The following is a 68,404-nucleotide window of genomic DNA, read 5'->3' as shown; positions in this document are numbered from 1 at the left end:
ACACAACAACTACACAACTACACAACAACTACACAACTACTGCACAACTACTACTCAACTACACCACAACTACACCACAACTCCACAACTACTGCACAACAACTACAAGACAACTGAACAACTACACAACTACCACACAACTACTGCACAACAACTACACAACTACAAGACAACTGAACAACTACACAACTACCACACAACTACTGCACAACAACTACACAACTACAAGACAACTGAACAACTACACAACTACCACACAACTACTGCACAACAACTACAAGACAACTGAACTACTACACAACTACCACACAACTACACAACTAGACAACTACTGCACAATTACTGCACAACTACTACTCAACTACACAACAACTACACTACTACACAACTACTACTCAACTACACAACTACACAACTACACAACAACTACACAACTACTACTCAACTACACAACAACTACACTACTACACAACTACTACTCAACTACACAACTACACAACTACACAACAACTACACAACTACTACTCAACTACACAACAACTGCACAACTACTACTCAACTACACAACAACTACACAACTACACAACTACTACTCAACTACACAACTACTGCACAACTACTACACAACAACTACACTACTACACAACTACTGCACAATAGCTACACAACTACACAACAAATACTGCATGACTTCACAACAACCACACAAGAAACAGCTACACAATTAGCACAACAAATTCAGAGGGGTAGAGCCGTTCCCGGTACTCCCCCCTGAGGACCTCCAGGGGCCCAGAACTCCCCCCTGAGGACCTCTAGGGGCCCAGAACTCCCCCCTGAGGACCTCCAGGGGCCCAGAACTCCCCCCTGAGGACCTCCAGGGGCCCAGAACTCCCCCCTGAGGACCTCTAGGGGCCCAGAACTCCCCCCTGAGGAGCTCCAGGGGCCCAGAACTCCCCCCTGAGGACCTCCAGGGGCCCAGAACTCCCCCCTGAGGACCTCCAGGGGCCCAGAACTCCCCCCTGAGCACCTCCAGGGGCCCAGTGCTCCACCCTGAGGACCTCTAGGGGCCCAGAACTCCCCCCTGAGGAGCTCCAGGGGCCCAGAACTCCCCCCTGAGCACCTCCAGGGGCCCAGTGCTCCACCCTGAGGACCTCTAGGGGCCCAGAACTCCCCCCTGAGCACCTCCAGGGGCCCAGTGCTCCACCCTGAGGACCTCTAGGGGCCCAGAACTCCCCCCTGAGCACCTCCAGGGGCCCAGAACTCCCCCCTGAGCACCTCCAGGGGCCCAGAACTCCCCCCTGAGCACCTCCAGGGGCCCAGAACTCCCCCCTGAGCACCTCCAGGGGCCCAGTGCTCCACCCTGAGCACCTCCAGGGGCCCAGAACTCCCCCCTGAGCACCTCCAGGGGCCCAGAACTCCCCCCTGAGCACCTCCAGGGGCCCAGAACTCCCCCCTGAGCACCTCCAGGGGCCCAGAATTCCCCCCTGAGCACCTCCAGGGGCCCAGAACTCCCCCCTGAGCACCTCCAGGGGCCCAGAACTCCCCCCTGAGGACCTCCAGGGGCCCAGAACTCCCCCCTGAGCACCTCCAGGGGCCCAGTGCTCCACCCTGAGGACCTCCAGGGGCCCAGTGCTCCACCCTGAGGACCTCTAGGGGCCCAGAACTCCCCCCTGAGGACCTCCAGGGGCCCAGAACTCCCCCCTGAGGAGCTCCAGGGCCCCAGAACTCCCCCCTGAGCACCTCCAGGGGCCCAGAACTCCCCCCTGAGCACCTCCAGGGGCCCAGAACTCCCCCCTGAGCACCTCCAGGGGCCCAGAATTCCCCCCTGAGCACCTCCAGGGGCCCAGAACTCCCCCCTGAGGACCTCCAGGGGCCCAGAATTCCCCCCTGAGCACCTCCAGGGGCCCAGAACTCCCCCCTGAGCACCTCCAGGGGCCCAGAATTCCCCCCTGAGCACCTCCAGGGGCCCAGTGCTCCACCCTGAGGACCTCTAGGGGCCCAGAACTCCCCCCTGAGGACCTCCAGGGGCCCAGAACTCCCCCCTGAGGAGCTCCAGGGGCCCAGAAATCCCCCCTGAGGAGCTCCAGGGGCCCAGAACTCCCCCCTGAGGACCTCCAGGGGCCCAGAACTCCCCCCTGAGGAGCTCTAGGGGCCCAGAACTCCCCCCTGAGGAGCTCTAGGGGCCCAGTGCTCCACCCTGAGGAGCTCTAGGGGCCCAGAACTCCCCCCTGAGGAGCTCCAGGGGCCCAGTGCTCCACCCTGAGGACCTCCTACTTTGGGTTCCAGTGTCCGAGGCCTTGACGCAGCTGTCCACCCTGGACAGTCTCCGCAGAACCATCGACGGTCTCAAATGTTCTCTGGAGCGCTTCATGAATAACGGTACGTCAGCAGCTCCGTAGCATGAGGACACTGCTAGCATGAGACAACTGTTAGCATGAGGACACTGCTAGCATGAGACAACTGTTAGCATGAGACGGCTGTTAGCATGAGGACACTGCTAGCATGAGACAGCTGTTAGCATGAGGACACTGTTAGCATGAGACAGCTGTTAGCATGAGGACACTGCTAGCATGAGACAACTGTTAGCATGAGGACACTGCTAGCATGAGACAACTGTTAGCATGAGACGGCTGTTAGCATGAGGACACTGCTAGCATGAGACAGCTGTTAGCATGAGACAACTGTTAGCATGAGACAGCTGTTAGCATGAGGAAACTTAGTCTCTCTGGGTGTCTGTCCCTGTCTCGGTGTGTCTGACTGTCTCTGGGTGTCTGTCCCTGTCTCGTGTCTCAGGCTCTGTGGACGTGGGCTGCTGTCCCCTGGGCTGGGACCCTTTCACGTCCAGCTGTTTCCTGTTCAGCAGACAGTCTTTGTCTTGGCACGAAGCCAGAGACTTCTGCAACGGACAGCAGGGACACCTGGCTGTCCTGCTGACGGACAAGGACTGGGTGAGACGCTGTCTCTCTCCCCCTGCTGGTCCACAGCCACTGTTCTCCACCTCTGTCCCCCACCTGTCTCTCTAACCTGTGTACCCCACCCGTCTGTCCTCCACCCGTCTGTCCTCCACCCGTCTGTCCCCCACCCGTCTGTCCTCCACCCGTCTGTCCTCCACCCGTCTGTCCTCCACCCGTCTGTCCCCCAACCGTCTGTCCTCCACCCGTCTGTCCCCCACCCGTCTGTCCTCCACCCGTCTGTCCCCAAACCGTCTGTCCTCCACCCGTCTGTTCTCCACCCGTCTGTCCTCCACCCGTCTGTCCCCCACCCGTCTGTCCTCCACCCGTCTGTCCCCCACCCGTCTGTCCCCCACCCGTCTGTCCCCCGCCCTTCTGTCCCCCACCCGTCAGGACTTTGTGACCCGCCACACCTCGGGAACCTTCTACTGGATCGGGCTGACGGACGAGCGGGGCAGCTGGGAGTGGGTCAACCAGACCCCGTATGCGATGAACCGCAGGTCAGAGGTCACCTCCAGCACACGCACACACGCACGCACGCACACACACACACACACACACACACACACACACACACACACACACACACACACACACACACACACACACACACACCTGAAATCTCTCCCATTGGAAGTCTGTCCACAGGAGCTATGGTCGTTCCCGTATGTGTGGACTTCTTGTGTGTCCCTCTACTTCCTGTCCCTCCACTTCCTGTCCCTCCCCTTCCTGTCCCTCCACTTCCTGTGTGGACCTTCCGTGTCTCTGTCCATTCCTTCAGGCAGTGGATGCCCGGACAGCCGGACGCCTGGACGCGTCATGGACTGGGACTGGGGGACGAGGACTGCGCTCACCTTCACTTTGACGGCCGTCTCAACGACCTGCACTGCTCCACCCGGCTGCGCTTCGTCTGCCAGAGACACAGCGTGCGATCCTGATGGACAGCGTCCCCCGGGGGACACGGCTGTCCCTGCAGCACAGAGTGCAACGACGAGAGACAATAAAACCCCCGAAGCTCAGTCCGTCCCTTTTTCATCACCCACATGTCCATGACACCAATGAATCCATAACACCACATGTCCATGACACCAATGAATCCATAACACTACATGTTTGTGACACCAAGAGATCCATAACACCACATGTCCATGACACCAATAGATCCATAACACCACATGTCCATGACACCAAGATCCATAACACTACATGTTTGTGACACCAATAGATCCATAACACCACATGTCCATCACACCAATAGATCCATAACACCACATGTCCATCACACCAATAGATCCATAACACTACATGTTTGTGACACCACTAGATCCATAACACCACATGTCCATGACACCAATAGATCCATAACACCACATGTCCATGACACCAATAGATCCATAACACCACATGTCCATGACACCAATAGATCCATAACACCACATGTCCATGACACCAATAGATCCATAACACCACATGTCCATGACACCAATAGATCCATAACACCACATGTCCATGACACCAATAGATCCATAACACCACATGTCCATGACACCAATGAATCCATAACACTACATGTGTGTCACACCAATAGATCCATAACACCACATGTCCATGACACCAATAGATGCATAACACCACATGTCCATGACACCAATAGATCCATAACACTACATGTGTGTCACACCAATAGATCCATAACACCACATGTCCATGACACCAATAGATCCATAACACCACATGTCCATGACACCAAACAGCAGCATCCCAGTCTCAGTCCAACGTCCGGTCAGAATCCGCCAGGTTGTTTTTTTCCTCTTGTCTTCATGTTTTCAGAGACACCTGGGGGGCTGGGGGGTTCTGCACAAAACCAGGATCAGGGATGAAGCTGGCAAACTGTGGTGATCCTGGATGAAGTTAGCCTCAAGTCGGTAGCACAAAAGCTGGCCAAGTTTATTCCGGACTAGTTACCATGGCGACTGATGCTCTGCGGCTAGCTGCTCCACACCAGGCTAGCTACCAGGACTAGTTACCATGGCGACTGATGCTCTGCAGCTAGCTGCTCCACACCAGGCTAGCTACCAGGACTAGTTACCATGGCGACTGATGCTCTGCAGCTAGCTGCTCCACACCAGGCTAGCTACCAGGACTAGTTACCATGGCTACTGATGCTCTGCAGCTAGCTGCTCCACACCAGGCTAGCTACCAGGACTAGTTACCATGGCGACTGATGCTCTGCAGCTAGCTGCTCCACACCAGGCTAGCTACCAGGACTAGTTACCATGGCGACTGATGCTCTGCAGCTAGCTGCTCCACACCAGGCTAGCTACCAGGACTAGTTACCATGGCGACTGATGCTCTGCAGCTAGCTGCTCCACACCAGGCTAGCTACCAGGACTAGTTACCATGGCGACTGATGCTCTGCGGCTAGCTGCTCCACACCAGGCTAGCTACCAGGACTAGTTACCATGGCGACTGATGCTCTGCAGCTAGCTGCTCCACACCAGGCTAGCTACCAGGACTAGTTACCATGGCGACTGATGCTCTGCAGCTAGCTGCTCCACACCAGGCTAGCTACCAGGCGCTGCTCTGCTGTCTGAGAGAAGTGGGCGTGGCTTACAGCATTTCCTGGATTTTTCTACACATTACATCATTTAATCCTCCTGCAGCCAAACCTTCCAGCTGTAGTCGCAGCATCTGCAGGGTCTGGTTGACTTTAGGATTATTTTGTTGCTCAGATTATATGAAGACCAACATAACTTTCAACACAGACGTTTCAGAATCCTTTCTTTATTAATACAAGTCCTACAATAAAAGGTTCACAATTATTGTAAAGACAATGGAAAAAAAACCTTAACGAAATTGATACTAAACCACACTGATGTAAAAAATAAAGAATGAGAAATAAAATAAAACAACCTGAAGCAGCACAATGAGTAAAGTGAGAAACAAAGGAAAGATAAAAGTCTCACACCACTGAAATGGACACAGTATAACATCATGCTGTCTGAACTGTCTCCTGAAAACAGGAAAATCCTCCTGCTTCAGGACTCCAGCTTTAGGAGAGAACGGTCCCACATCGTTCTGACTCCACTCTGTAACGGCTAAAATCAGACAGAAATTCATTCTCAGGAGAAAGAAATTCATCACTTCATGTGAAAATGGCTGTTTGGGCTTCTCTTCAGTGACTGAGCAGACCGCAGAACATTGTAATGTCTGGTTTTCACCTGCTGCAGGTTCTGTTCTGGTTTGTTCTTCATGACAGAGGAGGACGAAGCAGAACCCAGCAGAACAGCTGATTCAGTGGAGAACACGACAGAGTGGAATGTTCTGTGAGCTTCATTCTGCTTCACAGAACCCGAGTAACGTGCACGTCTCTGGGCCACGTTAAAGCCACGCCCAGGAGCTTTTCAACCTTTTGAGACGATTCGTCGACCTCCAGCAGCTGAACGAGCCTCCGTCAGCTGAGGGCGTCAGTGCTGCTCCACCTGGACGGAACAGCCGTGAGGAGGGCGGAGGAACCCTGGACGGAACAGCTGTGAGGAGGGCGGAGGAACACTGGACGGAGCAGCCGTGAGGAGGGCGGAGGAACCCTGGACGGAACAGCTGTGAGGAGGGCGGAGGAACCCTGGACGGAACAGCTGTGAGGAGGGCGGAGGAACCCTGGACGGAACAGCTGTGAGGGCGGAGGAACCCTGGACGGAACAGCTGTGAGGGCGGAGGAACCCTGGACGGAACAGCTGTGAGGGCGGAGGAACCCTGGACGGAACAGCCGTGAGGAGGGCGGAGGAACCCTGGACGGAACAGCCGTGAGGAGGGCGGAGGAACCCTGGACGGAACAGCTGTGAGGAGGGTGGAGGAACCCCGGACGGCGGAGGAGCCCTGCTCCCTGGACACTCTGCTTCACGGCGTGCTCTTCATGATGGAACATGGTTTCTCCGTTAGATTCATGACCTCTTCGCTGTCCGTCCTTCACACAGCCGCTGGAAACAAACGTCGGGAGTTCAGTCCCACAGCACGCCACCGGAGCGTTTCACCACGCCACGCGCTAGGCCTCATGGGAACTGTGGTATTCCTCCAGGCTAAACACTACGGCTTTGTCCCCTGGCACCACCAAGATCAACCAAAACTGACAGTTCCTCAGTGTCCTCACTCCGTCCTGGTCCTGTACTGAGGACAGGGTCTGTGGAGGACAGGAGGACAGGGTCTGTGGAGGACAGGGTCTGTGGAGGACAGGGTCTGTGGAGGACAGGGTCTGTGGAGGACAGGAGGACAGGGTCTGTGGAGGACAGGGTCTGTGGAGTCATGGGGGGTTCTCGGGGTATTTCCTTTACTTTATCATCATTATTTCTGCCTGACCATGATCCTGGACCTAGGGCTGCACGATTATGGCCAAAATGATAATCACGATTATTTTTGTCAATATTGTAATCACGATTATTCATCACGATTATTCATTATGTTATGTAAAACATACCTTTTTATTGCACTTTTTTTTTAAACAAACAAGTGTCAAATTGAAGATGTGCGTCTTCAGCACTTCAGTGAAGTCTGGTGTGCATGCGCACATAATTGAAGATGTTTTAATTAGAATCTAAACAACTATTTAGAACCATGTCAATGTTGTGAACGATCGCTTTCCCTTAGAAACGAACATATAGACGCGCCGACTGTGAGTTTTTACAAACGTTTGACCAGACCTCTGTTCTGAAAAGAGCCGGATTCTGACTTTGGAACCTGAACGCCTCACAGCTGAGCGACCGTCACTTGCTGCATTCTAACCCCTGAGAGCAACACGATGATCACTGAACAACAAGATGAAGATAAAACAACAAAAGAACAGTAAACAGCCACGCTAAACCCAGAAATGAAACCTACCAGAACAATGATTCCCTCGTTCTCTCCAAGCCGCCGCTACGCCGCTCACATCCTGAACTGTCCGTCAATAACAGCTTTTCCCGTTCCGTCCGAGACGCTCAGCGTTTACATCTTCTTTCCACCGGTACAGAAGTTGAGATGCGTTCCATCGACTGATGTTTGAGCATGAAGGAATCGTTCAAAGCCAGCTAGTTCGTCGGTGGCTAACAGCTAAGCTAACAGCTGACTGATGGTGCGTTCACACCGGACGCGTCGTGAGCGGCGCTTTTCTATGCAAAGTCGATGGTGGACGAGCGTCGTGGAGCGGCGGGCGGCGGGGCGGCACATCAGGAGCGTCATGAGCGTCGCTTTTCCAGCGTTTCGAGCGTCGACGCCCACGACGCTCGTCCCCGGCGTCAGGAGCGTCGTGAGCGTTGCTTTTTGAGAGTTGGGAAAACTGAACTTTCGACGCGCTGCCGCTGAGCGTCAGCCAATCAGAGACGATCCCTCCGGTGCTACGTCACTACGAGTGGTCCGAGCACCGATGCGGGCCAGCCAGTGTTGCTAACTTGACGACTTTCTCGCTAAATCTGGCGACTTTCCAAAGCCTCTTGGCAGCGTTTTTTTGTCAAAAGCAACTAGCGACAAATCTAGCAACCTTCTCTGGTGCTCTGGAGACGTGACAGGACGTCTCGCTGCTGTCGTCAATGAGCAGCGGGTGCTGCGTGAGCCCCTCCCCCGTCCCAAAGCGCTCACAAGCGGTCAGTCTCAGCAGCGCCCCCTGCTGCAGGCAGAGCAGAGAGGAGCAGACCAGCCAATAGCCACTTTTCCGACGACGACGCGGTCTAGCTTTATTTAACAAATAAAGCCGAGCCGCTCTCCTGATGCGATCCGCCAGAGCTGGAAACAGAAATCAGCCTCCAGCGCGCAAATTAACTGACGTGCATCAAGAGCGTCGCGAGCGTCGCGAGCTTTGTGACCACCCGGTGTCAAGCGTCGTGTTTAAAGCGTCACAAGCGTCAGCTTCGAGGCGTCCCGAGCGTCGACGACGCCCGGGACGCATCCGGTGTGAATGCCCCATGAGACACCGCAGTGGCGTCCATCAGCAGCTACTTTTACGGAGTGTCCCTAAAGGCAGCAGGAGCTACACGGCTCAGGTCGCCCCCTGGTGGTTGGCTGATTGTTGGATTAAAAAAGTGCTTGATTTGACACGCAACAGAGCCCGTTTTTTCAATTTAAAAATCGCGACGATCATCTAAATTTAATCGCAGCAGCCAAAATCGTGATCATGATCAAAATTCGATTAATTGTGCAGCCCTACCTGGACCACAGCAGTGAGGCCGGTCCGAGGCCTGCAGTACCGGTCCTCACCACTGAGGCGGGGGGCGCTGTGGCCCCCGGACAGCCGGGACAGGTCTCACTGCTGCTCGTCCCGGAGGACGGAGACTCGTCTTGTTCCGTGTCCAGTCTGTGGTTCTGGGGTGGATCTGGTGGTCTTCAGAAGAACGCCGTGACGCCCCCGACCCAGATCCAGATCCAGATCCAGATCCAGATCCACCCCGGGCTGGACTCACCGCGTCTTTTCTCACCAAACGTGGAACCGGTGAATCCCTGAAGCCCCGCCCCCTCAGCATCCTGGATCTATTCTTCCTGGTTTCTGCAGACCCCCAGAGGAAGGCCCTCATGTGAACAGGAACAGAACAGGAACAGGAAGTGACACCCTGGATCCACATCGAGGCCCCTGGCCAGAGGACTGGGATGGGGGTCAGCAGGACTGGGATGGGGGGCAGCAGGACTGGGATGGGGGGCAGCAGGACTGGGATGGGGGGCAGCAGGACTGGGATGGGGGGCAGAGGACTGGGATGGGGGGGCAGAGGACTGGGATGGGGTCAGAGGACTGGGGGTCAGCAGGACTGGGATGGGGGCAGCAGGACTGGGATGGGGGGCAGAGGACTGGGATGGGGGGCAGCAGGACTGGGATGGGGGCAGCAGGACTGGGATGGGGGGCAGCAGGACTGGGATGGGGTCAGAGGACTGGGATGGGGGGCAGCAGGACTGGGATGGGGGGCAGCAGGACTGGGATGGGGTCAGAGGACTGGGATGGGGGGCAGCAGGACTGGGATGGGGGCAGCAGGACTGGGATGGGGGGCAGCAGGACTGGGATGGGGGCAGCAGGACTGGGATGGGGGGCAGCAGGACTGGGATGGGGTCAGAGGACTGGGATGGGGGGCAGCAGGACTGGGATGGGGGCAGCAGGACTGGGATGGGGGGCAGCAGGACTGGGATGGGGGGCAGCAGGACTGGGATGGGGTCAGAGGACTGGGATGGGGGGCAGCAGGACTGGGGGTCAGCTGAGACGGAAGGCTCGGCTCAGGACCAGCTCCGTAGAGGCTCCGCCCAAATGACACGCCTCCAGGACACACACCAGCCTCTGATTGGCCAGCTGGGGCGCCATGGTGACCAGATCAGCTGAGGAAGACAGAGACAGAGGACCAATCAGAGGACAGACAGAGACAGAGGACCAATCAGAGGACATGCAGAGACAGAGGACCAATCAGAGGACAGACAGAGACAGAGGGCCAATCAGAGGACAGACAGAGACAGAGGGCCAATCAGAGGACAGGCAGAAGACCAATCAGCGGAGAGACAGAGAGACAGAGGACCAATCAGAGGACAGACAGAGACAGAGGGCCAATCAGAGGACAGACAGAGACAGAGGACCAATCAGAGGACAGGCAGTGGTCCTGGTCTCTGGGGTCCTGGTCTCTGGGGTCCTGGTCCCTGAGGTCCTGGTCTCTGGGCCCTGGTCTCTGGGGTCCTGGTCCCTGAGGTCCTGGTCTCTGGGGTCCTGGTCTCTCAGGTCCTGGTCTCTGGGGTCCTGGTCTCTCAGGTCCTGGTCTCTGGGCCCTGGTCTCTGGGGTCCTGGTCTCTGTCCCCTGGTCTCTGGGGTCCTGGTCTCTGGGGTCCTGGTCTCTGAGGTCCTGGTCTCTGAGGTCCTGGTCTCTGAGGTCCTGGTCTCTGGGGTCCTGGTCTCTCAGGTCCTGGTCTCTGGGCCCTGGTCTCTGCCTCCTGGTCTCTGAGGTCCTGGTCTCTGAGGTCCTGGTCTCTGGGGTCCTGGTCTCTGGGGTCCTGGTCTCTGAGGTCCTGGTCCCTGGGGTCCTGGTCTCTCAGGTCCTGGTCTCTGGGCCCTGGTCTCTGGGGTCCTGGTCTCTCAGGTCCTGGTCTCTGGGGTCCTGGTCTCTCAGGTCCTGGTCTCTGGGCCCTGGTCCCTGAGGTCCTGGTCTCTGGGGTCCTGGTCCCTGAGGTCCTGGTCTCTGGGGTCCTGGTCTCTGTCTCCTGGTCTCTGGGGTCCTGGTCTCTGAGGTCCTGGTCTCTGGGGTACTGGTCTCTGGGGTCCTGGTCTCTGAGGTCCTGGTCTCTGGGCCCTGGTCTCTGGGGTCCTGGTCTCTGAGGTCCTGGTCTCTGGGGTACTGGTCTCTGGGGTCCTGGTCTCTGAGGTCCTGGTCTCTGGGGTCCTGGTCCTGGTCCTGGTCCTGGTCCTGGTCCTGGTCCTGGACTGACCTGCGGAGGGCGGCGGTGAGTCTGAGCTGAAGGCTCCGTGGGATAGAATGGAGGTCCAGGTGTTAGAGTGACAGAAGGACGACGGCTGAGGGACGAAGACGGAGTGGACGGACACACCGTCTGAGAGAGCTACACACACACACACACACACACACACACACACACACACACACACACACACACACACACACACACACACACACACACACACACACACACACACACACACACACACACACACACACACACACGTGTCAAACCAGCTTGTGAGTTCTGTGTGTGTGTGTGTGTGTGTGTGTGTGTGTACCTCTCAGTCTCAGTGTGTAGTAGTCCTTGAGGACAGACACAAACTTCCTGTCGTCCCCCCTCCGTCCTCCCGTTGCCATGGCAGCAGCCTGCTGCTCCCTGAGGGCGTGGTCGTAACGCACTGGCAGCGTCTCCACGGCAACGGGTGGAATGACAGGCGGAAGGGGGGCGGAGACGAAGGAGGACGCGTCGTCCTCGTCCTCGTCCTCGTCCTCGTCCTCGTCCTCTCGGTGCAGGAACTCCATGGAGGCCTCAAAGAGCGCTGCAGCACAGAGAGGTGCATGATGGGAGATGAGGCCTGCAGCTCACAGCTCCAGCTCCAGCAGCTGACTCACCTGTCCTCCTGCTGTCCTGCTGCAGCGGGACCCACGGACACCTGGAGACACACACAGCTGCAGGACGGCAGACATGGAGGACATCAGGGGACGAAGGGACACTGACCTGGAAGCCTCAGCTGCCGAGAACAGCCGCTTCCTCTTCAAGACGCTTGATCTGGAAACACAAATGTTCACAGGTCAGATGTTTACAGACTGAATGTTTACAGGTCAGACGTTTACAGTTTAAATGTTTACAGACTGAATGTTTACAGGTTAATGTTTACAGACTGAATGTTTACAGGTCAGATGTTTACAGACTGAATGTTTACAGGTCAGATGTTTACAGACTGAATGTTTACAGGTCAGATGTTTACAGTTTAAATGTTTACAGACTGAATGTTTACAGGTCAGATGTTTACAGACTGACTGTTTACAGGTCAGATGTTTACAGACTGACTGTTTACAGGTCAGATGTTTACAGACTGAATGTTTACAGGTCAGATGTTTACAGTTTAAATGTTTACAGACTGAATGTTTACAGGTCAGATGTTTACAGACTGAATGTTTACAGGTAAGATGTTTACAGTTTAAATGTTCACAGGTCAGATGTTTACAGGTCAGATGTTTACAGACTGAATGTTTACAGGTCAGATGTTTACAGACTGAATGTTTACAGGTCAGATGTTTACAGTTTAAATGTTCACAGGTCAGATGTTTACAGACTGAATGTTTACAGGTCAGATGTTTACAGACTGAATGTTTACAGGTCAGATGTTTACAGTTTAAATGTTCACAGGTCAGATGTTTACAGACTGAATGTTTACAGGTCAGATGTTTACAGCTTAAATGTTTACAGGTCAGATGTTTACAGTTTAAATGTTTACAGGTTAGATGTTTACAGACTGAATGTTTACAGGTCAGATGTTTACAGTTTAAATGTTTACAGGTCAGATGTTTACAGTTTAAATGTTTACAGGTTAGATGTTTACAGACTGAATGTTTACAGGTCAGATGTTTACAGTTTAAATGTTTACAGGTCAGACGTTTACAGTTTAAATGTTTACAGACTGAATGTTTACAGGTCAGATGTTTACAGACTGAATGTTTACAGGTCAGATGTTTACAGTGTAAATGTTTACAGACTGAATGTTTACAGGTCAGACGTTTACAGTTTAAATGTTTACAGACTGAATGTTTACAGTTTAAATGTTTACAGACTGAATGTTTACAGGTCAGATGTTTACAGACTGAATGTTTACAGGTCAGACGTTTACAGACTGAATGTTTACAGGTCAGATGTTTACAGGTCAGATGTTTACAGTTTAAATGTTTACAGGTCAGATGTTTACAGACTGACTGTTTACAGGTCAGATGTTTACAGTTTAAATGTTTACAGACTGAATATTTACAGGTCAGATGTTTACAGACTGACTGTTTACAGGTCAGACGTTTACAGACTGAATGTTTACAGGTCAGATGTTTACAGTTTAAATGTTTACAGACTAAATGTTTACAGGTCAGATGTTTACAGACTGAATGTTTACAGGTCAGATGTTCACAGTTTAAATGTTTACAGACTGAATGTTTACAGGTCAGATGTTTACAGCTTAAATGTTTACAGGTCAGATGTTTACAGTTTAAATGTTTACAGGTTAGATGTTTACAGACTGAATGTTTACAGGTCAGATGTTTACAGTTTAAATGTTTACAGGTCAGATGTTTACAGTTTAAATGTTTACGGGTTAGATGTTTACAGACTGAATGTTTACAGGTCAGATGTTTACAGACTGAATGTTTACAGGTCAGATGTTTACAGTTTAAATGTTTACAGGTTAGATGTTTACAGACTGAATGTTTACAGGTCAGATGTTTACAGACTGGATGTTGACAGATTGGATGTTTACAGAGTAGATGTTTACAGTTTAAATGTTTACAGCAGTGGTTTTCAAAGTGTGAGGCGCCTCCCCTGGGGGGCGCCAGAGGGTTTCACGGGAGGCGCGACAGAGAAGAAAAAAAAAAAAACGTGTGGGCTTCCCAAGCAGCCGCAGTGTGTCCTGTGAGATTCCTCACCCCCGCCCCCCGCTAGGGATGGGAATTGAGAACCGATTCTTTTGTAGAACCGGTTCCTCATGTCTCAATTCCAAGGAATTATTTGGCTGTCTCCTTAATGGTTCCGCTTATCGGTTCCGCTGTGCGTGACGACGTACAATGGACTCCCAGCAGCTCCGGCGGCTGCGGTCCGCTCTGGCGCCGCTACAGAGCCGCGGACCGGAAACTTTCAGCGAGGATCCCATTTCCTCACTCCGGAGCCGCTTCAGTCTAAACAGAACCAAGTCGGTTGCCAGATGGAGAGTAGATACGTGTTCCTAAAACAGTGATTTCAAAATAAAATCTGTGTCGTGTTTTTTCCTTCACATTGTTTTTTTAATTCTTCTGGTAGAATATATGACAAACAACGCGATCTGATCATTATCTGCATTAGAAGAATGAACGATGTTGTTCTTACTCACTGTAGGAAAGTCAAACGACACCAAAATTGCACAAATCAAAGCTCCATGACCGGAGCGGCTGTGTTGCCAGATTGGACGGGTTTCTGCACAGTCAAGCTTCTTTAGAACCCGAGGTGGGTTGATGGACTGGCTATGTGTTTGTGACGTGTTTGTTTTAAAATGCAAATCCGGTTTTTACGGTTTTAACATGCATTTTCTACAGAGATGGAGGTTTGGACTGCTTTCTATTGTTGGATGGTTGGGGGCGACTGGCAGCTGCTAAGCTTTCATGACATGGATATTTTTTTCTTCTGTTCAGGATGAAGATATTAAACAGTAAACACCCCATTTGTATTGTTTCATTTCATGAGAATCGATAACAGAATTGTCATGGAATCGTAACAATAAGCAGAATTTGATAATGCTCAGACGATAGGAGTAAGCGGGTAAAGGGGGGGGCACCATGCTTTTGACTTCTCTTTGGGGAGGCTCACTATTCCACACTTTGAAAACCCCTGGTTTACAGGTTAGATGTTTACAGATTAAATGTTTACAAGTTAGATTTTTACAGATTACATGTTTACAGCCTAGATGTTTACAGAGTAGATGCTTACAGTTTAAATGTTTACAGGTTAGATGTTTACAGGTTAAATGTGTACAGTTTAAATGTTTATAGTTGAGATGTTTACAGATTAAATGTTTACAAGTTAGATTTTTACAGATTAGATGTTTACAGGCTAGATGTTTACAATTTTGATGTTTACAGGTTAAATGTGTACAGTTTAAATGTTTACAGTTTAGATGTTTACAGATTAAATGTTTACAAGTTAGATTTTTACAGATTAGATGTTTACAGGCTAGATGTTTACAGTTTTGATGTTTACAGGTTAAATGCTTACAGTTTAAATGTTTACAGGTTAGATGTTTCCAGAGGTTCTTCTATGAACTCTGCTTCCTGGTTCTGGTGTGGGAGGGTTGGGGTTAGGTGTGGTGTGGGACCCTAGCAGGGGACGACCTTTGACCTCCACAGAGGAAGTGTGGATGCGGTTCTGACCTGCGAGGCGTCCTTGGACTGTGCGCTGAGGACGGTGAGGATAAGGACACCCGGCAGCAGGAGGACAGAGAGGACGGGGGTCTGGACGGGGGGAGGGGGGAGCAGGAGGACACGGGGCCGATGGACGAGTTTCTGTCCGTCCAGGCCCAGGAGCGGACGTCCTGCGGGACAGACGAAGCGTCAGGACGAGCCGAGCCGAGCCGAGGTTCAACTCCACAGTAGAGACAACGGCCTCGAGTCACCTCTCCTCCGCCGCCGCAGGTAACCATGGTAACCGTGGCCTGGATGCACAGGGTCCGTCGCTCCCGGTAACAGAGCGTCTCCACGACCCTCTGAAGCTCCGCCCCTCGCAGGAAGCCCAGGTCACCTGGGCAGGGTCACAGCAGAGGGCGGAGTCCTCAGAACCAGGACCAGGACCTGGACCCCAGGACACCAGCAGATGCCACCAGCTGACCTCCACTGCTCTGCATCAGCGTTTCCAAGGAGACCGGAGGAGGCGGGAATACGAAGAATCCTCCAATCAGAGCGCGGCGCAGCACCTGCTGGTCGTCCTGAAGGCGGAGCCACCGCAGGAAGCTCCGGACGGGGCGGAGCTTCCGGTAAGGCATCTGGGAGTGGTGACCTGTCCGGAGACCGGGCGGCGTCAGGACAGACGGCCCAATCGGCTCTCAGAGACGGACGGGGGCGGAGCCTTACCTGTGCAGTACACCTGGGTGAAGGTGGTGTTGGTCAGGAAGCAGGACGGGGGACAGTGGACCACCTTCAGTCTGCAGCAGACCACCACCGACACTGGAGACACCAGAGACACACCGGGTGAGACGCAGAGGACAGAGACGCAGAGGACACAGTGAGAGGAGAGACAGTGAGAGGGGAGACGACAGACAGCCAGAGGACAGTCAGTGGACAGAGAGTTAGTGGACAGTCTGAGGACAGACAACCAGAGGACAGCCAGAGGACAGAGAGATAAAAGACAGAGTGAGAGGACATCCAGAGGACAGACAGCCAGAGGAGAGACAGCCAGAGGACAGCCAGAGGACGGATAGTCAGAGGACAGACAGCCAGAGGACAGCCAGAGGACAGTCAGAGGACAGCCAGAGGACAGACAGCCAGAGGACAGACAGCCAGAGGACAGACAGCCAGAGGACAGCCAGAGGACAGCCAGAGGACAGACAGTGGACAGCCAATCAGAGGACAGACAGTCAGAGGACGGAGAATCAGAGGACAGTCAGAGGACAGTCAGAGGACAGACAGACATAGGACAGTCAGAGGACAGTCAGAGGACAGTCAGAGGACAGTCAGAGGACGGACTGACTCGGCAGCAGCTGCTGGTGGACGTCAGGCTGAGAGGTGGAGAAGAGCTTCACCATGATTGGCTGGTCACTGGCTCCGTCCTCCAATCGTAGCCAGCGGTACTCCAGAAGCCCCGCCTCCCGGCCGTCTGAGGACACAACACATCCTGGATCAAGTTTCACTGGCCTCAGCGCTGCTGTCGCCACGGCAACACCCACCCTCGCTCCTGATTCGCTCCGATCGTCCTGAGAAGGTCAGCAGGCCGATGACATCACACACATCGCCATGACGACGGTCCAGCAGCTCCTGACTGACAGACACACAGGTGCAGCGACTGTACCTGCTGAAGGTGTAGGTGGGCGGAGCCAGCGACTGTACCTGTTATATAGGTGTAGGTGGGCGGAGCCAGGGACTGTACCTGTTATATAGGTGTAGGTGGGCGGAGCCAGCGACTGTACCTGTTATATAGGTGTAGGTGGGCGGAGCCAGCGACTGTACCTGTTATATAGGTGTAAGTGGGCGGAGCCAGCGACTGTACCTGTTGCAGAAGGTGTAGGTGGGCGGAGCCGGCAGGTGGGCGGGGGAAACAGAGGATTGTGGGAGCAGGGAGATGTGGGTGTGCGGGTTCCTGCTGTTGGCACTCAGCTCTGCACACACAACAGCAAGGCATGCTGGGAGTTAGAGTCCAGCGCCGCAGCAGAACGGAACCGGCAGCAGAACCTCACCGATGTCATCAGAACCCGCCGCGTAGCGAAGCTTCACTCGGTAGCGGCGCAGGCTGATGATGTCACCAGGCTGCAGGCGGCAGAACCAACGCACACACACACTGTTCCACAACACCACACACACACACCCTGTAGGGTCACACACCTCCAGCAAGGCCTGCGTGTGCGCACGCGCATGCATGTGCGCACACACACACGCATGTGCGCACACACACACACACACACACACACACACACACACACACACACACACACACACACACACACACACACACACACACACACACACACACACACACACAGTTCACTGCTGCTCTTGAGACATGAAGAGAACAGAGAACCCAGTAGGACATCTAACACCATAACACACACCTGCAGAACCCTGAAGAACCCTGCAGAACCCAGCAGAACTCCACAGAACCCTGCAGAAGTCCACAGAACCCTGCAGAACCCTGCAGAACCCAGCAGAACCCTGTGGAACCCTGAAGAACCCTGTGGAACCCTGCAGAACCCAGCAGAACCCTGTGGAACCCAGCAGAACCCAGCAGAACCCTGTGGAACCCAGCAGAACCCAGCAGAACCCTGCAGAACCCAGCGGAACCCTGTGGAACCCAGCAGAACCCTGACCCTCCCTCTGACCTTATAAGGACAGGCGCAGTTCCTGTCCGTCTTCCCGAAGTACAGGAGGCGGGACTTGTTGAGGATGCGGACGATCAGCTGACGGTCCACCGTCCCCCGGGTGAGGCGGCGGCGCCCGGACAGGAAGTCGTCCCTGAGCCGGGACACGCTGAGGACGGGGCGTCCTCCTGCAGACAGACAGCCGTCAGCGGGACCGGACGGACCGGGACCGCTGGGACGGATGGAGGCGGCCGGACACCTGGGCGGTCCTCCTCCGGGTCCGGGCGGTCCTCGGGGGGCGGGGCCTGTGTCCAGGCGTCCCCGCTGGGGTCCACGTTGTTCCACAGCGGCAGGAAGACGCTCCGATTGGCTCTCAGAGGAGCCAGAGGCCCTGCCAACCAATCACAGCTCGGTTTCCCGTCCAGGTGAGTGATGACATCACCGTGACATCATCACTCACCCGCAGGCGGACAGGACCCGAACCAGGGCAGCTCGTCCCAGTCCCCGTCCGTCCCGGGGCGTCCTCCGTCCTCCGCCTCGTCCCTCAGCTCCACGCTCACCAGCCTGAAGCTGCGGACGTCCACACCTGAGCCCCGCCGTCCCGCCGTCCCGCGGCCCCGCCCCCGTCCCCACTCACCTGTCCGCGTCCCCGCCCGCCCCTGGGCATGCTGGGAGCTGGGCGCTGAGGGCGGGGCTGAAGGCGGAGCTGTACAGAGCGCGTCCGGGACGCAGGACGCGTCTCTCCACCAGCCGGTTGAGTCCAGGATCCAGAGTCACCTGCAGCCTGCAGTCCCCGTCCGTCAAGGTGACGTCATACAGGTCGTCCCCTGGAGACGGGGACAGGGGGGTCAGCGGGACAGGGGGGACAGCAGGGACAGCAAGGACAGGGGGGGCGGGGGGGGCAGCAGGGACAGCAGGGACAGCAGGGACGGGTCTGTCCGGTCTCACCACAGAGGACAGCCTCGGGGAAGTAGACGCTGGACCCCTGGTCTCTGGTGTACCGCCGCAGGTCCAACACTCGCAGGACGTCTCTGCAGAGGACCGGAGACGCCTGCGAGACAAAGGACAGGGACAAACCTGTCATGATGCACCTGTGACGAAGTGGGACAGATGGACAGGAGTGAGACAGATGGACGGGAGTGAGACACATGGACAGGAGTGAGACAGATGGACAGGAGTGAGACAGATGGACGGGAGTGAGACAGATGGACGGGAGTGAGACAGATGGACAGGAGTGAGACAGATGGACGGGAGTGAGACAGATGGACAGGAGTGAGACAGATGGACGGGAGTGAGACAGATGGACGGGAGTGATGGATGGACAGGAGTGAGACATATGGACAGAGGGGATGATAGATGGACAGGAGTGGGGCAGATGGACAGGAGTGAGACAGATGGACAGGAGTGAGACAGATGGACGGGAGTGAGACAGATGGACGGGAGTGATGGATGGACAGGAGTGAGACATATGGACAGAGGGGATGATAGATGGACAGGAGTGAGACAGATGGACAGAGGGGATGATAGATGGACAGGAGTGGGGCAGATGGACAGGAGTGGGACAGATGGACAGGAGTGAGACAGATGGACAGGAGTGAGACAGATGGACAGGAGTGAGACAGATGGACAGAGGGGATGATAGATGGACAGGAGTGGGGCAGATGGACAGGAGTGGGACAGATGGACAGGAGTGAGACAGATGGACAGAGGGGATGATAGATGGACAGACACAACTAGACGTCGCTGAGACGTGGACATAACATCCAAACAAAGCGGACCTGCGAGAGACCGGGTGTGTCCCTGGGCCGGTCCGGTCTTCCACTGGGTCTGTCTCGGGTCCAGTCCGGTCCCGGACCGGGTCTGGACCGGCGCAGAGTCCTGAGCAGGACGCAGCCTGCAGCCGCCATGACGGTTTGTCCAGACAATAACAACGCGGTGCATGACGGGAGAGAGAGATGGATGATACTCAGAGGGCTGCGATCCAAACACGAGCGAGCTTCATCCTCAGTCACGGCTCAGTCCCGAGGAGCTTCCGGAGAACGTCACCGCTTTTCTCTTTGTTAGCGACGGAGAGGTGGGCGGGGCCAGGGGACGTGACGTCATGATTGACAGAGGACAGTGGGTGGGGCCAGGGAGGCGCTGTGGCGGATTGTACAAACTTCTTCTGTGGACACACAACTTTGAGAGGAAGACGATGAGACGAGACAGGACTGTCCTCCAACCCCGGTGTCTCTGTCCACAGCTGTGAACACCGCTGACCGAGGACATTCTGCAAAACAAACCTCCAGCTATCCTACACAGGACGAGGACAAGAGGACAGACTGGAGGACTCTGGGAGACAAAAGGACAGACTGGAGGACTCTGGGAGACAAGAGGACAGACTGGAGGACTCTGGGAGAAAAGAGGACAGACTGGAGACTGACAGAGGGAATGTGGGCGGAGCCAGAACTAAAAATAAAGCCGACAGCAACCTGGACTTTTATTGTTTTATTGGGAGAAAACAGGAAGAGTAGAAAGAGCAGACAAGGGTGGGCGGGGCTGCAGGCCGTGTGGGCGGGGCCAGTGAGCCGCAGGCCGTGTGGGCGGGGCCAGTGAGCTGCAGGCCGCGGTGGGCGGGGCCAGTGAGCTGCAGGCCGTGTGGGCGGGGCCAGTGAGCCGCAGGCCGCGGTGGGCGGGGTCACTGCGCCCTGTGCACGAAGTGGGCGGAGTCTCTGAACTCCAGGTACAGGCTGAAGAGCAGGTGCAGCGACTGGATGCGGGAGCCGTACACGGGGACGTCCAGCAGGGCGCAGACCAGGTCCACGTAGCGGTCCAGGCCGCAGCGCAGCCGCGCCGGCGGCAGGCGCAGCCGCCGCAGCCGCTCCTCCAGCCGCGCCGGCCACTCCTGCATCAGCGCGTCCACGTCCGGCACGCGGCGGCCGTACGCCACGCTGGCCGCCGGCTTGGACCGGTGCAGCGCGCTGATGCTGTCCACCCAGCTGTCCACCAGCCGCGGGTTGGACTGGGGACAGGGGACGCTGCTCACCTTCACCTGGACGGACACACGGGGACACATGGGACACACGGGACAGGGCAGCTGGGTGTGTGTGCCTGTGGGGGGGGTGTGTGTACCGGTGTGTGTGAGTGTACCTGAGCAGTGTGTGTGTACCGGTGTGTGTGAGTGTACCTGAGCAGTGTGTGTGTACCGGTGTGTGTGTACCTGAGCAGTGTGTGTGTGTGTGTGTGTGTGTGTTTACCTGAGCAGTGTGTGTGTGTGTGTGTGTGTGTGTGTGTTTACCTGAGCAGTGTGTGTACTTGAGTGGTGTGTGTGTGTACCAGTGTGTGTGTACCTGAGCAGTGTGTGTGTACCGGTGTGTGTGTGTGTGTGTGTGTTTTACCTGAGCAGTGTGTGTGTACATGAGCGGTGTGTGTGTACCGGTGTGTGTGTGTGTGTGTGTACCTGAGCGGTGTGTATGTGTGTGTGTGTGTGTGTACATGAGTGGTGTGTGTGTACCGGTGTGTGTGTTTACCTGAGCAGTGTGTGTGTACCTGAGTGGTGTGTGTGTGTGTGTGTGTACCAGTGTGTGTGTACCTGAGCAGTGTGTGTGTACCGGTGTGTGTGTGTGTGTGTGTTTACCTGAGCAGTGTGTGTGTACATGAGCGGTGTGTGTGTGTGTGTGTGTTTACCTGAGCAGTGTGTGTGTACATGAGCGGTGTGTGTGTGTGTGTGTGTGTGTGTGTGTGTGTGTGTGTGTGTGTGTGTGTGTGTACCTGAGCGGTGTGTGTGTACCGGTGTGTGTGTGTGTGTGTGTGTGTGTGTGTGTACCTGAGCAGTGTGTGTGTACCGGTGTGTGTGTGTTTACCTGAGCAGTGTGTGCGTGCCGGTGTGTGTGTGTGTGTACCTGAGTGGTGTGTGTGTACCTGAGCGGTGTGTGTGTACCTGAGCGGTGTGTGTACCTGTGTGTGCACCAGTGTGTGTGTACCTGAGCGGTGTGTGTGTACGTGTGTGTGTGTGTACATGAGCGGTGTGTGTGTACCGGTGTGTGTGTACCGGTGTGTGTGTGTGTGTACCTGCGCGGTGTGTGTGTACCTGAGCAGTGTGTGTGTACCGGTGTGTGTGTGTGTGTGTGTGTGTGTTAACCTGAGCAGTGTGTGTGTACATGAGTGGTGTGTGTGTACCGGTGTGTGGGTACCTGAGCAGTGTGTGTGTACCAGTGTGCGGGTACCTGAGCGGTGTGTGTGTACCTGAGCAGTGTGTGTGTACCGGTGTGTGTGTGTGTTTACCTGAGCAGTGTGTGTGTACATGAGCGGTGTGTGTGTGTGTGTGTGTGTACCTGAGCGGTGTGTGTGTGTGTGTGTGTGTACCTGAGCTGTGTGTGTGTGTGTGTGTGTGTGTGTACCTGAGTGGTGTGTGTGTACCGGTGTGTGTGTGTGTGTACATGAGTGGTGTGTGTGTACCGGTGTGTGTGTGTGTGTGTACATGAGTGGTGTGTGTGTACCGGTGTGTGTGTGTACCTGAGCAGTGTGTGTGTGTGTGTACCTGCGCGGTGTGCTGCCGGCTGTCCTCAGACAGCCACAGTGACATCACGGTGGGATCAGACTGTTTCACACTCGGTTCATCCAGAACCTCCAAACCCAGAACGTCCGCTTTCCCATCGGGCCGTGGAACCTGAACGCCACACACACCTCCCAGTCAGTGTGTGTGTGTGTGTGTGTGTGTGTGTGTGTGTGTGTGTGTGTGTGTGTGTACCTTCAGGAATGCATCAATGTCTCCAACAGCTGGAATAAAGTCTGGAATGAACGGCTTCAGAGTGTGATCCAGCTCCAGAGACTGAGGGGAGAACCTGAGAGGAGGAGGAGGAAGAGGAGGAGGAGGAAGAGGAGGAGGAGGAGGAGGAGGAAGAAGAGGAGGAGGAGGAGCAGATGAAGATAGCAGTAGCTATGTAGTTATCATAGACCCCTTTCTCACGCTGTGTCCAGAAACAACAACTAGCGCACTAACATAGCCACGCTAACATAGCCATGCTAACGCAGCCACGCTAACATAGCCACGCTAACATAGCCATGCTAACATAGCCATGCTAACGCAGCCACGCTAACGTAGCCACGCTAACGTAGCCACGCTAACGTAGCCATGCTAACATAGCCATGCTAACGCAGCCACGCTAACATAGCCACGCTAACGCAGCCACGCTAACGCAGCCACGCTAACGCAGCCACGCTGTGGCCACGTCATCATGTCAGCTCCCGGGTGTGCCCCTCCCACTAAAGCCGGTTAAAACCCGGGTTGCCTACAGGGTGGGGGGACCCGGGTCGGGCTTCCTGCAGGGTGGGGGCAATGGGAAAGGGGCTTAGTATTGTGTAGTTGTGCAGCAGTGTGTAGCAGTGTGTAGTTGTGCAGTAGTGTAGTTGTGTAGCAGTGTGTAGTTGTGTGTAGCAGTGTGTAGCGGTGTGTAGTTGTGTGTAGCAGTGTGTAGATGTGTGTAGCAGTGTGTAGTTGTGCAGCAGTGTGTAGCAGTGTGTAGTTGTACGGCAGTGTGTAGTTGTGCAGCTGTGTTTAGCAGTGTGTAGTTGTGCAGCAGTGTGTAGCAGTGTGTAGTTGTACGGCAGTGTGTAGTTGTGCAGCTGCGTTTAGCAGTGTGTAGTTGTGCAGCAGTGTGTAGCAGTGTGTAGTTGTACGGCAGTGTGTAGTTGTGCAGCTGTGTTTAGCAGTGTGTAGTTGTGCAGCAGTGTGTAGCAGTGTGTAGTTGTACGGCAGTGTGTAGTTGTGCAGCTGCGTTTAGCAGTGTGTAGTTGTGCAGCAGTGTGTAGTTGTGCGGCAGTGTGTAGTTGTGCAGCAGTGTGTAGTTGTGTAGCAGTGTGTAGCAGTGTGTTGTTGTGTAGCGGTGTGTATCAGTGTGTACTTGTGCAGCAGTGTGTAGTTGTATGTAGCAGTGTGTAGTTGTATGTAGCAGTGTGTATCAGTGTGTAGTTGTGCAGCAGTGTGTAGTCGTGTAGCAGTGTGTAGTTGTGCAGCAGTGTGTAGTTGTATGTAGCAGTGTGTAGTTGTGCAGCAGTGTGTAGCAGTGTGTAGCTGTGCAGCAGTGTGTAGTTGTGCGGTTGTGCAGCAGTGTGTAGTTGTGCAGCAGTGTGTATCAGTGTGTAGTTGTGCGGCAGTGTGTAGTTGTGTAGCAGTGTGCAGCAGTGTGTAGTAGTGTAGTTGTGCGGCAGTGTGTAGTTGTGTAGTTGTGTAGCAGTGTGCAGCAGTGTGTAGTAGTGTAGTTGTGTAGTTGTGTAGTTGTGTAGCAGTGTGCAGCAGTGTGTAGTTGTGCAGTAGTGTAGTTGTGTAGCAGTGTGTAGTTGTGTGTAGCAGTGTGTAGCGGTGTGTAGTTGTGTGTAGCAGTGTGTAGATGTGTGTAGCAGTGTGTAGTTGTGCAGCAGTGTGTAGCAGTGTGTAGTTGTACGGCAGTGTGTAGTTGTGCAGCTGTGTTTAGCAGTGTGTAGTTGTGCAGCAGTGTGTAGTTGTGCGGCAGTGTGTAGTTGTGCAGCAGTGTGTAGTTGTGTAGCAGTGTGTAGCAGTGTGTTGTTGTGTAGCGGTGTGTATCAGTGTGTACTTGTGCAGCAGTGTGTAGTTGTATGTAGCAGTGTGTATCAGTGTGTAGTTGTGCAGCAGTGTGTAGTCGTGTAGCAGTGTGTAGTTGTGCAGCAGTGTGTAGTTGTATGTAGCAGTGTGTAGTTGTGCAGCAGTGTGTAGCAGTGTGTAGCTGTGCAGCAGTGTGTAGTTGTGCGGTTGTGCAGCAGTGTGTAGTTGTGCAGCAGTGTGTATCAGTGTGTAGTTGTGCGGCAGTGTGTAGTTGTGTAGTTGTGTAGCAGTGTGCAGCAGTGTGTAGTAGTGTAGTTGTGCGGCAGTGTGTAGTTGTGTAGTTGTGTAGCAGTGTGCAGCAGTGTGTAGTAGTGTAGTTGTGCGGCAGTGTGTAGTTGTGTAGTTGTGTAGCAGTGTGCAGCAGTGTGTAGTAGTGTAGTTGTGTAGTTGTGTAGCAGTGTGCAGCAGTGTGTAGTAGTGTAGTTGTGTAGCAGTGTGCAGCAGTGTGTATCAGTGTGTAGTTGTGCGGTTGTGCGGCAGTGTGTAGTTGTGCGGCAGTGTGTATCAGTGTGTAGTTGTGCGGTTGTGCAGCAGTGTGTAGTTGTGCGGTTGTGCGGCAGTGTGTAGTTGTGCGGCAGTGTGTATCAGTGTGTAGTTGTGCAGTAGTGTAGTTGTGTAGCAGTGTGTAGTTGTGTGTAGCAGTGTGTAGCGGTGTGTAGTTGTGTGTAGCAGTGTGTAGATGTGTGTAGCAGTGTGTAGTTGTGCAGCAGTGTGTAGCAGTGTGTAGTTGTACGGCAGTGTGTAGTTGTGCAGCTGTGTTTAGCAGTGTGTAGTTGTGCAGCAGTGTGTAGCAGTGTGTAGTTGTACGGCAGTGTGTAGTTGTGCAGCTGTGTTTAGCAGTGTGTAGTTGTGCAGCAGTGTGTAGTTGTGCGGCAGTGTGTAGTTGTGCAGCAGTGTGTAGTTGTGTAGCAGTGTGTAGCAGTGTGTTGTTGTGTAGCGGTGTGTATCAGTGTGTACTTGTGCAGCAGTGTGTAGTTGTATGTAGCAGTGTGTATCAGTGTGTAGTTGTGCAGCAGTGTGTAGTCGTGTAGCAGTGTGTAGTTGTGCAGCAGTGTGTAGTTGTATGTAGCAGTGTGTAGTTGTGCAGCAGTGTGTAGCAGTGTGTAGCTGTGCAGCAGTGTGTAGTTGTGCGGTTGTGCAGCAGTGTGTAGTTGTGCAGCAGTGTGTATCAGTGTGTAGTTGTGCGGCAGTGTGTAGTTGTGTAGTTGTGTAGCAGTGTGCAGCAGTGTGTAGTAGTGTAGTTGTGCGGCAGTGTGTAGTTGTGTAGTTGTGTAGCAGTGTGCAGCAGTGTGTAGTAGTGTAGTTGTGCGGCAGTGTGTAGTTGTGTAGTTGTGTAGCAGTGTGCAGCAGTGTGTAGTTGTGTAGTTGTGTAGCAGTGTGCAGCAGTGTGTAGTAGTGTAGTTGTGTAGCAGTGTGCAGCAGTGTGTATCAGTGTGTAGTTGTGCGGTTGTGCGGCAGTGTGTAGTTGTGCGGCAGTGTGTATCAGTGTGTAGTTGTGCGGCAGTGTGTATCAGTGTGTAGTTGTGCGGTTGTGCAGCAGTGTGTAGTTGTGCGGTTGTGCGGCAGTGTGTAGTTGTGCGGCAGTGTGTATCAGTGTGCAGCAGTGTGTAGTTGTGTAGTTGTGTAGCAGTGTGCAGCAGTGTGTATCAGTGTGTAGTCGTGCGGTTGTGCAGCAGTGTGTATCAGTGTGTAGTTGTGCGGTTGTGCAGCAGTGTGTAGTAGTGTAGTTGTGCGGCAGTGTGTAGTTGTGTAGTTGTGTAGCAGTGTGCAGCAGTGTGTAGTAGTGTAGTTGTGCGGCAGTGTGTATCAGTGTGTAGTTGTGCGGTTGTGCAGCAGTGTGTAGTAGTGTAGTTGTGCGGCAGTGTGTAGTTGTGTAGTTGTGTAGCAGTGTGCAGCAGTGTGTAGTAGTGTAGTTGTGCGGTTGTGCAGCAGTGTGTATCAGTGTGTAGTTGTGCGGTTGTGCAGCAGTGTGTAGTAGTGTAGTTGTGCAGCAGTGTGTAGTTGTGCAGCAGTGTGTAGTAGTGTAGTTGTGCAGCAGTGTGTAGTTGTGTAGCAGTGTGCAGCAGTGTGTAGTAGTGTAGTTGTGCGGTTGTGCAGCAGTGTGTATCAGTGTGTAGTTGTGCGGTTGTGCAGCAGTGTGTAGTAGTGTAGTTGTGCAGCAGTGTGTAGTTGTGCGGCAGTGTGTAGTTGTGTAGCAGTGTGCAGCAGTGTGTAGTAGTGTAGTTGTGCGGTTGTGCAGCAGTGTGTAGTAGTGTAGTTGTGCAGCAGTGTGTAGTTGTGCAGCAGTGTGTAGTTGTGCGGCAGTGTGTAGTTGTGTAGCAGTGTGCAGCAGTGTGTAGTAGTGTAGTTGTGCGGTTGTGCAGCAGTGTGTAGTAGTGTAGTTGTGCAGCAGTGTGTAGTTGTGCAGCAGTGTGTAGTTGTGCGGCAGTGTGTAGTTGTGTAGCAGTGTGCAGCAGTGTGTAGTAGTGTAGTTGTGCGGTTGTGCAGCAGTGTGTATCAGTGTGTAGTCGTGCGGTTGTGCAGCAGTGTGTAGTAGTGTAGTTGTGCAGCAGTGTGTAGTAGTGTAGTAGTGTAGTTGTGCGGTTGTGCAGCAGTGTGTATCAGTGTGTAGTTGTGCGGTTGTGCGCAGACCTGCTGATGTACTTGAACAGGTCCCGGATCTCCGTGGTAACCGGCAGGTTGGCGTACTCGGCCGGGTCGTACTGTCCCTCTGGACCTGCCGCCGTGTCCTCGTCCTCAGAGTCGTCTTCGTCAGTCTCCTCCTCCTCCTCCTCCTCCTCCTCCTCCTCCTCGGGACTCGTCCCCGGCTGACCTTTGACCTCGGCCCGGCGCTCCGACTCCCCGCTGCTGCTGTTGGTGGACATCAGGCTGAAGACTCTGCGTCTCCTGGAGGACGAGCTGCTCAGAGACCCCTGCTGGGAGGACAGACAGAGAGGGGACAGAGGAGGACATGAGAGGACACAGAGAGGGGACAGAGGAGGACATGAGAGGACACAGAGAGGGGGCAGACAGGAGGACATGGAGACCAGACAGAGAGGGGACAGAGGAGGACATGAGAGGACATGAGAGGACACAGAGAGGGGACAGAGGAGGACATGAGAGGACATGAGAGGACACAGAGAGGGGACAGAGGAGGACATGAGAGGACACAGAGAGGGGGCAGACAGGAGGACATGGAGACCAGACAGAGAGGGGACAGAGGAGGACATGAGAGGACACAGAGAGGGGACAGAGGACAGACAGAGTACATGGAGACAAGACAGAGAGGGGACAGAGGACAGACAGGAGGACCCAGAGGGGGACACGGAGAGGACAGGACTCAGACCGGAGGACTCCGTCCCCCGTACCTGGCGCGGCCCGGGACTCGGGCTGTCCCGGCTGTCCCGGCTGTCCTCGTCCTCTCCGTCCAGCTCCAGGCTCTCGTCGTACGGCTGGTTGTCCAGCAGCAGCCGGTCCGCGGCGGCCCGGCCGGCCCGCCTCATGGGCCCGGGCCCGGGGCGGGGCTACCGGGAGCAGGGCCCCGGCCGAGACGCTCCTCCGCCTCCTCGGACGGTGAAGTCCTGGTGCAGTCCCGGTCCTCCCGGTCCTCCTGGTCCTCCCGGTTCTCCTGGTCCTCCCAGTGGACTCCCGGTCCTCCTGGTCCTCCCGGTGGACTCCCGGTCCTCCCGGTCCTCCCGGCTCGGTCCTCCTTCGCTCACAGCCCGCAGTCAGACGCTGCTAGCTGCTAGCTGCTAGCCGCCACGGCTAACAGTCCCGTAACCAGGCAACGCGCGCCACGGGGCATGCTGGGTAATGGAGTCCGCTATGAAGCGCCAGCCTGTAGCCTTGGAGGACACGGTGTGGACAGATGACCCGGGACCGGAGTGGTCCAGACCGACAGCGGGGAGCGGTGCGCTGCTGCGGGAACCGGCAGACCGCGATGTGGTCCGGATACCGGCTGGTTTCCCGCTCCACGGAGACCGGACCGGACCGGACCGCTGACGAGGAGTTGGAGGCTGCTGGGCAGGAATCCAGCATGAAGCAGAGTCCGGTATCTCCACTGTGAATCCGGGGAGATCAGGGATGACTTTCCGGTTCATGCAGCACGCAGGGCCTTCTGGGGGACCCGGTGCGAACGCAGGGCCTTCTGGGGGATCCGGTGCGAACGCAGGGCCTTCTGGGGGATCCAGTGCTCCAGCCGAGCTTCCCTCAGACTGCGGTCTGAATCTGAGCGGTCTGTGGTGCTGGAGCCTGGACTGACTGAGGGTTGCTCCGGGGGGGGGCGGGCTCAGGTAAATCTGCCCCAAAACAACAAATCAGCTCCCGCTGCACCACACGGCTGGTTTGGTGTTCTCAGGACAGAGTTCAGCATTTCTTAGTCTGCAAGGTTCAGAGTGATTCTGTGAGCGTGTGTGGATGTATAGAATACTACTAGGAGTGTAACGGTATTTGTATTCGTCCCGTACCGTCACGGTACGGGGGTCACGGTTCGGCACACACAATCACACGAGGAATACACCAGTGAGTAAAAAAAAAAAAAAATTCCAACCTTAGATGGCGGTAATGAGCCTAAAAGCTGCCGGCAACCACCATTATCACAGAAGAAGAAGACGTAGAACAAGCAGGTCCAAACATGAACAAACAAAGAAGAAAGTCCAAGCGGAATGAGAGCTGCAGCGTGTGGCGGAGCGGATTAAACGGGGGAGTATTTGTTCCTCGTGCGTTCCCTCATACGGAGTGACGTGTGACGTGTCAGTAAACGGGAAGCAGCACAGTCAAAAAACCAGCAGAGAACGCCACGGTGGTGGAAAAACACTTTTTAAATACAAAACCCCGACATAAAAACATTGGAGAGGCGAGATGGAACCAAATCGCGCAGCAGCGAGTTGTATAAAGAGCTCCATAGCAGAATACGAGCGATAGCCGGCTGGTGTTATGGATGAACTGGTTCCCGTGTTAACGAATGACAGCGGAGGTCTGTGTAAACACAGGCTGATTACAGCAGTTGTTAAAGTAAGACTCACAAAAGACTTTAAACGTACACACTCCCTGGAACTGTCGATAACCGACGTTCGCCAGAACGACTAGATGTTTCAGTCATTATTGGTCACAAGTTAACACGGGCACCAGTTAATTCGAAACATCGGCATGCGGCGCAGAGCTCACACCGAGACGTGCTGCTCCGCACGGCGGTGCTGCGGTCAGGGGAGCAGCCGCTCCTTCAGCAGGTATCATGGAGATTTTGGGACATTATTTGAACAGATATCAGCAGATAAAAACTCTCTGCTTGGCGCTGAGGACTGCTGCTGCTGAGAGGAAGACCTGCAAGTTCCTCGTGAGACTTTGTGGGCATTGATGCTTTGTATGCTGTGCATGAATACACTCGCGTTTAATACTATTGTTTACAATCGGATTGAAAAAACACCATGTAAACTGGGCCAATAATGTGTCGCATGGGAAAGCTTGGGAAAAATGTTCTGGTACATTTGTGAGCTTTTTTTACTTTTTCCCCACTGTACCGAAAAACGTACCGAACCGTGACCCTTACACCGAGGTACGTACCGTACCGTGGCTTTTGTGTACCGTTACACCCCTATTGTTTAGCACTTTGGAGACTTCTGTCTGTTTTAAAAATGTGCTTTATAAATAAAGTGGATTGGATAATCTGTACAGGATGGTTTAGAGCAACAGAATGTGTCTGGAAGTGATTTATTATGGGAGTTCAGAGTGGCCGTGACTGCAGGACGGGACTCCAGGGCTCCTGCTCATATCCTCTACGGTGGAGGCTTTCTGTGAACGCTGGTCCAACGAATCACCTGCTTGAGACACAGACTTGTTTTTTAAACGTCTTTTTTAATCTTTCCACTCCAGGACATCCAGCAGACCTGTTTCCTCCAGACACAGCTGACTGGTTAGTGGATTAGTGGATCTGGGCCACAACCAGGTCCCAGCCCCCCCCCTGCAGGCCCCCCCCCCCCTGGAGCCCAGGCAGTGATGAACCTGCTGCAGGTCCCAGCCCCCCCCCTGCAGGTCCCCCCCCCTGGAGCCCAGGCAGTGATGAACCTGCTGGAAGCTGCAACAGGGGGAAGAGGAGCTGCTGAGAGTCTGGTGGCTTTACAGACCGTGTCAGGAAGTGACTGTGGCGGCGGCAGTGAACCGGTGGAGCAGCAGACCGCCACGCTGCAGCCGGAGGAGGGGGGGGGGCCTGTCAGGAGTGTTGACCGAGCTCACTGGATTCCTGACCACTGGCTGCAGGAGGAGATCAACCGACTCACTGCAGAGAATTTGGAATTCAGAACAAACTGACAGCTGCTGAAACTGGAGAAGAAACATTAAAGATGACGAGAAGGTTGGTTTTATACAGGCTGCCAACAGATGCCATATTGATGATGATGATGATGAAGAAGAAGACATACTTGTGCACCTGTGCTGCACTGATGAACACCGTGACACCGTTGTGCCTTCTGACTGAACTGTCAATGTTTCTGTGCCGTATTAAAGAACAGCTGGATTCTTTTTCATGAGGACTCCAAGCTGCTGCTTTTTACGTTTTGTGTTTCACATGACTTGTATTTGAGCTGCCAGATAAATATATGACTTTACTTTTAATTAGTTACCAGCTGAATGATGAAAGCAAAGAAACAATTCCACTGGAAAAACAGCTTTCTTTGGTATCAGCGTGCCTGCAGATTCACGGACAATTAAGAGGAAAGAACCAGTTACACTGGACACACATACTGTAGGTTCCTGAATAATGAAGCCCAAGCTGGACGCTCCGATCTCCTCCTGAAATCCACACGTCAAATACAAAAACCTCCACAGAACCCCCTCCATTCACTCAAACTGTTTAGTTCAAAGTCGTGTGAGAAAAACACAACGTCCAGAGAAATAAATGAAACTAGAATGGCACTCAGAGAGCGCAGACCTCCCACAGCTCAAATCAGTGAACACCATATCTAATGATTCATGGTGTTCTATGCTTCCTCACCAGACTCCAGGACCAGGTCTGTGGCTGCTGCGCTCATCTCGGTCGGGGGCTCCAGCCCCAGAATATTTCAGAATTGCCCCTGAATTTACAATTAAGATACATGTGTGTTAAATCACACTGACATCTACGGTGGCCGACAGGTGCAAACGCGCTGCAAACAGAAAACACCTGCAAGAAAGAAACGCTGCAAGAAAGAAACACTGCAAGAAAAAAAACGCTGCAAGAAAAAAAAAACGCCGCAAACACAGAAAACACCTGCAAGAGAAAAATGCTGCAAATTCAATCCACAACGGCAGTGCTCCAGGTCGCTCCAGGAAGAAGAAGAAGAAGAAGAAGAAAGTACGGAAGCCCTACAAGGACATGGTTAAATACTTTTTTTAATTTCCTCCGCTTTGCCGTGATAACGAGTTAGTTTCAGCGGTTTATCGAGAAGTCGACTTATTTTTCCACGTTGTCTCGACAAAACGACAATCCGGTGAACCGGGAGTCCCAGTCTTTCTCCAGACAGGACGCTCCGCTCCACGGACCACAGACAGGAGAGTTCAGCCTGTTGATGAGCTTTATGTACCGTTACTCATTTCTGAATAACTGATATGATGCACGCAAATCAAACAGCTGTCTGTCTGCAACAACCTCACCAGATTCACCAGGTCAGCTTCTCCACGCTGCTTCATGCAGGCAGACATGTGACTCCAGAGAAAAGTAGTGGAGCAGTGAGGACGGCGACAAAACCAAAGACAGCAAGCAGACCGCTGGAGAAAGCTGCTGCAGGAGTTCTCATCAGTGTAAAACGTCAGTGGAGATGTGGTTGATAAGGGTCTCATTCAGTTCTGCTTTGTTTCATTTTTTCCCCAATACTTTTATTGATTTTCAAGTTTTATAGTGAAAGATAAACAAAATATAACATGAGAACAGCTGAAAACACAAACACACCCATCACACCTGGTAGACCTGCACCAGATGACTCATGTACGCACATACATGTACACACACACACACACACACACACACACACACAAAACCAAGTGGCATGCACAGAACACTGATAATGGCGAGAAAGAAAATAGTAGTAGTTTGAATGTCATGTCCAGTTCTGCTGTAACGTCTCCTTTCATTCACTCACTCACATGCTCACTAACTCACTTTCATTCACTCACTTATTCACTTTACTGACCGATGTCTTGTGTCTTTATTCCACAGAAGCAGCTGGACGTGGGGATGGATGTGGAACGCCGGGGTCCAGCCAGGCGCTGAAAGATACACTTCCTGGAAAACCTTTCCTCTGTATCATGAACCAGAACTGTACCGAGCTCAGGACTCCGTCCAGCCAGTGGACAGAGGGGACATGGTCCTAAAGAGGACACCTGTCTTTGGAAACCTGACTCTGTCTGTGCTCCAGGTCTCCAGCTCTGCCTTGTGGTCCTGAACAAAGTGAATGTTGAGGCAGGTGATGATGCTGCTGGTCACCAGGCTGTCCAGACAGCCGAGGTCCTGCTGAGAGCAGCTGTCAGTCAGACTGACCCCCACCGACCAACACTGTCACCACACAGCCAGTGTTAAAACTAGCCTCCCGCTTTGAGCACACTTCCATGTCCAGTGTTTTATACACACCTGTTTTCTGATTTTTTTTTCTTTTTTCAGTGTTAGTTTGTATGAAGCGTATCATGGATGCACTGAAACAAACTAATGTGTTCAGGTTTAATGTGGGATGTTTGCATGTCCTCTAAGTCCAACTATGCTTCACAAATATCCATTTTCTTAAAGAAAAACTCCATTGTATGTGTTTAACTTCCACTGCTGGGCTCAGTGAGGCGTTCTTTAATACTGAAGTAACACTGGAGATCCGTGTGTGCTTGTTTATTTTGAAAGGTCAAACCATCATCAGGTCATGTTAAATCATTTATTTTTATAGGACAGTCTCAAAAAATGCCTGAATGTTTATCATGTTTGTAGATATTTTGATTTTCACATCACAGCAGCCAAGATGTGGACATGTAGCCTGATAAAGCTTGATGTCAGCTGGTTGGTCTGAATCTTACACCTGTGTGACGAACAAATGGTTGACTTCAAACCTAAAACCAGACATTTCAGTTTATGGTACAGCCAGATCTGCACCTCGGCCACGTTTCAGTTAAGATCTATAAATCTGTGTGAAGTGAATCTCTTGTTTTGACTGATTTGTTGAGTCAGTCAGTTTTTATGAAGAGTATCTCTTTATAAAGATGAAACTGTCCAGAAAAGACTGTTTAATTGTTCTGATATGTATTTATACCCTCAAATGGAGGCTGATGGACTCAAACATTTGTGACAGTGTCCTCATGCATGACTCCCATGTGGGCTCCGGAGCAGCTGTGATTCATAAAATCATAGATAGGAACCAAAATAATTAGACTGGAAGACAAAAAACTGGCTTGAATTTGAAACAGTTTAATACAAAAATAGAATCTTTGTTGACAATGATATTCTGCAATAAAATGATTCAGGATCTGACAAGATTTTGTCTTGAAAATAAAACTTCATGAAACTGAGCAAGAGCAGAAAGTGAAGCCGGCCTCCACAGGGCTCCAGATGAGGAAGAGACTTTGACAGGTCTTCCTCATCCTTCATCCTCCAGCAGCTCGGTCCACCTGCCAGAAAAAACAAAAACTGAAGTTACTAAAGAAAAAAACATATAATCAGGAAGCCTTCTGGGCTGCATTACTTGTCATCAGCAGGATAACGGCTGTAAAGCTGGAACACAGCAGAACCTTCCTGCACTCAGCGTCCAGTCCAATACGGTTTTTTTTTCCCAATTCAGGAAAAACTTAAATTTCACTCTGGTTCATTTCAAGTCCCAATTTCTAATTTACTGTCCCATAACTGATTCATTTTAATTTCATTTTGTGAAAAAACACAGAACTGCTTCACTATGAATTCAGACAAAACATTAGTAATGTATTCTATTTTATTTGGATGTTTGAGGCTTCTAAATACATCTAAAGTTTATCCAGCAGGTTACAGCCAGCTTGCTCCTGTAACTCAACATTACCTGTGACTGATGATTCTGTCAACATCCACTCATTTGAAACGACTTTTCTTCTGTAATGAACACATGGCTTTAGCCAAAGTGGCTGTTCTGCTGTCTGTATATAACTGAAAAAACACCAGAACAGTACAGTTGTCAGGATGGGAAGCAGGGAAACAGCAGTTTTTGATTATTACATGAGTTCAGAAAGCTGACCTGGTGAATCTGGTGAGGTTGTTGCAGACAGACAGCTGTTTGATTTGCGTGCATCATATCAGTTATTCAGAAATGAGTAACGGTACATAAAGCTCATCAACAGGCTGAACTCTCCTGTCTGTGGTCCGTGGAGCGGAGCGTCCTGTCTGGAGAAAGACTGGGACTCCCGGTTCACCGGATTGTCGTTTTGTCGAGACAACGTGGAAAAATAAGTCGACTTCTCGATAAACCACTGAAACTAACTCGTTATCACGGCAAAGGAAATAAATAAAAAAAAGTATTTGACCATGTCCTTGTAGGGCTTCCGTACTTTCTTCTTCTTCTTCTTCCTGGAGCGACCTGGAGCACTGCCGTTGTGGATTGAATTTGCAGCGTTTCTTTCTTGCAGGTGTTTTCTGTGTTTGCAGCCGTTTGCACCTGTCGGCCACCGTAGACGTCCCACATGCATCAGTTACCCAATTAAAATGAAAATAATGCACATTTTATTAACCTTTGTCAACATCCCATTAACTAAGCAGGACACTGCACGTTATTTAAAAAGCTGTATCTCGTGTATCTCACAAAGTGCCAGGTCAGTTTATGTTAGCAGTCACTGATCTCAGCATGCAGCGTGTGGGAATCAGTCCACAGTCAGGGTGTCTGTGTGAATTTACACTTGTTGTCGCATTAGAAACACAAACTGGACCAGGCTGCCTCTGGGTGAATCAGCTGCATGACACCATGCCTCAGTTACAGTAGTTGGTAGTTCAGCAAAACTAAACACCAGATACAGTGGTCCTCTGTGGCTCAGCTACATGTTAGCTAAAGGCTAATCAATGGATAATGATGTCCGTCACATCACTCATAAAAATGTGCATCCTTTTATCTTTTTCCTGTTTCTCCTCTTCTTCTTCTAAACTGGGCTCCTGATGCTTCTTTGGTTTTTACTTGGATCCATGATCGAATCATCACCTTCCTCCAGCACCTTCCGGTCACGGTTCACCGTAGATCAACCGGAGTCCGGAGTCACGTGACGGAAACAAATTTACCTAGATTTTTTTTTTCTTTTTTTTTCCCACACAACCCAGTCAGTCACTGCAGGTCTGTATTCATTATGAAATACAGTTCATTTGAAGCAGTGTGTGTTGGCATCAGTCTGCCCCCCCCTCCCCCCCCTCCCCGCGCCACGGCGCACCACCGCCCCCCCTGCAGTCGCTCGTCGCCCCCCCCTCCCCCCCCCCCCCACGGCGCACCATCGCCCCCCCTGCAGTCGCTCGTCCCCCCCCCCCCCCCCCCCCCCCCACGGCGCACCATCGCCCCCCCTGCAGTCGCTCGTCCCCCCCCCTCCCGGACAGCCGAACAGACATACAGGCTGGATGGCGGCAGCTGAGGCGCCCCGGCGCTCACACCACCAACTTGACACGGAAACGAGAGCGAGTCTGGAATATTGGCGAGTTTTTTCTGTTTGTTTCCCTCGTGCGCACGGCGCCAGAGCGCCCTCACATGGATGGCGCCCACATTGCCCAGAGCTAAAACCGGCCCTGATAATGAAGCCACACTGATCGGGGTGATCAGAGCGGAGCTGCGGCGAGCGGCGCCTCTCCCTGTGTGTGTGTGTGTGTGTGTGTGTGTGTGTGTGTGAAAAGGAAAACCGAAAAGCAACAATTTATGTTATTTTACTTGTTTTTAATTTGAAAATGCACCAGATTTTGTGGTATTTTCCAGACTTCCTGTGTGGTGCGCTCTGCTCCGTCCAGCTTCAGAACTGGCGGTGCACGGCGCGCAGCTGGCGGAGAAAATAGAGGAGCGGAGCGCCGCGGTCCACAGCACGAGCCGCTCCACAGCGCGAGCCGCTCCGCACGCCGCAGTCCCCCGCACGCCGCGGTCCCCCGCACGCCACGCCGCGGTCCCCCGCACGCCGCGGTCCGTCCCCCGCACGCCGCGGTCCCCCGCACGCCGCGGTCCCCCGCACCTCCGTCAGACCGGTTACAGGGCGCCGATCTGACCGTCGGTGCGCGGCGCTTCCCACTTCCGCGTCTGAACCGGCGCGTCCTGTGAACCAGGAGTTTGTCCCCCCTGTCGACGGGCCTGTCCAACCATGTGAAAGACTCCCTGTCTGTCAATGATAAAGAATCCTTTAAAAACCTTCCTGGATCCAGACGGTGATCCGGATCTTCACCAAAATGTAATCAATTCTAAGTTAGCCCAAGACCCTCCTTTACACTAAGTTTCATTGCAATCCGTCCATTACTTTTTCCAGGATCTTGCTAACAAACCAACCAACAAACCAACATGATCACATGACCTCCTGGCGGAGGTCATTCACAAAGGTGACACCCAGAGACACAAAGAAAAGAGAGCGAGACGTAAAGAAAGCTGTGGCTCCGCTCCACCTGCCCACCTGCTGCAGCACAGCCACAGCAGAACCAGAGGGAGGCGGAGCCAGAGGGAGGCGGAGCCAGAGGGAGGCGGAGCCACAGGGAGGTGGAGCCAGAGGGAGGCGGAGCCACAGGGAGGCGGAGCCAGAGGGAGGCGGAGCCACAGGGAGGCGGAGCCACAGGGAGGCGGAGCCAGAGGGAGGTGGAGCCAGAGGGAGGCGGAGCCACAGGGAGACGGAGCCACAGGGAGGTGGAGCCAGAGGGAGGCGGAGCCACAGGGAGGCGGAGCCACAGGGAGGTGGAGCCAGAGGGAGGCGGAGCCACAGGGAGGCGGAGCCAGAGGGAGGCGGAGCCACAGGGAGGCGGAGCCAGAGGGAGGCGGAGCCAGAGGGAGGCGGAGCCACAGGGAGGCGGAGCCAGAGGGAGGCGGAGCCACAGGGAGGCGGAGCCAGAGGGAGGCGGAGCCAGAGGGAGGCGGAGCCACAGGGAGGCGGAGCCAGAGGGAGGCGGAGCCAGAGAGAGGCGGAGCCACAGGGAGGCGGAGCCAGATGGCGCCGTGGGGCGGAGTCATCAGTCTGCCTCCAGCTGGGACAGCCCCGTGGTTCTCAGTGTTTGTGTTTCTCACGACTCCCCCCGTGGGGGTGTGTATTTATGCAAATGAAGCGTGTTACCATGGATGAGGAGAGGGCTGGGGTCCAGTCCCCGGCCTGTCTGGACCAGAGCGCTGGGCCAGGCAGGGTGAGTTGCTCCTCTGGGACCCATCTGGTTCGGGTCTCGCCGGTCTTCGACGCCCTACGTCGGTCCTGCGTGTCAGTGACCCGGGCCACATCTGGGCGGCTCAGAGGTCTTCAGTCTGCCTCTGGCTGTCTCACGTCCAGCACACCTGAAGACACACTGGAGGATCCTCAGAACCATCAGAGCTGTCCGGTTCCAGATCGTGATTGGACAGTCACAGTGCCCGTCAATGTGGGACGCGTTTGCGTGACGACGAGTCCTGTGGATTCGCCGCCTCTGCCGCTCTGGTCTGGAGCCGCCGGGCGCAGAGCGTGGCTCAGGAAGTGACGCGGCGCAGCAGCGGCTTCTTCCTCCCGCGAACACCTCCGATCAGGGGCGGGGGGGCCACCGGGAGGTTGGGGACGGTTCCCAAACGGCGGCGGCCACAAGCCAACCCTGATCGTCCCATTCAGACGTTTCTGCTGCATGAACACGTCAGACTCTGCTCTACGGATCGTTTTCTGACGGAGGACTGGAGGAAGAGTCATGATGACAGACGTGCTTTAATCCTGAGCAGAAAGACGGCGCTCCAGCCGCCGGATGTGAACAGAGGCCCTGTCCCAGCAGGGCCTGGGCTCGAGACGTCGTCACTCGGCGTCGCGGCCATGTTGGCCGCTCTCTCCCGTTGTTCACTTGGACCGCGAGCGCACTGCGTCCAGACGTGCTGTCCTCGCTCGTGGGACACGTTCACTGTTTTTTCAATCTCCAGTTCCAACCCTGCCCAGACGCTGTTGTGTTGTCGGCTGTGGCAGCAGAACACACGATCGGCAGGGTGAAAAGATCCAAAACAGACTTTGTTTTTATCATTTTCCTGCTTGGAAGCGCCATCAAGGAGGAGGAGTTTCTGCACTGACTACACCTCGCCGCCTCGCTCGGATCGCGGCTGTAAGACGACCAGCAGAACCTTTGTTGCTTTCTATCGTGGGACTTCTATGCACGGAGGTAAACATTCCTGTCTTCACAAAGTTCCGCCGTCAGCTGGATGCAAGAGATGTGGAGAGCACCAGAAAAATTGCCCTCCTCCTCATTCACGTTGGAAGAGTAACCGGAACCGTCCTCAACAAAAACAGTTCTCTGTGAAAGCAACGCTTCACGTGGTTCTGCCCTGCAGGGGCGAGGAGCTGACTTTCCCTGATCAGATAGTTACTGGATGTTGCTCGCTGACGAACACCAGCCCAAGCTGCTGAAATGAAGGCCTGTTAAAGGGGCGCAGCGCAGTTTTAAATGTTACATTTTCAATCATTCACACCCACACACGTTTCCACCTTCGCCTGATGGCAGCAAGAGCGATTTCTGCAAGGTCGCAGTCGCTGCTGTTGTCCTGTGCGGGGCGCTGAAGGCTCAGCAGGATGAGGGATTCCACGAATCGCTCTGAGCCTGACGTAGTGCGCCTCCCGCCGGCCTGGTTTAGTTAAGTTTCGTTTTGTCCGCCATTACTCCGCCAGATGCTGAGTGAGCAACAGCTGAGCAGGATCTTCCAGGAAGTCAGAACAGACTGGCTTCTAGCACTGCAGCTGCACACAGACCCACCAGGCAGGAGACTCGGACATCTCACTGCAGCGCTGCTAACCCAGCGAGGAAGGAGTTCCCCTCTTCTGTGCACGTACATGGGCACGAGCCACAGACACCAGCTTTTCACTAAGCTGCAGTTACGCCTAAGGCCTGCAGGGGGCGCTGTTTCGCATAAAACGAGCAAACTGCGCTGTGCTCCTTTAAAGGGCAACTCCGGTTTTTTGACACCTGGACCTTATTTCTAGGTGAGTCATGCTCATATACTCACTCAGACAAACATCGTGCAGCTCGGAGTCCTTCAGAAGTTATTTAGATCCAACCGATGTAGCCGCACTAGCGGGGGGGGGCCACGGCAATGGAGCGTCAACGCGGGACATAATCTCTGCAAAATCGCTCATTTCGGCTGTATTTCTTCATCCATCGCCAGTGTTATCATAAAGTCAGCTCGTCTACCGTCTTCAGGTGAGTCAGCTGACAGTTTTTGCTAACTTAGCCACAATTAGCTCGGATGGGAACGTTGCGGAGCTCCTCTCCCCAGCAGAGAGGCACTTTGAGTCGGCCTCGGCTGTCACGGCGCCCCGGCGTCTGACTTCCAGGGGCCGAGTTGGAAAACGGCCCTCAGCTGCTCCACGGAGGCTCCGGACACCGGCGAAGACGCACGGCTCGCGTGCCGCCGCTGGATGTCTCTCCTCGCCGGGAGGAAGCGTATCTCCGCTCCCCGGCGGATGCGCGCTCCACGCCGGCCGCGGGACGCACGACGGCCGGAGCGCTCTCCTCGCCGGGAGAATCCAGATCTCCGCCGCCCGGCGGATGCGCGCTCCGAGCCAGGCCGCGGGACACCGCCGGAGGCCCCCCTTCCGACCGAAAGGCAACCCAGCGCCGATGGAGGAAAAATACAGCCGAAATGAGCGACTTTGCAGAGATGATGTCCCGCGCTAACGCTCCATTGCTGTGGCCCCCCCGCTATTGCGGCTACATCGTTTGGATCTAAATAACTTCTGAAGGACTCCGAGCTGCACGATGTTTGTCTGAGTGAGTATATGAGCATGCACACACCTAGAAATAAGGTCCAGGTGTCAAAAAACCGGAGTTGCCCTTTAAGTGGAGCTCTAACCGTCTGAGGTGTCCTTACCTAACCCTCACCTGGTTTGAAATGAACACACTGAAATGTGTTTCAGTTGTCTCTTTTTTGTTGTGGTGTTTATTGGAATGAAGTGTCTCATAAAAATGCAGCCTGCAGTCGTAAATATATTCTGTCAAAATGAACAAAATGACCGGCAGTGCAAAGGAAACATTTAAATATAATAATGTTAAGAGGAGAAAATAAAGTTAATAATATAGAATCAATAGTATTAGTGTAGTGTAAAACTGGCAAAATGTTTGACATGAAAAAAATGTGCATATTAAGACGTTATTTGTAAAAAATACTCTCAAAATGAACACAGACAACAGTAGTGCCAACAGACAAACAGAACAAAAGGAGGACATATAAATATAAAAGGAGAACATTTCTAAATGTATCCTACAAACTCAGCAAACAACACAACCGAAGAAAACAGTAAGTTGATAACCGTTCAGACTGTTAATAGCTGTGATTTTTTCAAGGCGGCGGCTCCTGGCCTCCTTATGAAGCGTCCGCTGATGTTTATCGACCCTTTTCGGCATTTCAGCATGTTTTCCTGCTTTCTGCAGCTCTGTCGCCCGTCTTCTCCTGCTCGTCTGGGTTTGTCGTGTTTGTTTACGCTGGTGAGCGGCCAACATGTCCGCCACTCCCCACAATGCAAAGCGTGATCCCAAGCCCTATAAGGTCTCAGCTTTTCGTAAACAAGGAAGCAGCCCAGAGTGTATGCCGTGGACGATGGCGTCGAGCGTGAGCAGCAGCGATGAGCAGCAGTGCTGTTCCGCGCGGCGTCGACGAAAAATGACAACCTTCACAATTTCAGCGAGGCGCGCCGGGAGACGTACAAGAACAGCCGTCAGAGTTGGCTGTCTTTGGACGGTGTCTCCCGAGCGGTGGCTCACCTCTTCCAGCACGGTCTCCACATTTACAGCACTTCACAGATATTCCTGCGGGTGGCGCCACGCAGACTGAAAAGCCAACGTAAGGCAGCAGGCGACTGGAGCGAGAAGCTGAGAGGAGAGCGAGGGAGGCATGGCAGAGATCAGCTGTCCAAAGCTGAAACCCTGACAGCAGGGAGAGGCGACACCACTGCTTTCCTGTAACTACAGCCGAGGGCGGCTCTGTAAACTCTTCACACCTTCCCAGTGGCTGGATTGGCATAATCTCACCAAAACGATAATATAGTTCGATGCCAAAAAGCTGCTTGCGACTCGTGAGGCATTACCATGAATGTGACCCACGTTCTGCGCTCACCAGTCAGATATCCCTCTGCTATAAACACACACTAACTTTTTTCTTATTATTCATTTCATTTGAAAGGCAAGTTGTTGGAGGCTGCACAGCTGAAACAGGATCATCCTTCAAGAGCATCCTGCTGCACATCCAAGACAACGGCTGTGTCTCCTGAGCTCCAGCAGCACCGAGCCTCTGACCAGCAGTCTGTACTGCTACCTGCAAGAAAAGACTCAGAACGCAAGTAAATCACTCTGTTCAGAACAGGACACAAACGCAGTTTTCACTTTCCACCTTTATGTTTTGCTTGTTTGCTACAAATTCACACAGAGTTCCTGTTGTTTGTGATTTCAGACATGAGCCAGCGTGTGACAGACAAAAGCTGCAGGATCTCTGCGAGCAGGTCTTCCATCCGCCAAAGGCTCCGATGAGCCTGGAGGCGCTTCGGATGAACCTTCGGAGGAATTCCTTCACAAATGTGCTGAAGAACAACGAGGGCCTCGATGCTACAGAAGACAGCCAATCAGAGCGCCGATGCATCAAGTTGTGGCATTCGTCTTGTGCAAAGACAACCTGAGTGTTTTAATGCAAAATCAGCACAGTATGAGGAGTTCGTTGGCAAAACCAGAGCTCCGTTTTCTACATTTTCAATAACGGACATTTTTATTACCAGTTTCATTTAAAAACTGAAACCGAATGTTGAGCTGTTTTGACAGAGAATGTCACCTGAACCAAAGCTGATAAACCCATCTGGAGTTTTGGTGCAGACAGAAATCTCCTGTCCATGTTTTTAATACAGCAAACGACCAAACAACTCAAAGTTCTCAAGGTTTGCTGTGCATTGGATGCCTTAAGAATTACAAAGAAAACTTTACAGAAAGAACCAGACATAAGCATGAGCCACTGGACAAACTCACTATGAACATTCAGCGTGTCTTCTCCTGGGAGATGCAAATATTTCATTACCTGTTTCAGCTTTATCAACTCACTATGCTTTCATCAACTCTGTATTAAAATGTCAGATCTTCATGCGGCGTCTTTGCTTCATGAACACAATGACAGCTTTGGATTTTTCTGCTTTTGCCACAAAACAGGATCACACTGACACTCAGTCACCCCGACTGATCAGCTGACACAAAATGGTTCTGGTGCTCAGTGCAGTGCTGACAGAGACAGGTAATGTTCATCTGATCCTCTGCTGTGCTCCTGGCAGGATTCGCTTCAGCGGCGGCGACAGCAACATTTCCCCAGCTTGGTTTCCACTCTCCCGGAGCGCAACATCGGCGAGATGGCTTCAGAGGAGCAATGTGCGAGTTGGAGGACACGCTGCCATGCTGCAGCCTGATATGGGTGGCCCATAATATGGGTGGCCGTTTGTGCCATACACCGCCTGGTACAAAACGCCGTGCAGAACGGCGCTTTTAACGCCGAGCGCCGTCAGGCGCTTTTATTTTGAAACGCCTTCCGGCGTCTCAAACGCCGAGCGCCGCCAGGCGCTTTTGGACGCCTAGCGCCGCCACGCGCTCCATAACATGCTAATATTCTCCTCCCCTGAAGTTTCACCAGCCAGTAAAAGGTATCGGTCTTCTTTTTAGAGGAACTTTTTTCCATATATGTTTTATTGTCCACATGACGTTTGATATATTAAATGTATTAAAATATATTTTTTCCTTTCTAATCAATTTTTCAAAACTGAAATGTTTAAAAATAAATCTGAGATTCTCTCTTTAGGGTCTATGTTTGTCTGTTACAACATTACATTCTCAGTACAATTCAGTTTTTTCAAATAATATCTGAATGCATGATTAGAAGAAGTATTTGAACATTCGTTTGGTGGTAAGTGTCAGGGATGCTGAACTACTTAAACACAAATCTTCACACTGGTTAATTTATTATGACATCATTTGTTTTATTTTGTTACTGCTTATATTTTTAATAATAAATCACACAACATAAAACAACAGTTTAACTGGTACGAAGGCACAGATAATTATTTCTCTTATAAACATGTTATTTCTGGCTGCAGGGACATTTCATCTCAGTGATGCAGTCACTGGACACCATGACAGAGAGACAGATACGGTATTATATGTCAAACGAAAGATTTATGGCCCCCAATAAACCCCTCCCCTTGCCATTTGTCCACCATTTGTCCAGCGTATGTCCACTGCGCATTTGTCCCCCCCCCCCCCAAACTTCCTTCCGTCTGAGGTCTTTTGAAGTTTTTACGACGGGTTAGGTGTTGACACATCTGAAGGGATGAGAAGGAGCCAGACAGTCAGTTAGAGGGGGTGAATTTATATTGTACCTGGAGATGGTGGAGAAACGTGTTATGAAGAGGTTATATTACAAGCCGAGTCATCCTGGTAGTTTCGGCAGGGTAGAAAGAAAAGTCAGGGTGGAAGATGTGAAAGACTTTTTATCATCTCAAGACTCCTATACTCTGCATAAACCGGCTAGGGTACATTTTCCAAGGAACAGAGTTTTTGTTACAAGACCTCTCAAACAGTTTCAGGCAGACCTTTGCGATATGCGCGCGTTAGCGGACGAAAATGATGGGTATAGTTATTTACTCACGGTCATAGATGTGTTTTCGAAATTAGCGTACGTGCGAGCTTTGAGAAAGAAGACCGCGGCTGAGGTGGTGTCTGCCTTTGAATCCGTCTTTCGTGAGAGCCAGACGCCTGAAAAACTACAGACTGATGCAGGAAGAGAATTTTTCAACAAAAGTTTCAAGATTCTGATGAGGAAACACAACATCATACATTATGCCACAGCCAGTGATCTAAAAGCCTGCATGGTTGAAAGATTTAACCGAACGTTAAAGACTAGAATTTCGCTGCTAAGAACACTAGACGGTACGTGGAGGTCCTACCAGACTTAGTAAAAAGCTATAATAACACTCACCACAGCAGTATAAAAATGCGCCCGGCTGATGTGCTGAAGGGCCTTCAAGTGTTTCACAATTTGTACGGTACGCCTACACCACGAGACAAGAGAAAACAATAAATAAAGACAGGATTTAAGGTCGGCGATGTTGTCAGAATATCCAAGTTGCGAGGGGTCTTCGATAAAAAAAAATACGAACAGAGTTTCACGGATGAAGTATTTACGGTGTCAGAATGCATTCTGCGTACTCCGCGTGTATAAGATTATGACGGCGAAGTGATCGAAGGTTCATTCTGTGAGCCGGAGCTGCAGAAAGGGAAAAAAAAAATAGACTCATTAACATTTAACTCATTAACATTTCTCAATCATACAATTTTCAAACAGTCTGTTAGATATTACATTTTACTACAAACAGATATGTCCGGGTGTCTGTAGCACTTTAGATGGTTATATGACCTTTTTAAAGCTCTCCAGAGGTGAACCTAAAAATTATGATCTAAAAAAGAAACTCAGGTTTCATCTTAACATGTAAAGCAAATAATCAAAAGTGTTACTATTTGTGACCTGAAGATAACCAAATCTGCTCCTAACTTGAAATTTTAAGTTACTGCTCTCAAAACTCTGAAACATGTCGTGTCCTTTGTGATAAGCATCGTGAAATTCTCTGATATTTCCCAGTTAACGTGATCACTGGAAAACCTTCACATCCACCCAAGTTCTAATATATAGATCTGAAAATACAACTCAAAAGGAGGTAAGGTTTTTAAAAAAGTGTATAAAATACAAGAAAAGGTATAAATGAATAGTAAAATCATTCAAAGACAGAGTCTCATTCTAAATATTCAAAATAAAGCCACACAAACTTAATCAGGAAGCGTAGACACGCGCTTGAATAAAAACAGAATAACTGGTTGATCATTTTCACAAACTCAAATTCAATTTTCTGTATAAGAGACAATAATGATGTTGTCGATGTACGCCAAACAAAACCGAGTCAGCAGGTCATGTCAGCTTTGAAAGCTGCTGTCTCACAGCTGCAGCGGAGACGGTTGGACTGTCTGAAAAAAAAACAAACAACGTTAATCTTGTAAAGCGATATTGTTGGTCACAGAAGGTGAAACTAAACAAATCCTATGTATTCCTGTGTACAGCAGAATACAAATACACAACTGTGTACCATTTCACTCTGGCTGCTACTGATACTAAGATAGCATTAACATCTGGTACAACCGGAGTTAAAGGAATGACGCTGACATTTATTTATTTTTCCTGTGCAAATCTGTACTTCTTTGTTCCTGGTTTCAAAATGGGGTTTATTGGTGTGTTGTTTGGAGACACACATGGCACTCCTCGTTTCAGCATTGTTTGAACCACTGGTCTGATCCCCAGTTCTTTTTCCTTTGATAAGAGATACTGTTTAACTCAAACAGGATATTTCGCATAGTTAATTGTTGCTTGATAAGGTTCCACAGCCAGCAATCCTACATGATTTTCTTCCCCTTTCTAACAAATCCACAGAAACACTACCAAAGAACAAAATATGACAACCCCTTATAAGAACAGCATTATATAAGAACAAAGAAAGAACAAAATAAAGTGCTTAGTTTAAGAAACAAATACAATCATCAGCTTTACATACCTTTTTCCTGTAGCAATTTCTTTTCTGAACAGTCTCAACCAGCTGCACAAGAAACAGAATTTCAACTCAATATACATTTTCTCACTCTTTTTCTACTCTGACAGACAGTAATCACTCCGTACTGCAGTTTGCTCCACTGTTTTAGGTGGTGTAAAGATTAGTTGTGCTTCCACTCTTGCCTGTATCTTGTTTAAAGCACTCCCTACATATAACGTGACTCTGTTGCCCGTCTGATACTTTAAAACTGAACCATCTCTGAATTACTGAGCCACTGTTTTTCTGTTTTACTGAATGGGGTTTTTATTGGGGTGTTGTTTGGAGACACACAATGACTCCTCGTTTCAGCAGTGATTCAACCACTGGTCTGACCCCATTTCTTTTTCCATTTGATCAGGGATACTGTTTTAACAAACAGGATATTTTGCATAGTTAATTGTTGCTTGATAAGGTTCCATATCCAGCAGTCCTACATGATCTGCGTGCTGCGTCCACAATCTAGATGGAACAGACGCTCAAACTGACGGAGGTTGTAACAACACATCCAGCTGAATGAACTTCTGCTTTCATTGTATTTTGCAGGATTTTAATGAACAAAAATGCAAAGTGTCCTCATCATACGACCAAACAATAACATTTTAGTTGCTATCTTCATCATCTGGTGGTCTATGAAGAAACTGGTAACAAATGTCAAGCATTTTAGTCCCAGTGATCACTTGTAACTGCACTTTGAAGTTTTTACGATGGGTTAGGTGTTGAGGAGATGAGTAGGAGCAAGACAGACGGATAGAGGGGGGTGAATTTATATTGTACTCACAGATGGCAGAAAAGCGTGCCATGAAGAAAGTTAGAGTGGAAGATGTGAAAGATTTTTTTATCATCTCAAGACACCTATACTCTGCATAAACCAACTAGGGTACATTTTCCAAGGAACAGAGTTTTTGTTACAAGACCTCTCAAACAGTTTCAGGCAGACCTTTGCGATAGGAAGACGGGCTCACCTTTCCTCCTCTCCTCTCTTTCATCCTCTGGTTGTCTGTGAAGAAACTGGTAACAAATGTCAAGCATTAGTCGCTGACCCAATGATCATCTGTAACTGCACAGATGAATGGTTCAATGTTTCCGTGCACATCTTTTAATAATAACATCAGTCCCTCTGGAGAGAGACAAACAGTATTTGTGGACTTTCTACTCTGTCTGAGAATGGTTTATCTACTGGTCTGCTTGACAGGATGCTAATGTTCTGATTCCCTCTATTGTGAACAGTCAAGTCACCACATCAACATTTAGAAAAACAGAGGCTGCTTTCTGCCAAACAGTGAAATACTGTCCTACCGTCTGATGTATGTTTGGAATGTTTTACTGTTACTCACTCTGGAGCACAAACGCTATATAATCTTAATTTTGATAGCATATCTTTTTCCTAAATCACAAACACATGTTGAAATTTCCAGCCATCTCTCTCGACCGGTAACAGTTTTGACAGCGGTTCTCTTGGTGGGACACCAGAAATGCTGACAGTTTGAACAGTGTCATTACTTCATGGACAGTATATCTCCTGCTGACGAATACAAGAGAGAAATGCACCTACATTTATGAGAAACTTTTTTGGTTTCCCTTTAATGTTTAAACAAATCTTTGGTATTTTCTACCGCTGTATTTGAAACTTGTGCCTGAATAACCATCATCATTATTATTATTTGATCACCGTCAGCGTCCCAGTTCTGTCGGCCTCTTCATTGTGTAGAAGTTTTTCTCCACAGAAAGGAAACTGCTCTCTGTTCTGGTGTAATGTTTGTCTTTGGTACTTGTTGAGTTTTGGCCTTGATTCAACACTTGTGGCACTCTGGTGGGTCTAGCTACTTTAGCTTCATCTCTTTTTCTTTCCTTTGCTCACAGTCTCTGGTAATGGCATGCATCATTGAGGTTTCTTCCCCCTTGCCAGTGTTTGATCATTAGTATTATTATAATAACGTCGGCCCCTAAATTGTCGTTGATTTGGTCTCATCCTGTCTCGTCCTCATCCTCTGAAGCCTGGTAGTGTTGATACAAACGGTCTATACTCTCCCAGAGTTGTGTACAGCATGAATGTTAGATTTTTTTTTTTGCAAACAATCCAGTTGCATCTAATTCTCTAGTCCTTTTTTTTAGTAATTCCACAGGACTCAATGAAAACACGTCTGGGGCTGCTAATTCTTTAAAGTATCAGCATCCTGTGTTCCCAGTCCATTAATGATCATTGACACAAAGAAAGGTTCAGCTTTATGCGACACTTTTAATTCTGCCTTTTCTTTCCAACATTGAAGAAATCTTTCTGCATATTCAGACACCTGTTCATCAGTCCGTTTCTTACAGTGAAGTACCCGTGTTATCACATCTGCTAAAGTAAGAAGCTTTTCCATAACTTTGTCATGTATCGTTCACCATAAAGTCCACTCATTAGAGAACAGGAATTCCAGAGCAGTTTTTCAGCATGATCTATTTGCACAGGGGGGTTACTGACTCCATCGTAAGAATAAAGATGGCTTCACTAAGGAGCAGGAAAATGGCTGTAGTACAGGCCTGCAAGAATGCCCCGGAATACAACTGGCCCCCAAAAACAGCAACACGGGTCGATACTCAGATGCTTTAAAGAACATTCTGTGAGAAGACACGGAGCGAGGGAATCTAATCTAACTTATCTCTTTCATCCGTTTGTCAACTTCTCTGATTGACCTGACCAGACTAAATACACATTGGGAAAAAACTCTGTGGAAAACTACAAAAGCGTCAACTGACGCAAACAAATGGCTTCAGCACCTCTGCATGGTGAGGCTGTAAGGCCTTATTTGTACTCACTTCCAGAATCAGCACCTGCAGCGAGCTTCAAACACTCACAGCCAGACTGAGCGTCTCTACAGGCCTGATGTGCTTCTCACCTCCAGAGAATCATCGTCAGCATCCAAGTTCCTTCAACTTCCTTAAATCAGACACAAAATACGCCTCTCTCTGCTTTTCTTCACCTGGACAGGACGCCACACTGTCAAATGACTTCCTCAGATCAGAACACACACACACACACACACACACACACACACACACACACACACACACACACACTTACGGTTGGGTCGTAAACGGTTCGGCAGATGAGGGCAGGTCGATGAAGGGGGGTAGAATGCTTTTTTCAACCACCGTTTGTCAGTCATGTTTTTTCAGAAACACTGAAAGAAAACCAGATTCTTTTTTTTTTGTTGTTTTATTTAAAAAAACACACGCACAAAGCAATTTTTCTACCAAGTAGGAGGGAAGAAGGATTACTATTGCAACAACACATCATCAGTAGGGTAAAACTAACCTGTCTCATGACGGACATGAAACTGAAAAGGAACACACAACTTAAAGTTTCTTTAAATTAAGAACAGTATGCCCAGCTACAAAGAAATGATGACATGCAAAACTAAAAATAAGATTAGATGGAAAAAACAATACTGAACACATCAGGACAGCTCCAGGCCTGCCTCAGTTCTCATTCCAGCATTCTTTCACAATTCCAAACTCACCAATTTTCACAACATCCAGCCCGATCAGATTGTCGTACACATCTGCAAAAGTTTCCACAAACTTTTCTTTGGATCTCATCTCTCTCAGCAAAGTCTCTGCTACAGTTTTGACTCGCACATCGTCGATTTTAATGTTGCGCATGAATAACAAACATTGAATAGCAGGAATGAAACGGTCGGTACACAGTTTTTCCATCAGACGGCAAAAGTGAGTTTGATAGAAATATTCGTCCACCTGCTGTAAACAAGGATGCTGTTTCTCATTCGGATGTCTGATCTGACATCCGTAGCAAAGCTCTTCCCGGTACTTGTGAGTCACAATGTCCAGCAGATGGATGACCGCTGTTTTGACAGTTTTGATGATGGCCGAGGGCATCCACCCGTCCAGCTCATCCTCGGATTCCTCAACCTCTGGAGTGTCAGGAGGCGAAGATGCTGGTTCCGGCTCCACAAAATCCTCAGAGTCGGGGATTTGGGATTCATCCACTTGAAGGTCTCCGTCGTCAGCGCTCACCTCCCTGCTTCGATCCTCATCATCTCCCAGGGACCCTGGATCCGGGTCGCAGGTCTCGGGAATGGTGTACAGCGATCGAGAGGGACCCGGCTGAGAGTCAGGGTCCGGGGAAGCGGGTGACATCAAATTCGACGATTCATCCGCAAACATGTTGATGGGGTATTCCACCAACGGAGTTCTGCTCCACAGCGGATCGATGAGGATGCAAGAGCTGGTTCTACGGATACTCCTGACGTTCTCCATATCTTCTTGATGTGGAATGATCGATCGCAGTCTTTATAATGTGTACAGGTGGCAGGAAGGTCCGTGGGGCGGGGTTAAGCAGAAAAACTGGTAGGATCGTGGACGTGGTGAACTAAAAGCTGGAGGATTGAATGGAGGCCGAAGGAAACAGGTTTTTTTTAACCGCTAGAAGGTCTTTCCAGTAGCAGCAGCTGCGAAAAAGTGAGCCGATTTTATCGTCCGGTCCTCCAAACCTTTCCTTCCATGCGACCAGCGGGACATTTAGCAGTGTATGGAATACGCCGCAGCTGGTGTTAAAGGTCTCCAAAAAAAACTCCTCCGAGCCTTTTTTCCCTTCGTAGCAACAAATGCAGGCGCGAAAGCACACAGTGCCTGAAACACCCGCTCTGGACGGCCACGCAATGCTGTAAAGCACTTTTTTTTTCCAAGAAGGAGACCCTGTTTGTGCATCACCCTCCACGGACTCACGCTTCAGAGGTCGACCTGGTGTCAGCGTTGGATCGACGGGCTTCGCGCCACCTTCATCAGGGTTTGCCCGAAAATGTCGAACAATCATGTGATACAGTACACCCCAGTCGTTGGAGTTCAGCATCGCTATGGAAGGTACAGCTCCCTGCTTTTCACCCTCACCTTGCTGATAGAGGCAAAGCTCCCCCGTCGTATATTTGAACACGTAGCCCCATGCACCATGCCGCCCGTAAGGTTTCAGCGACCATTCTTCCTTCAACGATTCCGATGGACGGAGCTGGGTCCGAAGCAGGTGCATCACATGCTTCTTGGGCGCATTCGGGATGATCGGCGTCTCTTCGTACACCATGATCGGTGTGTCCCGGATGATCGGTATGTGAATTCTTTCCTGAGCCATTTTTCTTTTTCTTCCGAACTCTGTATTTGTCAATTGGAGTGATCCAACACGGGCTTGATGTATTTAACGACTCGTATAAATAGAGACCCTTCTATAGGGAGGGCGAGAGGAGGGCCCACAGGACTTCAGCGTTTTTATTTTTTTCTCCTTTCCCCCACCTCCACTGAGTCAGCATGGGGGAGGGTGTGTGTGTGTGTGTGTGTGTGTGTGTGTGTGTGTGTGTGTGTGTTCTGACCTGAGGAACCATTTACGACCCAACCGTAAGTGTGTGTGTGTGTGTGTGTGTGTGTGTGTGTGTGTGTGTGTGTGTGGCGTCCTGTCCAGGTGAAGAAAAGCAGAGAGAGGCGTATTTTGTGTCTGATTTAAGGAAGTTGAAGGAACTTGGATGCTGACGATGATTCTCTGGAGGTGAGAAGCACATCAGGCCTGTAGAGACGCTCGGTCTGGCTGTGAGTGTTTGAAGCTACAGCTGCTGATTCTGGAAGTGAGTACAAATAAGGCCTTACAGCCTCACCATGCAGAGGTGCTGAAGCCATTTGTTTGCGTCAGTTGACGCTTTTGTAGTTTTCCACAGAGTTTTTTCCCAATGTGTATTTAGTATGGTCAGGTCAATCAGAGAAGTTGACAAACGGATGAAAGAGATAAGTTAGATCAGATTCCCTCGTTCCGTGTCTTCTCACAGAATGTTCTTTAAAGCATCTGAGTATCGACCCGTTTTGCTGTTTTTGGGGGCCAGTTGTATTCCGGGGCATTCTTGCAGGCCTGTACTACAACCATTTCCTGCTCCTTAGTGAACCCATCTTTATTCTTTCGATGGAGTCAGTAACCCCCCCCCCTGTGCAAATAGATCATGCTGAAAAACTGCTCTGGAATTCCTGTTCTCTAATGAGTGGACTTTATGGTGAACGATACATGACAAAGTTATGGAAAAGCTTCTTACTTTAGCAGATGTGATAACACGGGTACTTCACTGTAAGAACAGACTGATGAACAGGTGTCTGAATATGCAGAAAGATTTCTTAAATGTTGGAAAGAAAAGGCAGAATTAAAAGTGTCGCATAAAGCTGAACCTTTCTTTGTGTCAATGATCATTAATGGACTGGGAACACAGGATGCTGATACTTTAAAGAATTAGCAGCCCCAGACGTGTTTTCAATGAGTCCTGTGGAATTACGGAAAAGGACTAGAGAATTAGATGCTACTGGATTGTTTGCAAATCAAAAAAAAAAAAAGAAAAATCTAAGATTCATGCTGTACACAACTCTGGGAGAGTCTAGACCGTTTGTATCAACACAACCAGGCTTCAGAGGATGAGGACGAGACAGGATGAGACCAAATCAACGACGATTTAGGGGTCGACGTTATTATAATAATACTAATGACCAAACACTGGCAAGGGGGAAGAAACCTCAATGATAAGAGACTGTGAGCAGAGGGAAAAGAAAAAGAGATGAAGCTAAAGTAGCTAGACCCACCGGAGTGCCACAAGTGTTGAATCAAGGCCAAAACTCAACAAGTACCAAAGACAAACATTACACCAGAACAGAGAGCAGTTTCCTTTCTGTGGAGAAAAACTTCTACACAATGAAGAGGCCGACAGAACTGGGACGCTGACGGTGATCAAATAATAATAATAATGATGGTTATTCAGGCACAAGTTTCAAATACAGCGGTAGAAAATACCAAAGATTTGTTTAAACATTAAAGGGAAACCAAAAAAGTTTCTCATAAATGTAGGTGCATTTTTTCTCTTGTATTCGTCAGCAGGAGATATACTGTCCATGAAGTAATGACACTGTTCAAACTGTCAGCATTTCTGGTGTCCCACAAAGAGAACCGCTGTCAGAACTGTTACCGGTCGAGAGAGATGGCTGGAAATTTCAACATGTGTTTGTGATTTAGGAAAAAGATATGCTATCAAAATTAAGATTATATAGCGTTTGTGCTCCAGAGTGAGTAACAGTAAAACATTCCAAACATACATCAGACGGTAGGACAGTATTTCACTGTTTGGCAAAAAGCAGCCTCTGTTTTGCTAAATGTTGATGTGGTGACTTGACTGTTCACAATAGAGGGAATCAGAACATTAGCATCCTGTCAAGCAGACCAGTAGATAAACCATTCTCGGACAGAGTAGAAAGTCCACAAATACTGTTTGTCTCTCTCCAGAGGGACTGATGTTATTATTAAAAGATGTGCACGGAAACATTGAACCATTCATCTGTGCAGTTACAGATGATCATTGGGTCAGCGACTAAAATGCTTGACATTTGTTAGCAGTTTCTTCACAGACAACCAGAGGATGAAAGAGAGGAGAGGAGGAAAGGTGAGCCCGTCTTCCTATCGCAAAGGTCTGCCTGAAACTGTTTGAGAGGTCTTGTAACAAAACTCTGTTCCTTGGAAAATGTACCCTAGTTGGTTTATGCAGAGTATAGGTGTCTTGAGATGATAAAAAAATCTTTCACATCTTCCACCCTAACTTTCTTCATGGCACGCTTTTCTCAGTACAATATAAATTCACCCCCCTCTATCCGTCTGTCTTGCTCCTACTCATCTCCTCAACACCTAACCCATCGTAAAAACTTCAAAGTGCAGTTACAAGTGATCACTGGGACTAAAATGCTTGACATTTGTTACCAGTTTCTTCATAGACAACCAGATGATGAAGATAGCAACTAAAATGTTATTGTTTGGTCGTATGATGAGGACACTTTGCATTTTGTTCATTAAAATCCTGCAAAATACAATGAAAGCAGAAGTTCATTCAGCTGGATGTGTTGTTGCAACCTCCGTCAGTTTGAGCGTCTGCTCCATCTAAATTATGGACGCAGCACGCAGATCATGTAGGACTGCTGGGTATGGAACCTTATCAAGCAACAATTAACTATGCAAAATATCCTGTTTGTTAAAACAGTATCCCTGATCAAATGGAAAAAGAAATGGGGTCAGACCAGTGGTTCAATCACTGCTGACACGAGGAGTCATTGTGTGTCTCCAAACAACACCCCAATAAAAACCCCATTCAGTAAAACAGAAAAACAGTGGCTCAGTAATTCAGAGATGGTTCAGTTTTAAAGTATCAGACGGGCAACAGAGTCATGTTATATGTAGGGAGTGCTTTAAACAAGATACAGGCAAGAGTGGAAGCACAACTAATCTTTTTCACCACCTAAAACAGTGGAGCAAACTGCAGCACGGAGTGATTACTGTCTGTCAGAGTAGAAAAAGAGTGAGAAAATGTACATTGAGTTGAAATTCTGTTTCTTGTGCAGCTGGTTGAGACTGTTCAGAAAAGAAATTGCTACAGGAAAAGGTATGTAAAGCTGATGATTGTATTTGTTTCTTAAACTAAGCACTTTATTTTGTTCTTTCTTTGTTCTTATATAATGCTGCTCTTACAAGGGGTTGTCATATTTTGTTCTTTGGTAATGTTTCTGTGGATTTGTTAGAAAGGGGAAGAAAATCATGTAGGATTGCTGGCTGTGGAACCTTATCAAGCAACAATTAACTATGCGAAATATCCTGTTTGTGTTAAACAGTATCTCTTATCAAAGGAAAAAGAACTGGGGATCAGACCAGTGGTTCAAACAATGCTGAAACGAGGAGTGTCATGTCTGTCTCCAAACACCACACCAATAAACCCCATTTTGAAACCAGGAACAAAGAAGTACAGATTTGCACAGGAAAAATAAATAAATGTCAGCGTCATTCCTTTAACTCCGGTTGTACCAGATGTTAATGCTATCTTAGTATCAGTAGCAGCCAGAGTGAAATGGTACACAGTTGTGTATTTGTATTCTGCTGTACACAGGAATACATTTGATTTGTTTAGTTTCACCTTCTGTGACCAACAATATCGCTTCACAAGTTTAACGTTGTTTTTTTTTTTTTTTTTTTGGACAGTCCAACCGTCTCCGCTGCAGCTGTGAGACAGCAGCTTTCAAAGCTGACATGACCTGCTGACTCGGTTTTGTTTGGCGTACATCGACAACATCATTATTGTCTCTTATACAGAAAATTGAATTTGAGTTTGTGAAAATGATCAACCAGTTATTCTGTTTTTATTCAAGCACGTGTCTACGCTTCCTGATTAAGTTTGTGTGGCTTTATTTTGAATATTTAGAATGAGACTCTGTCTTTGAAGGATTTTACTATTCATTTATACCTTTTCTTGTATTTTATACACTTTTTTAAAAACCTTACCTCCTTTTGAGTTGTATTTTCAGATCTATATATTAGAACTTGGGTGGATGTGAAGGTTTTCCAGTGATCACGTTAACTGGGAAATATCAGAGAATTTCACGATGCTTATCACAAAGGACACGACATGTTTCAGAGTTTTGAGAGCAGTAACTTAAAATTTCAAGTTAGGAGCAGATTTGGTTATCTTCAGGTCACAAATAGTAACACTTTTGATTATTTGCTTTACATGTTAAGATGAAACCTGAGTTTCTTGTTTAGATCATAATTTTTAGGTTCACCTCTGGAGAGCTTTAAAAAGGTCATATAACCATCTAAAGTGCTACAGACACCCGGACATATCTGTTTGTAGTAAAATGTAATATCTAACAGACTGTTTGAAAATTGTATGATTGAGAAATGTTAATGAGTTAAATGTTAATGAGTCTTTTTTTTTCCCTTTCTGCAGCTCCGGCTCACAGAATGAACCTTCGATCACTTCGCCGTCATAATCTTATACACGCGGAGTACGCAGAATGCATTCTGACACCGTAAATACTTCATCCGTGAAACTCTGTTCGTATTTTTTTTTATCGAAGACCCCTCGCAACTTGGATATTCTGACAACATCGCCGACCTTAAATCCTGTCTTTATTTATTTTTTTCTCTTGTCTCGTGGTGTAGGCGTACCGTACAAATTGTGAAACACTTGAAGGCCCTTAGTCACATCAGCCGGGCGCATTTTTATACTGCTGTGGTAAGTGTTATTATAGCTTTTTACTAAGTCTGGTAGGACCTCCACGTACCGACGCGAGTTCTTAGCAGCGAAATTCTAGTCTTTAACGTTCGGTTAAATCTTTCAACCATGCAGGCTTTTAGATCACTGGCTGTGGCATAATGTATGATGTTGTGTTTCCTCATCAGAATCTTGAAACTTTTGTTGAAAAATTCTCTTCCTGCATCAGTCTGTAGTTTTTCAGGCGTCTGGCTCTCACGAAAGACGGATTCAAAGACAGACACCACCTCAGCCGCGGTCTTCTTTCTCAAAGCTCGCACGTACGCTAATTTCGAAAACACATCTATGACCGTGAGTAAATAACTATACCCATCATTTTCATCCGCTAACGCTCGCATATCGCAAAGGTCTGCCTGAAATTGTTTGAGAGGTCTTGTAACAAAAACTCTGTTCCTTGGAAAATGTACCCTAGCCGGTTTATGCAGAGTATAGGAGTCTTGAGATGATAAAAAGTCTTTCACATCTTCCACCCTGACTTTTCTTTCTACCCTGCCGAAACTACCAGGATGACTCGGCTTGTAATATAACCTCTTCATAACACGTTTCTCCACCATCTCCAGGTACAATATAAATTCACCCCCTCTAACTGACTGTCTGGCTCCTTCTCATCCCTTCAGATGTGTCAACACCTAACCCGTCGTAAAAACTTCAAAAGACCTCAGACGGAAGGAAGTTTGGGGGGGGGGGGGGGGGGGGGGGGGACAAATGCGCAGTGGACATACGCTGGACAAATGGTGGACAAATGGCAAGGGGAGGGGTTTATTGGGGGCCATAAATCTTTCGTTTGACATATAATACCGTATCTGTCTCTCTCATGACATCTGGGGAGCCACCAGGCAGGCTGCTGTCAGAGAGGAACGCTGCTTTTCCTGGATCCTCACACCATTTGGCTTCATGTATTCCTCTCAATTCCTAAGTCACAAGCCTGGGGTCACAAAGATCATTTATTGCACAATGTGTAGGTGTTATTACAATCTGTTATTACAAAATAGAAGGAGAGAAGGAAAGAAATATAGGCTCAACTATTCAAGATTTCTTTGTTTACACAAGACTCCTTTGTGGGGTTTTTTTCTATCACAAGGTGGGATTTATTTATTGTATTTATGAGAGTTAAAACATTTTCGGTGAAGGAATTTGATTCTACATAAATTTTGAAAATGTGATCTAACTTTTTCAAAGGTAAAAAATTCCCTGTGGGAACATTTCCAATCCTTTTGTCCTGTTCTGACTATTGGCAAACTTTAGCTGCTCTGAAAACATGTCAGATAAGTAATTTTTTGAACATTTTCCACCCTATAACCCTGTAAGTCTCCTCATTAAGCTCACCCCTGATCAAAAGTATTTATTTTTTTTTTTTTGTTTTTAAACATTTCAGTTTTGAAAAATTTATTAGAAAGAAAAAAATATATTTTAATACATTTAATATATCAAACGTCATGTGGACAAGAAAACATATATGGAAAAAAGTTCCTCACTCAGTTTAAAAGCGCCTGGCGGCGCTCGGCGTTTGAGACGCCAGAAGGCATTTCAAAATAAAAGCGCCTGGCGGCGCTCGGCGTTAAAAGTGCCGTTCTGAACGGCGTTTTGTACCAGGCGATGTATGGCACAAACGGCCACCCATAGCCTGGCGCTCCAGAGGGACAGCTTCACGTCCACCACGGACATGTTTCACCAGTCCATCTGGGCAGCCGCTCTGCCGATTTGATTTCAGAGGCGGGACCTTCAAAACAATCCGTAGCTGGCGATTGGACGACCGTTCTGATTGACACGCGACACACTGACCACAGACCAATCCGCATCGAGCCGCGGCGTGACAGCGCTCTGCGCTGCTGAGAAGCAGCAGACGTCGTTTCCTGACAACAAGCCTTGAAGTGATGCTCTGTGCTCCTCTTTCACAGAAGGAACTGAGTCTCTTTCTTATGAAGCTGCAGATGTCGCCGTGTCCACGGAGGTCGCTCCGCACGCCGCCGTTGTCTTCAAACGTTCATACGCTTCCCGCTGTCGTCACGTCTCTCGTCACGTCCGCTCCTCCCGCAGCTCCGCCTCTTTCCCCTGATTGGCCCGGTGAAGTTCTAACAGAGTGAAACCACTGGTGTGTGGAGCGCTGCAGGACGGGCTCTGCAGGATTCAGGAGAATCAGGCCCGTCTGCTGTGCAGGGTCCGCCACGCTGGTCCGGCGGAGAGACTCCCCAGTCCAGAGCGCGGAGTCAGCCCGGCAGAGCGCCTCATGCACCAGACCAGAGCACGGCGCAGAGCAGCGTCCCTGAACAGACTGACTCATGGCTGGACCGGCGTCTTGCCGTGGCCTCCGACCTCTGAGGATCTGAACGTCACGGAAGCAGAGTGTAGCACTGGATCGTTACGGAAATGTTCCTGCACCATGTGAACGACAGAGAAATCTTTAATGATGATGATGAGGATGAGGATGAGGAGGATTGCCAGGACACAGATGGTGAGGGTTAAAGGTCAGTACTTCACTGACTGCTGCAAATGTGTGTAAATATGTAAAGAAATGTTCTGAAGAAGACTTTCTGTATATTTAAACTGTATTTAAACTGTGCTGCTGCTGCTTTTTTGAAACTGGATAATAAAGATTATTTTGAACAGTTTTATTTTATTTCCATAAATGGCTTATTGGACTTAATGGATTATGTGAATAACTTTTTAATTTTCTGTATTGTCACTAAGTGAAGTCTGTACTGTCACACAATTTAAATTGAAGTAGCCTTTGATTCAGGGGAGTCTCACATCTTCATAAACATGGATGGAGCAGATCATTGCTACCCAAGATGCCCCGTTTATGTCTCATCAGTGGCACTGCTCTAAAGAGGCATGGTCATTCAGCTGCAGTAGAATATATTTTGGATTAACAGTTAACACGACATCATTTCTTTCCAGCTAGGCACCTGTTAAACATGAGAACACCCTGCCTTTGGCTGTTAGATTCTGCTTTAAGAGGTTTATTAGCTCCAATATTAATATTAACTACATTACTATGCGTTTCTCGTGTTTAAGCTCAGAATGACTCAATTACTACATCTTCTGGAACGATTATCGTTGACTTCCCAGTGGAAAAAGGCTTCCACAAAAACACGGTCACGTGACTGTTGTTGACAAAATGCCGTCACCGGATTGGTGGAAGGTGATGAGGTCACGGTGTGAGGCGGCTTTTGGGCCATTTTTCACTACGCCTGAAGCAATTCATCAGTGCGCGCTCCGGGAGTAACGCACCGAATGACAAGCATGATATGAAGACTGGGCAGGGGGGACAGGCGGCGGTGCGACTGCTGGTGGACAGGAAGGGGAAAGTCCTGCTTTTACAAGAGCGATCCAGTAGATTCACTTCAGTGGAGCGGACAGGACACCACCACGACTTCACCTTGCGGCCTAAAAGTGTGAAATCCATGTGCCGATAGATTCTCCCGATAAGAAATGGAACATTCTCAGCTGTGCTGCGCTTTTCCCGTTTCTGACCGGGGGTGCGGGGAAGGACCAAAGGCCTCAGAGGAAGTTCTGCGAGGTTGGGGGAACTCCGAGCCGTCGTCACACCAGCTCGGTGACCGGGAACACTCTCTCCTTCCTCTGGGCCGACTCCCTGTGGTTTTGTACAGATGAACGTCTGATGGCTTCACCTCCAGATGTCAGAGGAGACGCAGGCTGCAGCCTTCCAGTGACGGTTCACATCAGAAACCCTGTCCGACAGTGAGACGGCACAACTCGGGCCGTCAAAAAGAACGCCTTCATTAATGTAGTCAATCTTGTTAAAACTTTTTAACGCAATTTAACACATGCGCATCATGACAAGCCTCACCTCGACCAGCGGGTGGCGGTAGTGCACCCACGTGGAACGCCAGCTGCCTGCAAGCTGCCAGCAACAGAAGAAGAAGAAGAAGAAGAAGAAGAAGAAGAAGAAGAAGAAGAAGAAGAAGAAGAAGAAGAAGAAGAAGCCTCGCCTCACCTCGGCTGATGGAGAAGCTTTCCCGGCTCTGCAGACTGTTGATCTGCTCCTTTGTTACGGATTATTCAGAGAACATTCAGCACATTCACTGTCAGTACCTTATCACTAAGTATTAAAGTTTATTTAGCTTTTTTTTCTGTGTCTGAATCGCGGGGCGGCGCCGGAGCGATTCTTCTGTCTGCAGACCTCCTCCTCCTCCAGACAGAGTCTCTCTCTCTTTCCACCAGGTTTTCCCTCTTCCTGTCTTCAGTGGAGCCATCAGGCTGCAGCTCCGTCTGCTTTCACTTTACCGTCTTGTTTGGTCTGCTGCACAGACGTCCACGTGGAAACCAGCGGACAGGAATTCATGAGGGTTTTTACGTCACGCGGACCACCGCGCTCCCACGTGGACGTGAAGCTGGACGGCAGCAGACAGGAGGCAGAGGAGGCCTGGAGGCAACTCATTTATCACAACAGAAGAAGAAAGCAGCATGGAGGGAGATCAGCCGCTGGCACCATGGATTCTACTGATTGATTAAAAAATGTTGAAGCAGTTTTCTGTTTTCCACACAAAAAAGGAACCCTGGCTCAGAATGCCCTGTTTTATTGTGTAAGAAACAAGTGTGGTATCTCTGAGTTTGACTTTTCTTGTGGTTCTACGTTTGTTACAGACCTGAAAATGTAACTCCTGCCTAAAGCCAACGGTAGAGGGACTGCAGAGGGAGCGCTGCACACACACACACACACACACACACACACACACACACACATTATGTTACGGTGTGCATGTTTTAGTTTTTTGAATATTTATTTTATTTGGAGCCTTAAATATAAAACACATCAGGTGTTAAATATATATAATCACGTCCTGTCGTTTTTTGTTAATGCAATACAGGAGAAAAGGGGATATTTCAGACACAGTTGGACACTGCGATTATTTGTGATTAATCATGATTAATTAATTTGGAAGCTGTGATTAATCTGATTAAAAATTTTAATCATTTGACAGCCCTAGTTACAACCGATTATATATTTCAGTAATTAAGTATTGTCTTCTAGTTATTTTGACTTGGCTCTTTTCAAAGTGCTGTTACAACCTCATGCAGTGTGTACTCTGTCATGCAGTGTGTACTCTGTCATGCAGTGTGTACTCTGTCATGCAGTGTGTACTCTGTCATGCAGTGTGTACTCTGTCATTACACGGTGCAAAATGCGGTGGTCTGCCCGCTGTGCCGGTCAGCTCCACGTCACTGAGTTGTTGAATGTCTGGTTTTTTCAGGAACACCAGTACTGGCTTTGACTGCATCGGCTGGTTTGCACTCCAGACCCTGTGAGGAGACCACTACGCCTCCAGAACGCAGTGAACATCCTCGTCATGATAAATATTTCACATAACCGACGTTATGAGCAGTCGACCTGCATTTGACGTAAAGCGTGGCCAGGAGACGTCAGGACGGTTCTCAGAGGGTCTGGAGACTTGGATTTGACAGCTAATAACAGATAATAAGTCATTCAGCAGCTTTGCTTCCACTCTCAGATTACTTTCTGAACCGATGCAAAGACCTGCCCCGTTCTTCAAAGGTCCTCCTGAATTACAAACTGTTTTTTAACTCCACATCTGCAGTATTGTGTCACTGGAAAACTCATGAATAACAAAGTCAAGGTTTGAGTTGTTTTGTTAATAAGACCAATAAAATAAAATGCTCATAAATTTCAAACAGGAAGGACTTGTTGAAACAGGTAACAGAAAGCTGCAGCGTCTCGGTTCAGTCGCGTGGCGTTCGGCTGTACGGTCGGCGTGGCGTTGGGCTGTACGGTCGGCGTGGTGTTCGGCTGTACGGTCGGCTGTACGGTTGGCGTGGCGTTCGGCTGTACGGTCGGCTGTACGGTCGGCGTGGCGTTCGGCTGTACGGTCGGCTGTACGGTTGGCGTGGCGTTCGGCTGTACGGTCGGCTGTACGGTCGGCGTGGCGTTCGGCTGTACGGTCGGCGTGGCGTTCGGCTGTACGGTCGGCGTGGCGTTGGGCTGTACGGTCGGCGTGGCGTTCGGCTGTACGGTCGGCGTGGTGTTCGGCTGTACCGTCGGCGTGGCGTTCGGCTGTACGGTCGGCGTGGCGTTCGGCTGTACGGTCGGCTGTACGGTCGGCGTGGCGTTGGGCTGTACGGTCGGCGTGGCGTTGGGCTGTACCGTCGGCGTGGCGTTGGGCTGTACGGTCGGCGTGGCGTTCGGCTGTACGGTCGGCGTGGCGTTCAGCTGTACGGTCGGCGTGGCGTTCGGCTGTACGGTCGGCTGTACGGTCGGCGTGGCGTTCGGCTGTACGGTACGCACAGCGTTGTAGGGAGCGGCGCGGTGCTCACATGCAGCGTCGGAACACGGAGCGTCGGGTCGGGGCGCCCCCTGTCCGGCCACGGCGCCCCCCCCCTGCACACTGCGCCCGAGGCGGCCGCCTAGTTCGCCTGTTCCCATTCGAACCGCGTCACACAAACGACGCCATGACTGCATTTACACTTCCTGCCACCAGGTGTGCTGTTTGCATGTTCAACCTTATTCTACACAGACACCACAGAGGAAGAAGGCTGCAGCTCTCTGCATGCTGTTAGAAGAAGACTGTGAGCCGGCAAGACGTGGTCACATGTTCAATGATGCGATGCAGCATTTTTTCAATAAAAGAGAAGAACTGAACCATCGTTTCCGCACATTTTCTTTACGTCGTATCAATTAAACTGGATCAGAAGTAGTTCCTGGACTCAAAAGACCAAGATTCCTTGCGGATAGAACATGGCAGAACAGTATTTCATGTCCCTTTCGACGGGTTTTTAAATATGAATATGAGCAGATTCAGGGTTTTGCACGTGTTTATGTGGCTGTGCGCCTTGTAATGTATCATTCTGTCAATATTCCAGTTAATAAAGAGTTTTTGCCTTTATACAAACGTACTCAATCTCGCGGCATTCGATCTCGCGAGATCTCGTCCCATCCCTGTTAATATGTCAGATTCACAGTAAGGAGACAAAACGAAGCAACCGCCGCCTCAGACCCTCACATCCGGCAAGAACAAACTCCAGAACCCCGGTGGGAGAAGAAGAGATCCTGGGGAGAACCACAGTCTGGAGGGACCCCTCTCCCAGGGACGGACAGCTGTGGCTGCAGCAGCACGAGACAGTAGAAGTAAAGCCGACCTTCCAGAACCAGGCTGTGCGCCGGCTGCTTCAGGAGTGTGTGAGAGTCCGTGGACAGCCCGCCGTGAGGCAGAGCGGCCGATGCTTCACCGGCAGACTGCCGCCTCTGTCCCGTCCGCAAGAGGAACGTGTTTGTCCACAGTTCCAGAGGTGAATCTGTGGAACCACGACCTGCTTCTCCGTATGAGGGACTCCGGTGCCACGCCTCCTCTCATAAAGGACGATCGTCAGCTTCGGTCCTCGTGAACTGAAGACTCACCTGGGACATGATGAGAGCAGACGCTCTCTCACAGCTGCCGTGTCCCTGATCACAAAGTCCCACAAGCACTGAAGGCTGAGCGAGGGCCGGCGAGGCAGCGCTGCCGCTGGGACGAAGCGCAGCGTGGTGCATTGTGGGCCTCATACCGCCGTGTCGTGTGCTGCAGAGAGTTCCTGTCTGCAGCCGCAGAGCAGTCTGTCAGGGTGTCCGTGAGGGGCTCTGCAGCCACTTCCTGTCCCACGCACTGACGTGCGCTCACATCACGCCAGACGGCACAATGTGACTCACAATGTACGGAAGCAAGCAAACGCCACACTCACGCAGTTCAGAGCTGAAGAAGCTGATTCCGTTCCAGCGTCCCGGGAACAGCAGAGCTGGATCCCCGTCCCAGAGCGAAGAGCCGTGCTCACAGGGACCGAGTCAGCAGCGTCCCGGGAACAGCAGAGCTGGATCCCCGTCCCAGAAGAGCCGTGCTCACAGGGACCGGGTCAGCAGCGTCCCAGAAGAGCCGTGCTCACAGGGACCGGGTCAGCAGCGTCCCAGAAGAGCCGTGCTCACAGGGACCGGGTCAGCAGCGTCCCGGGAACAGCAGAGCTGGATCCCCGTCCCAGAAGAGCCGTGCTCACAGGGACCGGGTCAGCAGCGTCCCAGAAGAGCCGTGCTCACAGGGACCGAGTCAGCAGCGTCCCAGAAGAGCCGTGCTCACAGGGACCGAGTCATCAGACGCTGAGGGAGCACCGAACGCTGCCGTCACACACACACCAACGTTCCAGCTGTACGCCTGCGTGTGTGTGTGTGTGTGTGATCACTGGAACAGAGCAGCTCTGAGGCGTCATGACTTCAAAATACTTCAGTACTTCACGTTTAGTTTACTGTATTCCCGAAGTGAACTGCATACTTTAGCTGCGTACTTCCTGCAGCAGAGCCTGCAGACCCGGGTTCGGTCTGTGACCTGGCGGCCTCGTGGTTCCTCAGACTGACCCCTGCTGCCTGCGCCGCCTTCTCTTGAAGCTGTGGCCAAGGTGCATGGCATGTGGTGTTGTTGACTGACTTTTTTCCAGGTTTTAAAATGTTAGAGAAATACTCATTACAAATCATAGAACACTCACTTATACTTTTACTACATTACTGGAGCACAAGACGCTTTACATGACATGTCAAACTTAAAACGTTAAAGTATCTGGATTGTTTTGTACTTTAGTTACTTTTCAGTTGGTGCTTTGAACTTTTCCAGAAGTACTTTATACAATACTGCAGGAGTCTGGTCTCACCTGGACCTGGTCCTGTTTGTACACAGAGCGCCGTGGTCTGAGTCTGAGGCGGACTCTGAGAAGATCCAGTGACGGATCCACAAAGTCAACAAGCTCATCGTGTAGTGATGTGGACTTTTACTTCTTTATGTCTTTAAAAATCATTTCAATCAACCAAACAGTTCTTGATACGGTCTTTCACCTCAAACACAGCTGGGCGATTCTCTGAATTCGGTGCTCTTTGAGTTCTCTGAGTATTGAAAAATATTCCACAGAAAATTATGTTTCTAATAATTGCATCTGATGAAGGCATATTTGAACCTCAGAGAAAATAGGAATTCCCACCTTAGGCATGAAATCCAAATGAAAGTGAAATATTATTGATGTAAAATGGACTGGCTGGAGCAACATTCAGCCCCGTAACGGCGCTTCAACCATGTCAAAGTGCTGTTTCGTTACGGGGTTGAAGATTTTAGCTAAAAGTAGTCACACATCCACATTAGCTCGGGTGTAGAGCATCACATACCATCACATACCATGAGGAACACAAGAAATTCATGTATTTTACCAAGACAATTATTTGCTTTTACTCAAACAATCGTAAGAATCATTTATGTAACAGAGTTGAAAGGTTGAGCTTGACGACGTCAATCTGATGATCAAAACAATTAAATATCACAAAGAAAGTCTGCTAACACTTTCCTCTCTTCACAGAATGTGCGGGAAAATGATGAGAGGTCACTCTCTGGATGCTGAAGAACTTGGGCTGAACCATTATTTTGAAAAGGGGGGGGGTTGATGTGGTGTTACGGGGTTGAACAAAACTGAGGGACATGGTTAAATAGAGCCATTGTATACATTTTTAATGTATTTTTCTTATATTTCTTCAATGTAGGTAATCATAGACAGGAAAATTATTATATTAGCAAAAAAATATATACTGTATTGGCCCGAATATAAGACGACTCCGATTATAACACGACCCCTATTTTTCAAAGATCATTTTGTGAAAAAAAAAAAAAATGCTGAAAACAGGTCACTCATAAAACAACTTTTTATTATACAATTACTATAAACTCAAAACTCACAACTGAGATAACATTTCAGGAGATATAAAATGAAAAAATATTACTACAGTATTGAATAAATATATTCTCTTTCTCAAAATAAGAAACAACAGTCAACAAACAAGAAGCCTCAAGGGGTCCAAACTGCATAAATGATGTAAATAACTGTCCAGGTCCTTCAGCTGAATCAGGCTCTGGTGGTGGACATTCCGTCTGTCCGTCTTTCAGAGACGTCTTCACTCTCCCTTCTATCAGTCTCTCTGAAGCGTCTCTCAGGACCAGGAAAGCTTTTCTCATAGCGTTAGCATCTGGAGTGTTTTTTCTGTGCTCTCCAATCAGAACGAGGCTCTGCTCCACCAGACCTCCTGGCGGCTTGGCAGTAGTTTGATGACTCTGCTGCGTTGATCACCATCAGTTTAAAGTTGGTATCATAACTTCTCCTCTGTTGTTGCTCAGTTGTCCAGAGTTCAGCCCCTTTGTTCCAGATGATCCGCCGTTTTTCATCAGATCATTCATTCATTCATTCATTTTCTGCTGCTTTATCCCTTTCGGGGTCGCGGATCATTTGATCTCATTTCATCGCTCCACTCGCTCTCTGCTCAGTGATACTTTGGCTCCATCTAGCGGTGCAGATGCGTATTGACCATCTACCGTAAGTCCGCGAGTATAACACCACCCCACTTTTGAGGATGCAATTTCTGGAAAAAAACATCGTCTTATATTCGGGCCAATACGGTAGTTACTGGATATTTTATTTGGTTTATATTCAATGAAAAAGTAACTTTGGTAAGTGGGGACGTGTACATTTGGCAGACCTCTAGGCCTCCACAAGTCATAACATTTTTCTAAACATAATTTTAAAAATCTATTTGTGTGCTGTAATGCAAACACACATGGATCCTTCAATCTCTTGATTTAAAATGCCTTTTGTGATTCACTTTACATGAAAATCTTTGCAGTAAAAGCGTGGGACACCAAAGTGCACCGAATTCAGAGAGTCACCCAACCGGACTGGCACGCCAGTCCGTCCTCAGCGTCTGCGTCTGAGAGTCCCACCGCGAGCCTCTGGAAGACGGCCCCTCCCATTAGCAAGTGTTGGACACCACCAGCGTCTCTGGGCCTGTACCTGGTGGACAGGTGGACAGGTGGACAGATGGACAGCCAGGGTTGGGGAGTAACGGATTACATGTTACGGCGTTACGCAATCAGGACACAAAAAAATTGTAACTGTAATCCGTTACAGTACGCGCAAAAATATGTAATCTCGTTACAGGTACTTCTGATAAAAACACGGATTACTGAGCGGGATTACTTCTGAAAATCAGACTGAATAGCAGCAGCAACAGACAGCCGCGCCGTAGACAGACACTGTGACACTTTACAGCGCTTTACGGCACAAACCGCCACACCACAGATCTATAAACAGTAGACACCGTAGATATATAAATGATAGACGCCGCATCACCGCTGTCCTGGAGCAGCCTCCCGCTCTGCTGATATGTTTAACCGTGAAGGAAACAACCCACAATGCCGAGGATTTGACCCCCTGCTGCTGGAGTCATGGCTGCTCCAGAGAGAGAATCTCTTTCTCTGGATGGAAACGAGACATTCTGTATCTCAGTCAGATGAGGCCAGAACTTCTCTGTACAATGTAAACTCTGCCTCCAGCTGAGAAAACGCTCTCAGCATCCAGGAACTCATCAGACCTGAAGACACATCTACAGTATGAAACACACCTGAACTCACAGTGAAGCTGAAGTGTTGTTAGCCTGCTAACCTGTCAGTAACCTGCTAACCTGTCAGTAACCAGTCAGTAACCTGCTAACCAGTCAGTAACCTGCTAACCAGTCAGTAACCTGCTAACCTGTCAGTAACCAGTCAGTAACCTGCTAACCTGTCAGTAACCTGCTAACCAGTCAGTAACCTGCTAACCTGTCAGTAACCAGTCAGTAACCTGCTAACCTGTCAGTAACCTGCTAAGCTGTCAGTAACCAGTCAGTAACCTGCTAACCTGTCAGTAACCTGCTAACCTGTCAGTAACCAGTCAGTAACCTGTTAACCAGTCAGTAACCTGCTAACCAGTCAGTAACCTGCTAACCTGT

General features: G+C 50.0%; 3 protein-coding genes and 1 long non-coding RNA gene across 7 annotated transcripts; 2 read left to right on the top strand and 2 right to left on the bottom strand.

Moving 5' to 3' along the window:
- Positions 1 to 2,286: 2,286 nt before the first annotated feature.
- Positions 2,287 to 3,955, top strand: LOC115385778 (C-type lectin domain family 10 member A-like; the record flags this gene model as incomplete). Its single annotated transcript, XM_030087848.1, is given in 6 exon segments — positions 2,287 to 2,379; positions 2,794 to 2,948; positions 3,345 to 3,451; positions 3,733 to 3,844; positions 3,846 to 3,877; positions 3,928 to 3,955. Coding segments are annotated over 6 exon segments (527 nt in total), but the record flags the coding sequence as incomplete, so codon positions are not given.
- Positions 3,956 to 10,075: 6,120 nt separating this feature from the next.
- LOC115385793 (RPA-related protein RADX) lies at positions 10,076 to 20,192 on the bottom strand. Of its 2 annotated transcripts, XM_030087867.1 has the most exons (19): positions 19,941 to 20,192; positions 19,111 to 19,213; positions 18,800 to 18,989; positions 18,623 to 18,732; positions 18,422 to 18,553; positions 18,184 to 18,350; positions 17,545 to 17,701; positions 17,358 to 17,466; positions 17,038 to 17,129; positions 16,842 to 16,967; positions 16,226 to 16,318; positions 15,984 to 16,151; positions 15,772 to 15,896; positions 15,530 to 15,690; positions 12,111 to 12,161; positions 12,005 to 12,045; positions 11,671 to 11,931; positions 11,364 to 11,492; positions 10,076 to 10,271 (listed from the first exon to the last, which is right to left on the bottom strand). In XM_030087867.1, exons 1-19 carry the CDS (start codon positions 20,067 to 20,069, stop codon positions 10,150 to 10,152), a joined length of 2,466 nt encoding a protein of 821 aa, XP_029943727.1. In that variant the 5' UTR covers positions 20,070 to 20,192; the 3' UTR covers positions 10,076 to 10,149. The 2 variants fall into 2 exon arrangements, with proteins under 2 accessions (XP_029943727.1, XP_029943728.1); XM_030087868.1 differs by lacking the exons at positions 10,076 to 10,271; positions 11,364 to 11,492; positions 12,005 to 12,045 and having other exon boundaries at positions 11,811 to 11,931.
- Positions 20,193 to 20,642: 450 nt separating this feature from the next.
- Positions 20,643 to 28,629, bottom strand: ift46 (intraflagellar transport 46 homolog (Chlamydomonas)). 3 transcript variants are annotated; one of them, XM_030087855.1, is made up of 6 exons: positions 28,111 to 28,629; positions 27,395 to 27,678; positions 22,892 to 22,985; positions 22,682 to 22,810; positions 20,804 to 21,193; positions 20,643 to 20,694 (listed from the first exon to the last, which is right to left on the bottom strand). In XM_030087855.1, the coding sequence occupies exons 1-5, from the start codon at positions 28,243 to 28,245 to the stop codon at positions 20,840 to 20,842; spliced, it is 996 nt and encodes a 331-aa protein (XP_029943715.1). In that variant the 5' UTR covers positions 28,246 to 28,629; the 3' UTR covers positions 20,643 to 20,694; positions 20,804 to 20,839. The 3 variants fall into 3 exon arrangements, with proteins under 3 accessions (XP_029943715.1, XP_029943714.1, XP_029943716.1); XM_030087854.1 differs by having other exon boundaries at positions 20,645 to 21,193; XM_030087856.1 differs by having other exon boundaries at positions 20,645 to 21,193; positions 27,395 to 27,675; positions 28,111 to 28,611.
- Positions 28,630 to 53,473: 24,844 nt separating this feature from the next.
- Positions 53,474 to 65,582, top strand: LOC115385794 (uncharacterized). Its single transcript, XR_003931177.1, has 3 exons — positions 53,474 to 53,485; positions 65,362 to 65,365; positions 65,449 to 65,582. It is a non-coding gene; the product is annotated as an uncharacterized LOC115385794 (long non-coding RNA).
- Positions 65,583 to 68,404: the final 2,822 nt, after the last annotated feature.

Source organism: Salarias fasciatus, unplaced genomic scaffold (assembly GCF_902148845.1).
Source record: "Salarias fasciatus unplaced genomic scaffold, fSalaFa1.1, whole genome shotgun sequence".
In the NCBI taxonomy this organism is placed as follows: Eukaryota; Metazoa; Chordata; class Actinopteri; order Blenniiformes; family Blenniidae; genus Salarias; species Salarias fasciatus.
This window is presented reverse-complemented; position numbering and strand designations above follow the sequence as displayed.

Coding starts and splice junctions, on each gene's coding strand:
- ift46 (XM_030087855.1), bottom strand. CDS start 28,245: ATGAGGCGGGCCGGCCGGGCCGCCGCGGACCGGCTGCTGCTGGACAAC. Junction 27,679..28,110: donor CGAGTCCCGGGCCGCGCCAG/GTACGGGGGACG, acceptor CTGTCCTCCCAG/CAGGGGTCTCTGAGCAGCTC. Junction 21,194..22,681: donor GCCGGCAGCACACCGCGCAG/GTACACACACAC, acceptor GTGTCCGTCCAG/GTGAAGGTGAGCAGCGTCCC.
- LOC115385793 (XM_030087867.1), bottom strand. CDS start 20,069: ATGGCGGCTGCAGGCTGCGTCCTGCTCAGGACTCTGCGCCGGTCCAGA. Junction 17,702..18,183: donor ACTGCGCCTGTCCTTATAAG/GTCAGAGGGAGG, acceptor GCGCACACGCAG/GCCTTGCTGGAGGTGTGTGA. Junction 17,467..17,544: donor GGCGGGTTCTGATGACATCG/GTGAGGTTCTGC, acceptor TTGTGTGTGCAG/AGCTGAGTGCCAACAGCAGG.